Source organism: Neomonachus schauinslandi, chromosome 5 (genome assembly GCF_002201575.2).
Source record: "Neomonachus schauinslandi chromosome 5, ASM220157v2, whole genome shotgun sequence".
Taxonomy (NCBI): domain Eukaryota; kingdom Metazoa; phylum Chordata; class Mammalia; order Carnivora; family Phocidae; genus Neomonachus; species Neomonachus schauinslandi.
Genome location: NC_058407.1, coordinates 166,817,534 through 166,887,036, shown reverse-complemented (window position 1 = coordinate 166,887,036; position 69,503 = coordinate 166,817,534). Strand labels below are relative to the sequence as shown.

General features: G+C 53.7%; 3 protein-coding genes across 3 annotated transcripts; 2 read left to right on the top strand and 1 right to left on the bottom strand.

Moving 5' to 3' along the window:
* The first annotated feature begins 34,606 nt into the window (after window positions 1-34,606).
* CLDN4 (claudin 4) lies at window positions 34,607-36,255 on the top strand. The gene has a single exon (XM_021700525.2). The coding sequence runs from the start codon at window positions 34,835-34,837 to the stop codon at window positions 35,462-35,464; it is 630 nt and encodes a 209-aa protein (XP_021556200.1). The 5' UTR covers window positions 34,607-34,834; the 3' UTR covers window positions 35,465-36,255.
* A 1,112-nt stretch (window positions 36,256-37,367) lies between these two features.
* On the bottom strand, window positions 37,368-41,131 carry METTL27 (methyltransferase like 27). Its single transcript, XM_044915134.1, is given in 6 exon segments — window positions 37,368-37,557; window positions 37,559-37,679; window positions 39,310-39,402; window positions 39,667-39,802; window positions 40,029-40,157; window positions 40,744-41,131. Coding segments are annotated over 6 exon segments (783 nt in total). The 5' UTR covers window positions 40,921-41,131; the 3' UTR covers window positions 37,368-37,430.
* A 12,236-nt stretch (window positions 41,132-53,367) lies between these two features.
* On the top strand, window positions 53,368-55,103 carry TMEM270 (transmembrane protein 270). Its single transcript, XM_021700411.1, has 3 exons — window positions 53,368-53,439; window positions 54,325-54,720; window positions 54,810-55,103. The coding sequence occupies exons 1-3, from the start codon at window positions 53,368-53,370 to the stop codon at window positions 55,101-55,103; spliced, it is 762 nt and encodes a 253-aa protein (XP_021556086.1).
* Window positions 55,104-69,503: the final 14,400 nt, after the last annotated feature.

Here is a 69,503-nt window from a genome sequence, read left to right as displayed (position 1 = left end):
GGCGCCTGGGTGGCTCAGTCGTTTAAGCGTCTGCCTTTGGCTCAGGTCGAAATCACCGGGTCCTGGGATCGAGTCCAGTGTCGGGCTCGCTGCTCGGCAGGGAGTCTGCCTCTCCCTCTGACTCTCTGCTCATGCTCTCTCCCTCTCTCTCTCTGAAATAAATAAATAAAATCTAAAAAAAAAGAAGAAGAACCATAAGTAAACCATGAAAAATCTGCATTGGTTAGAGGAGTTTCCTATAATTGTCAATGGGTGTCAAAATTTCATCTGTCAGTGTTAAGCAGTCATGAGGGGTTTCATCTGGGTCCGTATGTAGGCCTTATTCCAAGATCAGATGCCCTAAGTATCTACCCTAAACTTGTGCAAGCTGTAGTTTTTCTTTGGAGACTTTATGTCCCTTCAAGGCCAAAAGTTTTAACAGATGGGTGTCGTATTCCTGTGAAGAGGTTTGAGGAGGGGAGCATCTGCATATTTTCACAAAGTAGAGTATGCAGAAAACTTTCTTTTTTTCATTTTTAATTTACGTTTATTTCCTTAAGTAATCTCCAAGACCAACATGGGGCTCGAACTCGCGACCTCAAGATCAAGAGCCGCACGCATGCTCTATGGACTGAGCCAGCCAGGTGCCCCCGCAGAAAACTTTCTATCATCCAAATCAGCTTTTAAGGTAAGGTACTCTGTGAAATCCTGGGGCATTACTGTCCAGGCGTATTTCCATTCTTCCAAGAAAAGGCAAAAAGGTATTGGCTATCCTTATCAACTGGAATACTAAAAATGACCGCATAGATCAATTACAGTGAAAAATTTGCTTTCAGTGGGAATGGATGTTGGTAGTAGCCCATTGGGGTTAGGAACATCAGGGTGCTGAGGGATAACAGTGTTATTTATTGTTCAGAGGTCCTGGACAGATCTCCATCCTTGGCTGTTGGGTTTTCTTACAGGTAAAATAGGGGTGTCACAGGGACTTGTGCAGGGAATAATGAGGCCTTGAGCCTTGTACTGTCTATTATGGGCTTGATGCCTTGAAGGTCCTCTTTACGTAGAGGGTATTGATTAATTATGGGAAGAGGTTTTGAGGGATTTCTTTGAATCTTGATGGCAGGTGCATGGTGTTTCTGCCAATATCAGTTGAGGATTTTGCCCATAAAGAAGATGGTAGCTGATCTGGTAGGAATAAATGATCAGTGTCCCCAGATTCAATTACAGTGCAATCAGAGACAAAGTACAGAAAACACGCCAAAGGATCATTTATTTCTCCTGTTTGGCTATTTCAGTTTTATTTTATTTTGCTGTCAACTTCTGGAATTATTTCTCCCTTTTAGGAGAAAGAAATTCTGGCACAATACTTTTCTGAGAAATCTTGGCCCAGTAAATGAATACGGGCAGAGGAGGTAAGGAGAAAAGGGTGCATATCTCTTAAAGGGCCTGGACAAGAGGGATAGGTTCAGAGGCAGGAACCTGTTGAGGTTTATTAGAAACCCCTATTATTTGAACCCCTATTATTTTAATACTTTGAGACAGGGGTTGCTTTATAGCAGAGAAGTTGAACCCTGAGAGTATACCTTGGTGTCAATAAAGACAGAGACAGATTCATCCCCGGTCTGGAGAGGGTTTCTCCAAGCTGATTAAGAGCGAGGATTGGGAAGAGCCCCTTGTAGTTTCTGGAAGCCCTGACCCTGGGAACTGGGAGGACATTGGAAAGACCCACCAGAGGGCTAAAGGCAACTGGAGTGCTTAAATTTGTAACAATGTTAAAATTTTTTTTTTTAAATGCCCTGGCTCTTTGCAATAATAATAGAAACTAGAAGGTTTGGGGGGCCTTCATTTGCCAGAGTTGAAAATTGAGAATTTTAGTGGCCTTTCTTTTAGGGGACTCATCTAGAATGTGAGCGAGCCAGTCAAAATCTGGAGTGGTCAGTTTTCCATTCCACCTTGGTCCTTTTAATTGAAAGAGAAAGATCCTGGTTCAGCCTGTTAATAAACATAGACTTAACTTTCCTGGGTGGTGTTAATATCTAAAGGGAGACCAGAATATTCTTTTTCTTTTCTATTTTTTTTTTAAGCCCAACATGGGGCTTGAACTCACAACCCTGAGATCAGGACATGAGCTGAAATCAAGAGTCGGACGCTTTACCGACTGAGCCCCCCAGGTGTCCCCAGAATATCTTTTTTTTTTTTTTTAAGATTTTATTTATTTATTTGACAGAGAGAGAGAGGGAACACAGCAGGGGGAGTGGGAGATGGAGAAGCAGGCTTCCTGCCGAGCAGGGAACCCGATGCGGGGCTCGATCCCAGGACCCTGGGATCATGACCTGAGCCGAAGGCAGATGCCTAACGACTGAGCCACCCAGGCGCCCCCCCAGAATATCCTTAAAGGACAATTTGGAGTTGACTGTAATAGTTATGAGCAGGTTCATCAGATTTCTGTGTGCAAGACGGAATCTTGTAATTGCTCGGAGGGGATTTCCAGCGAGTGTTCTAACGTCTTGCCAAAAGTTAGGGGTTTCTTTCTTTCTTTCTTTTTTTTTTTTTTTTAAAGATTTTATTTATTTATTTGAGACAGAGAGAATGAGAGAGAGAGAGAGAGCACATGAGAGGGGGGAGGGTCAGAGGGAGAAGCAGACTCCCTGCTGAGCAGGGAGCCCGATGCGGGACTCGAGCCAGGGACTCCAGGATCATGACCTGAGCCGAAGGCAGCCGCTTAACCAACTGAGCCACCCAGGCGCCCTAGGGGTTTCTTTCTTAAAATCCCTTTCAAGATGTTACTTTCCTGTTCGTTTATCCCGTGCTTGGCCTGGTCCTCAACAACAGGCATGCAGACTGATTGAGATAAATCTGAGAAACCAGGTTGGTAGGTTTGAATAACTGTTAGATTCGTCAGCAAACTACTGGGGTGCTCAGTCACTTTAGGAAACTTGTTTACTTAAGACTGGTAATCCAGCCTTGGTCCAGGGAACGTAGGAAATTTGAGGTTTATTTATTTATTTATTTAAAGATTTATTTTTATTTATTTGAGGGAGGGGCAGAGGGAGGGGAGGGGCAGAGGGAGAGGTAGACAGAGAGAATCCCAAGCAGGTTCCACGCCGGCACGGAGCCTGATGTGGGCTCGGTCTCACCACCCTGAGTTCATGACCTGAGCCGAAATCAAGACTTGGATGCTGAACCGACTGAGCCACCCAGGTGCCCCATACTCAATTTTTCTTTCTTATTTATTTATTTATTTATTTGAGAGAGAGAGAATGAGAAACAGAGAGCACGAGAGGGAAGAGGGCAGAGGGAGAAGCAGACCCCCTGCTGAGCAGGGAGCCCGATGCGGGACTCGATCCCGGGACTCCAGGATCATGACCTGAGCCGAAGGCAGTCGCTTAACCAACTGAGCCACCCAGGCGCCCCACTGGTAGCATTTTTCTTCAAAAGTTGTATACATTCATTGGGTGAAGCTTATTCATTGTTACTAACTGAAAGAAAGTTGGATATGCAGTCAGTCATTTGGTTATAATTGTGAAGTTGAGATTGCTTGTAATCAAGGTGGTTTAAATGGCAACATAGCAACATGCAGAATATTCAGTTGGTCAGAGTGTAGCCTGAGGTGACTTGCGGGGGGGGAATAAAATTGAGAATTAGTATTTAAAGGATGTGAGTACAGTGGAAAAATGATGTGGATAAAATCATCCCAGGTGCTGAAAGTGGTATCTTGATACTCAATTTCCACTCTTTTTTGTCCTTTACCATTCTCTCCCTTGCCTGTGCTTTGCTGGAACTCTCACCACTGCAGTTTTTTCCTGTTTTTGTTTTCTTTCATTCTCTTTGTTTCTACAGCCCTTGTCTTTCTCCCCAGGCTTATTTGTGTTTTCTTTCTGGCACTTACTTATTCCTCTGCTTTTTCCACTTTGGCCTAGTGGGAACATAAGAGAAAGTTCGAAATAGCCAGGGATTTTCAGAGTTGATGGGAGAATTCACTCACTGTTCCTTGGTTGTAACTTGATTGAAAACCAGAGTACTTTTGGGGCGCGTGGGTGGCTCAGTTCATTGAGGGTCAGACTCTTGGTTCCTGCTCAGGTCGTGATCTCAGGGTTGTGAGATCAAGCCCCGCGTGGGGCTCAGCATGGAGTCGGCCTGAGGATTCTCTCTCCCTCTCCGCTCCTCCCCAGCTCCTGTTCTCTCTCTCTCTCTCATAAATAAAATCTTTAAAAACCCCCAAAACTATAGAGGATTTTTTTTTTTTAAGATTTTTATTTATTTATTTGACAGAGAGAGAATGAGAGACAGAGAGCACGAGAGGGAAGAGGGCAGAGGGAGAAGCAGACTCCCTGCCGAGCAGGGAGCCCGATGCGGGACTCGATCCCGGGACTCCAGGATCATGACCTGAGCCGAAGGCAGTCGCTTAACCAACTGAGCCACCCAGGCGCCCTTTTTTTTTTTTAATTAATTAATTAATTAATTTATTTGAGAGAGAGAGAATGAGAGACAGAGAGCATGAGAGGGAAGAGGGCAGAGGGAGAAGCAGACCCCCTTTTTAAAATTTTTTTTAAATTTATTTATTTGAGATACTCAATTTTTCTTATTTATTTTTCATTCTTTCTCTTCTCCCATAAATCAGCTCCATTGGGGCATCCAGAATGTCCCCTAACGGGCAAGAATTTCTGCCAGTTTTATTTGCCAGGAGGGAGCTTTGTAATCTAGTAGGAACCAAGGGCACCTCCAAGGGAGATGAGAGACCTAAGGGTTTTTCTGCTTTGCCCACATCTTTCAAACCACATGCATGCAGCCTGTGTCCTCTTCCCTAAGTGCCCAGGCCCTGGGGTGATAGAAGAGTAAGGGAAACAGGGCTAGAGGCCCATGAGAACTAGGGTCCTGCTTCTTGCAGGGGCAAAGGTCTTGGGCTGGGCCTGTTGGGGCTGGGCTGGGCAGGGCTGGGAGTGTCCGGCCAGAGGGCCCAGCTGGTGCTGGGTGGGGTTGCCCCTACAGGAGTTTCGAGTAGCCCGGGTTCATTTCAGTGGACTGCTGGCTGCTAGTTTCCTGGTTCGTGGGGGTGGCTTTGGGCCAGAAGAGGCCTGGGCAGCATGGCCTGGTTTGGGGGGCGCCGAGGTCAGTTGCTTTCGGCCAGAGCCTGGGTCCCTGGCTGGTGGTGCCCCGGGGGAGGGCTGTGTGCTCTGTCTCTCGCTAGCTGGGAGGCTGAGGACAGTCATGTCACCTCTCTTACCTGAACTTCCTCTTCTGTAAAACAAGGAAGACAGTGTCTGCATGACCCATCTCGCAGGGCTGGGATGAGAATGGACGCAATGTGAGTGTAAACCAGAAAAAAAACTCAGGCAGGACACGCCAATGTGCTGAGAATGTGTGGAGAGAGCGTGGGGTGTAGTTGGACAGACCCGAATGCGAGCCCAGCTGCCCTCCCCAGCCATGTGACCTTGAGCAAGTGCTTTTCCTCTCGGAGCCTCAAGTTCCTCAGCTGTGAGGAGGGGCTTGTTCTGAGCTGCCTGGGTTAGGTGGGTGGGCAAGGAGAGGTGCCTGGCTCCTGGGGCTGAGGGATGGGGGTGTGCTGGGCAGGCCTGTGAGGAGATGTGACAGCTGGACTGGAAGCTTCATGCCCAGAGGCCAAACTTCAGGGACTCTGCAAATAAGACTTTGGCTCTGGGCAAACAGCTCCAATCAGCTTTGTGCTTAATATCTACCACGGTTCTTATAACCCAATAATAAAAAGACAAATAACCCAGTTTAAAAAATGGCCAAAGGCTCTGAAAAGACATTCAGAATAGACAAAGGAGACATACGAATGGCCAAGAAGCACATCAAGAGATGTTCGAAGCCATTAGCCATTAGACAAATGCAAATTAAAACCACAAAGACATGGGGCACCCGGCTGGCTCAGTCCATGGAGCCTGTGACTCTTGATCTCAGGGTTGTGAGTTTGAGTCCCACGTTGGGTGTAGAGATTACTTATTTGAGAGAGAGAGAAAGCATGAGAGTGGGGAAGGTAAGAGGGAGAAGCAGGCTCCCTACTGAGTGGGGAGCCTGATGCGGGACTCGATCCTGGGACTCCAGGATCATGACCTGAGCCGAAGGCAGATGCTTAACCAACTGAGCCACCCAGGCTCCCCTTAAAAATAAAATCTTAAAAAAAAACAACCACCACAAAGAGATACCACTTCATACCCACGGGGATGGATGGAATCGTAAAGATAGATAAGGACAGATGGTGCCAAGGAGCTGGAGAAATGGGGACCCCCATACGCTGCTGGGAATGTAAAATGTCTTGGCTGCTTTTGAAAAACAGTCTGGCAGTTCCTCAAAAGGTAGAGTTACTATTTGCCCCACGATTCCACTGCTAGGTATTTACTCACGGGAAAGGAGAAATCAGTTCATGCAAAAGCTTGCACACGAATGTTCTGTGCATAGCAGCATTATTCATAATAGCCCCAAAGTGGAGACATCTCGAGTGTGAGCTGGTGAATGGTTAACCAAATGTGGTATGTCTATCAGTGGAATATTATTTGGCCATAAAAAGAAATAAGGCAACCGTACATGGATAAGCTTTGACAACATTATGGTAAGTTAAAGATGCCGGTCACAAAGCATGACACGTTTTGTGATTCCATTAAAAAAAAATATTCAGAGGGCGCCTGGGTGGCTCAGTTGGTTGGGTGACTGCCTTCGGCTCAAGTCATGATCCTGGAGTCCCGGGATCGAGTCCCGCGTCGGGCTCCCTGCTCTGCGGGGAGTCTGCTTTGCCCTCTGACCCTATCCCCTCTCATGTGTTCTCTCTCATTCTCTCTCTCTCAAAATAAATAAATAAAATCTTTAAAAAAAAAAAAAATTCAGAGGCGCCTGGGTGGTTCAGTCAGTTAAGCGTCTGCCTTCGGCTCAGGTCATGATCCCAGGGTCCTGGGATCGAGCCCTGCATTGGGCTCCCTGCTCAGCGGGGAGCCTGTTTCTCCCTCTGCTGCTGCTGGAGGCACTAGGTGTGATTGGGTAGAATGGGGTGTGTGTGTGTGTGTGTGTGTGTGTGTGTGTGATTCCAAGAAGCAAAGCACTGGGAAAAGAGGAAGGGAGAGAAGAGTGCCTGCAGCTAGATTAGCCTGTTCCTTATCTCCTGCCCAGTGTCCAACCCCCTAGAGTCGGCATCACGGCCCTGGGGCCAGCTTCCCCCCATGGCGGCCCCTGTGGCATCCTCCTGTTTCTTCCAGTCCTGGCACGCTCTGGCCCTTCCTCTACCCACCTCAGGAGGCAGTCTCCACTGGGACCACACTCTTACAGTCTCCCGCATGGGAAGCCGTGAGAGCTGTGTGCAGAGGTGGGGGCAGAGGGGAAGAGCCCGAGGCTTGAGGAGTCTGGGGGCCCAGATGCCCTTGCTGGGGGCAAACCATGTGAAGCTCAGGAACAAGGGTACACGGGGGACCCACCTGTGCCTACTGTAATTGCTGAGTCCTTGCAGGAAGTGTGTCACCCTTTGGCTGCAGTGTCTAGGTGTCAGTGTGGTGGAGGGTGTGTGGGTGTGGGTGTGCAGTATTTGTGTATGATGTGTCCGGATGTGTGAGGATGAGAAAGAAACAGTAGTGATTATGCGTATCGCTAAATGGGTGTTTTAAACTTTGTTATCAATTTCATTTGATCACAGAGCTAATCTATGTTCCCAGTGCTTGGCCAAGGGTTGCAAACTGCAGCCCAGGGGCAGAATTCAGCCTGCGGTCTTGTTGGAGCAGCACAAAGTTTTTCTAAAGCCTGAGTTAGAATGCTTCTAAGTGGGGCATGCACACTCCAGTTGCTGATGGTACCTAATATCTTTCTTTCTTTGTTTAATTAACCTTTTTAATTTGAGATCATTGTAGATTCACATACAGTTGTAAAAAATAATACAGAGAGATTCATATAAAGTTGTAAAAAGCAGTGCAGATGGAGCACTGGGTGTTATACGCAAATAATTAATCATGGAATACTACATCAAAAACTAATGATGTAATGTATGGTGATTAACATAACATAAAAAAAAAAAAAAGCAATGCAGAGCTCTCCATACTCTCTATCAGGTTTCCCCCAGTGATGACATCTTGTAAAATTATAGTATAATGTCACAACCAGGATATTAACATTGATAGGACACAGAGCATTTGCAAACTGCAAGGGTCCCTCATCTGCTCTTTAATCGCCACACCCCCTCCTTGTCCCTGGCAATCACTCATTTGTTGTCATTTCAAGAATGTTAAATAGGGGCGCCTGGCTGGCTCAGTCGGAGGAGCATGGGACGCTTGATCTCGGGGTCATGAGTTCGAGCCCCATGTTGGGCATAGAGATTATGCAAATAAGTAAAACTTTAAAAAAAGAATGTTATGGGGCGCCTGGGTGGCTCAGTCGGTTAAGCGACTGCCTTCGGCTCAGGTCATGATCCTGGAGTCCCGGGATCGAGTCCCGCATCGGGCTCCCTGCTCAGCAGGGGGTCTGCTTCTCCCTCTGACCCTCTTCCCTCTAAATAAAGGTTTATTTATAATAGCCCAAACCGGAAATAATCCATTTCCGGTTTGGGCTATTATAAATAAACCTTAAAAAATAAAACTGCCAGTTACTTATTATTTTTTAACTAGGCTCCTTGCCCAGTGTGGGGCTTGAACTCGCCACCGGGAGGTGAAGAGTTGCAGGCTTCGCCGACTGAGCCAGCCAGGCGCCCCAAAACTGCCAGAATGCTCTCTCTCATTCTCTCTCTCTCAAATAAATAAATAAAATCTTTAAAAAATAAATAAATAAAAATAAAAAAAGAATGTTATGTAAATGGAATCACACAGTATGTACTGTAACTTTTGCTGTTGGTTTTGGTCACTCAGCATGATTCTTTTTTTTTTTTAAAGGTTTTATTTATTTATTCAACAGAGAGAGAGAGAGAGAGCACACAGCAGGGGGAGCAGCAGAGGGAGAGGGAGAAGCAGACTCCCCACCGGGCAGGGAGCCCCATGCGGGGCTCGATCCCAGGACCCTGAGATCATGACCTGAGCTGAAGGCAGACGGTTAACCAACTGAGCCACCCAGGTGCCCCTCAGCATGATTCTTCTTCATCCAGGTTGTTGTGTGTATTGATAGTTTGTCCCTTGTTACTGTTGAATGATATTGTCTGGTATGGATGTAAATCTTTTGTGTAACCATCTACTGCTTGAAGGACGTCTGGATTATTTCCGGTTTGGGCTATTATAAATAAAGCGGTTGAAAAACACTTATGTACAGGTTTTTGTGCGAACATGTCTTCATTTCTATGGGATAAATGCCTACAGATGCAATTTCAGGGTTGTATGGTAGTTGTATGTTCAACTTTTAAAGAAACGGCCAAACTGCTTTCCTGGGTGGCTGTACCATTTGTCATTCCCATCAGCAGTGTGTGAGATATCCAGTTTCTCTGTGTCCTCAGCAGCATTTGGTACTGTCCCTGTATTTTACTGACGTCATTCTGATAGGTGCGTATTGGTATTTTGCTATGGTTTTAATTTGCATTTCATTAATGACTTAATGATGTTAGATATCTTTGCACGTGGTTATTTGCCATCTGTGTATCTCCTTTATGGAAATGTCTCTTTGTAGCTCTTGCTCATGTTATAATTGGATTGCCTGCTTTTTTTTTTAGCTCTTGTGTTTTAAGAGTTCTTTATATATCTTACATAGTAATCCTTTGTTGAATATGTGATCTGCAATTGTTAACCTTAAAAAATAAAACTGCCAGTTACTTATTATTTTTTAACTAGGCTCCTTGCCTAGTGTGGGGCTTGAACTCGCCACCGGGAGGTGAAGAGTTGCAGGCTTCGCCGACTGAGCCAGCCAGGCGCCCCAAAACTGCCAGTTATTTTACCAGCAAAAAATGATTTATTTGGGAAGAACGGAGAATCAGAACCTATGACAAACAAGCTATGGCAAGTCCATGGGAGGAACGCTCTTTTATGGGGGGGGGGAGAGTTGAGAAGGCTGTTAAAAACAAGTCCATTGGAGGAAACTGGGAGCTCAGAGTCTAGTGGCTTCTCATTGGCTGAGAGGTGACAGTCTCTCATTGGCTGGGCTGTTGCCGGGGTGTAGGAAAGCCTTTCTTCCTCCTGCTGGATTAGTGAGGTAGAATCAGTTTGCAAGCAGTTTCTTCCTGTTGGGTTTGCAATTGACCATGAGTGGTAGGACATGAGAGAACTCCCCCTACTGGTGGCCTCCCGACTCCGTTTTAGTGAGGTTTCCCTTCATTAATTTTAACACAACAGTTGCTTCCGCTCTAGCTTGTCTTTTTGTCCTCTTAACAAAGAGCAAAAGCTTTATTTTTATATATTTATCTCGTATCCGAAGACCTTGTTAAACTCACTTATTCTAGGAATGTTTTTGTAGATTTCTTGGGATCTTCTACATAGGCAATCATGTCATCTGTAAATAGGGATAGATTTATTCTTTCCTTTCTGAACTGTACACCTTGCATTTCCTTTTTTTGCCTTACTGCTCTGGCTACAGCTTTGGTCATTAGCTGAATAAGGGTAGTGAGAGCAGCCATTCTTGCTTCGTTCTGATCTTGGGGTGGAAGCATCCAGTCTTTCACCATTGAGTAGAATGTTAGCTGTAGGTTTTTTTGAAGATGCTCTTTTTTTTTTTTTAAAAGATTTTATTTATTTATTTGTCAGAGACACAGCGAGAGAGGGAACGCAAGCAGGGGGAGTGGGAGAGGGAGAAGCAGGCTTCCCACGGAGCAGGGTGCCCGATACGGGGCTTGATCCGAGGACCCTGGGATCATGACCTGAGCCGAAGGCAGCCGCTTAACGACTGAGCCACCCAGGCACCCTGAAGATGCTCTTAATCAAGTTGAGGAAGTCCCCCTCTCTTCCTATTTTTCAGAGAGTTGTATTTTTTTTTTTTTTAAATCATGAATGAGTGTTGAATTTTGTCAAATGCTTTTTCGGCATCAGTTGAAATGATTATGTGAGTTTTCTTCTTTAGCTTGTTCATGTGGTGGATTATATTGATTGATTTTTGAATAATGAGCCAGTCTTGCATGCCTAGAATAAACTCCATTTGTCATGGTGTATAATTCTTCTTATGTACCCTGCATTTTATTAGTTAACATTTTTTTTTAAGATTTTATTTATTTATTTGACAGAGGAGAGAGAGCACAAGCAGGGGGAATGGCAGAGGGAGAGGGAGAAGCAGGCTCCCCACTGAGCAGGGAGCCTGATGTGGGACTCAGTCCCAGGACCCTGGGATCATGACCTGAGCCAAAGTCAGATGCTTAACTGACTGAGCCACCCAGGCACCCCCTATTAGCTAACATTTTTGTTGAAGATTTCTGAGTCTGTATTCATGAGCGATAGTGAAGTTTTCGATTTTGGTATTGTAGTTGTCTGGGTTTGGTATCAGGATAATATTAAACAAAATGTTTAAATCTGCCATGATAATCATTCTGTGACCTGAAACCTTCTTGAGCACAGCACCCCCCCCCATTCTTTCCTTTTGTTTAACCATACCCTTAAGTACACCCTTGGGGCATAAGGTGCTTGATCCGCCCTGGAGATATGACTATGACACACATGATTCTTAAACATTCTCTTCTTGGGTGGTCCCCCAGCATGTACTCCCAGCCTCTAGGGCTAGAAAAGCGGGTCTTAAGGGGAGCGAAGTTGCGGAGATCTACTCATCTTGTGGCAGTGCAGGACATGCTTCTGTTGGTCCCCTTAATAAACCCTTTCTGGTCAAGCTGTACTTGTTGGCCCTTTCTTCAGTCGTACAGCTTCTTCAGCCTTTGGAGGTTGTTTGCAGTTTTGCATATACTTATTTTTCATAGAACAGAGCTCCTTGTTCTTAGGCCTTTGGAACTGGACTGGATTACACCACTTGCTTTCCTGATTCTCTACCTTGCAGATGGCAGATTGTGGGACTTTTCGGTCTCCGTAACTGGCTGAGCCATTCCTAAAATTTCCCTCTCTCTCTCTCCTTTCTCTGGGTAACCCTGATGAATTCTCCAGTGAAAACTGGGCCTGGAAATTCTTTTTTAGGAGTTTTATTGATTTATTTATATTTTTAAAGGATTTATTTATTTAGAGAGAGCATTAGCAGGGGAGGGGCAGAAGGAGAGGGAGAGAGAATTCTAAGCAGACTCCATGCTGAGTGCGGTGCCTGATGTGGGGTTGATTTCATTATCTTTGAGATTATGACCTGAGCTGAAATTAAGAGTCAGATGCTTAACTGACTGAACCACCAGGTGCCCCAGGAGTTTTAAAATTACAAATTTAATTTCCTTAATATTTACAGGGCTATTCAAATTACCTATTTCATATGGGGTGGGTTGTAGTTTGTGGTGTGGTTTTTTTTGTTTGTTTGTTTTTTGTTTTTTAGAAATTGGTCCACTTCATCTAAATTGTTGAGTTAATGGGTGTAGAATTGTTCATAATATTTGCTTATTATCCTTTTGATGTCTATAGGGTCTGTATGATAGCTCCTGTTTTATTCCTATTGGTAAGTTGTGTCTTCTCTTTTTTTCCTTTGTCAGTCTTACTAAAGGCTTGTCATTTTCATCATTTTCTTTCAAAGAAGCAGCTCTTTGTTTCATTGATCTCTATTTTCAAGATCTTCATTATTTCCTTCCTTCATTTACTTTGGGTTTATTTTGCTTCTCTTTTTCTTTTTTTTTTTTAAGATTTTATTTATTTATTTGAGAGAAAGAGTGAGAGAGAGAAAGAGCACAAGAGGGGGGAGCGGGAGAAGGAGAAGCAGACTCCCTGCTGAGCAGGTAGCCCGATGTGGGACTCGATCCAGGGACTCCAGGATCATGACCCGAGCCGAAGGCAGTTGCTTAACCAACTGAGCCACCCAGGCGCCCATGTTTCTCTTTTTCTAAATTCTTGATGTGGGAGCTTAGATTATTGATTTGGGACTTTTCCTCCTTTGTAACACATGCCTTTAATGCTACCAATTTCCCTCTCAGCACTGCTTTATGAGTCCTACAATTTTGATACTGTTGTATTTTCATTTTCACTTAGTTTAGTGCATTAAAAAAAATTTCCTTTGACTTATGGCCCCCATGGTTTCTGATGAAAAATTTGCTGTTATTCTAATTGTTTTCCCTTAAAGGTGAGGTGTTGTTTTTCTCTGGCTGCTTTTAAGAATTTTGCCCTCGGTCTTTTGTTTTCTGCAGTTAATGATTATATTTCTTTGTGTATATTTTTGGGGTGGTTTATCCTGTTTGAGATTTGCTTTCCTTGAATCTGTAAGTGTATGTCTCTTGCCAGATTTGGGGAATTTTCCGCCATTATTTCTTCAAGTACTTTTCCAGCTCTTCCTTCTTTTCCTTATCCTTCTGGGACTCTGATGACCTAAATGTTAGATCTTTTGTTACAGTCCCACAGATGCCTGAGGCTCTCTTTGTTTTTCTTCCAGTCTATTTTTTCTTGTTGTTCGGATTGGGTAATTTCTATTCTATGCTCACAGATTCTTTCTTCTGTCCTTTCCTTTCTGCTCTTGAGCCCATCCACTGAGTTATCATATTTTTCAAGTCTTAACTTTCCATTTGTTTCTTCTTTATAACTTATATTTCTTTGCTGAAGTTTTCTTTTTTTTTTTTTTTTAAGATTTTATTTATTCATTTGAGAGAGAGAGGAGAGCACAAGCAGGGGGCAGGGGGAGCAGGCAGGGAGAAGCAGGCTCCCCACTGAGCAGGGAGCCCAATGCAGGGCTCGATCCCAGGACCCTGAGATCATGACCCAAGACAAAGGCAGTTGCCCAAAGGACTGAGCCACCCAGGCGCCCTTGAAGTTTTCTTTTTCATTTGTTTTAAGTGCATTCGTAATTGCTCATGTAATTATTTTTATCATGGCTGGTTTAAGATGATTTTTGTCAGGAAGTTTCGATATCTCTGTCACCTCGGTGTTGACATCTATTGATTGTCTTTTTCATTCAGTTTGAGATCTTCCTGTTTCTTCGAATGATGCATGATTTTCAGTTGAATTCTGGACATTTTTCTATTATGTTCTGAGAGTCTGGATCTTACTTAAACCTTCTGTTTTAGATGTTTTATTTTGACACTACAGGAGAAGGACAAGGGGCTTCCTCATATTGGCAGGCAGGAGTAGAAGTTCCAAGTTCCCCATTTGGCCTTGATTGGCATCTGGGGCAGGGAGGAGGGTGGCTCTTCTTTACTTCTGGACAGGGATGGGAGTTCTGGCTCTTCAGGTAGTTTCTACCAACGGCATGATGGGGGCAACCTCCTCTGATACAACCCCGTGGCGGAGATGTGTGGTGTCTTTGTACTCCCTGGTGAGTGGATGGCTAACTTCCCCATGTGGTCTCCACTGACACTGACGGGGTTGGGGTCGTCACCCCACCTTGGTGAGGAGTTGCTTGCTTTGGGACAGCCTTTGGAGGGTAGAAGTCTAGGCTCTGGATACACAAATGGTGTGAGTGCGGGTGGCTATTGTCTAAAACTTCTGTCTTTCTAGGCTGCCCTTTTCCTGGTCCTTTGACTAGAGCTTTCTTTGGGGCTTTGTCTGTGCCCATTGGTGTCTCCCAGTTGCCTGCTTCCTCATTTCCATGTCTGGGATACAGGAAGGAAAAACAAAACCCAGAGCACTCACCGTGTGTCACAAGGAGCCTGAAGGTGGCTAGCAGGATGGTGACAGTGAGGGCATAATATGTCCCTAGCTGGTCTGCCTTCTCTCCACCTTGCAATCTTCCCATGTTTGTTTTAGCTATAAAGTCCTGGGGCTTTAGTTGTACTTGGCAGAAGGAACAGGGAAAAGTACATCTACTCCATCTTCTTCTAAGAAGTGGAAGTCCGCCACCTATTGTCTTACACCTGGCTCTGAGTATGCATTTTCATTACCTGTTCATCCCCTGTAACCATTTGAGTTTGAGACCCCTGGCTTAGATTTTTTTTTTTAAGAGATTGTATTTTTTTTTTAATTTTATTTTATTATGTTATGTTAATCACCATACATTACATCATTATTTTTTGATGTAGTGTTCCATGATTCATTGTTTGCATATAACACCCAGTGCTCTGTTCAATACGTGCCCTCTTTAATATCTATCACCAGGCTAACCCACTCCCCCCACCCCCCTCCCCTCTAGAACCCTCAGTTTGTTTCTCAGAGTCCATAGTCTCTCATGGTTAGTCTCCCCCTCCGATTTCCCCTGATTGATTTTTCCCTTCCTACTATCTTTTTTTTTTTTTTTAAACATATAATGTATTATTTGTTTCAGAGGTACAGGTCTGTGATTCATCAGTCTTACACAATTCACAGCGCTCACCATAGCACATACCCTCCCCAGTGTCCATCTTGGCTTTTATAGTTCTGTGTGTTGGCCCTGGATCCCTTACTGGCAACCAAAATGAGAAAAGGGGAGAGGAGAAGAAAGAAACCCAAGGGAAAGTCAGTGGGGATAGGCTGGGGCTGAGGGCACTGCAGGGGAGAGAGGGACGTGAGACCTCAGTCCTCAGCTCCTGCAGGGTCTTGTGTCCTTACCTCGGGAAGCCTCCCTCTTAGGTAGTGGAGGGTAATAGACTCTTGCATTCTAAGTTTATGTAAGCCTTGGGGACCTTATCATATCTTCATCCAAGCAGCACGAAGTTAAACAAAGCAGCTTTTGAGGCCCAAGGAGAGAGAAGTTGACTTAAGATAGTTCTCTATCAGAGGTTACTCAACCATTAGTGTTCCTAGCCTTATCGCTGATGGTGGCCACGCTCCCCTGTCAGCACAGTCCTGGGGCACTGGTGCTCTGACTCTGAGCTCCAACCCAAAGGACAGTCCTGTTGCTGAAGGGGCTCAAATTGCTTTGTGGGCTGATGAACAGCCCTGTGGGTGCCAAGTAGCTTCTCTGCCCACCCTCCCACCCCCCCACCGCCCCCCCGCCAGCCCAGTGCCTGCTTGATGGGCTTGTGACTGCAGAGGCCACTGTGGCAGGGAGGGAGGCCAGGCAGGGCTTTCTCTCACCAAGGCTGACCCCAGTGCCCAACTGGGAGCCAAGTAGCATCAATCCTGAATCTGGTATGGCCCGCTCCTTCCTTAGGGACCAGCTGGCCTAACGCAAACCCACCACTCCAGACTCCTGTTGGGAGGATGTCAGCAATTTGTCCACACCAGTAGATGCTTATTTGGGATTTGTATCAGCTCTACTGCTGTATGATGCTTCTGTCAGTGGCACCCTTCATGAGCTCACTAATGCCTCGTACACAGTTCTGGTGAATCCCACCATATTGCTTCTGATCTAGAAGCTGCTTTACAGCAAAAGAAGCAAGGGCAATGTCCTGAGAGTCCTGCTTTTATCACAGACCCCACCATCTAGAAGCATCTGGCTCTGCAGGATGATGCAATGGCCTTTGGGGGACGGCGGTGACTCCACCCAGGAGACAACAGCCTGGGAGGTTGGACTGCCATCTGGCAGATGCTTCTACACCTTGTGCTGTTTCTCCTGGACGCAGAACATGTGTGCATTCACGGACCGCCCTCCTCCCCTGGTCTGCTAAAGGGGACTCAGTAATTGAGATGGGATTTGCTCCCCCATCTCATCAATTGGAAGGAGGAGGAATTGCTTGCTGGGGGAAAGACAATGTAGATATACATAATAAAGTGTTGAGGTGGGCAGGACAGGAACAACTCTTTAGACCGGGGGTGGAAAAGAGGTTTTGGGGGAAGCTTCTAGATCTGCTTAGGATCAGTTGTGGGGTGGGAGGTGGGACGAGTGGAGAGGAAAGGAGGTTCTCATCTGTTGTAGTAGACCACATATCTCCATACTTTTGACATGTTTCAAAAGGCAAGGGTGGGGTAGGGAGTTCCTCCATACTTCTAGGTCGTGCTTTGTGAATGGGACATCAAGCCTGCTGAGTTAGGTCTCCAGGATCTTGATGTTATATGTGGATCCAGGAACTGAGGGGCAAAACTGGGGGCGGCATCACCCTGAGGAACACCTTATGGTCCACTCTTAGCTATTCTGTGTTCTGAACTCTGCCGAAGAAGGAATGCTCTCGAGGGGGACTGCATGATCACAGGCCCACTACACTGGAAAGGAGGGGACCTCCTGGCCATTTGGGGTTCCTTGTGCCCCTATAAGAACAGGCCGAAGGGGGCGCCTGGGTGGCTCAGTCGGTTAAGCGTCTGCCTTCGGCTCAGGTCATGATCCCGGAGTCCCGGGATCGAGTCCCGCATCGGGCTCCCTGCTCAGCAGGGAGTCTGCCTCTCTCTCTGACCCTCCCCTCTCTCATGCTCTCTATTTCATTCTCTCTCTCAAATAAATAAATAAAATCTTTAAAAAAAAAACAAAACAAAACAGGCCGAAGGGAATCTCTACAATGGATTAGGCGATTGACTCTGACCATGGAAGGAATATCAAGCCACAGTTAGCCAGAGGGGAGCAGAGGCAGTACTTGTAACAGCTCAGGGACCCTACTGAGCATCTACATTCTTCCATCACCACTGATAAATGTTCAAAGAAGCCCACCTCCAGGACCACCGAAGGCTAGGAGGCCCAGGAATGAAGGTCAAGCCATCTCCATGGGAGAAGAGTGCTGGCCCAGCCTCCAAAGCTGAGTCGTGGAGGGAAGGAGGAGGGGGACACAGCCTGGGATTTGCTGCAGAAACCAAGTTGGCAGCCCACCCACCATCTTGCCGCTACACTGTAAAATTGCCCTCTTGCCCTTCAAACATATCTTTAAAGTTATGAGATATTTCAAACACACAGGAACGTACAAAGACTAATGTAAGAAACACCCACCGGACTCCACCACTCAGATCTTATTCCGCTAAAGTCCTTTTATGTCCCCTCACTATCCCTTCACTGTCCTAAAGTTGACATGCCATCTTCCTGTTTATGTTTTTATTTATTTATTTAAAGATTTTATTTATTTATTTGACAGAGAGAGACACAGTGAGAGAGGGAACACAAACAGGGGCAGAGGGAGAGGGAGAAGCAGGCCTCCCACCGAGCAGGGAGCCCGATGCGGGGCTCGATCCCAGGACCCTGGGATCATGACCTGAGCCGAAGGCAGACGCTTAACGACTGAGCCACCCAGGCGCCCCGCTGTTCATGTTTTCATGTTTTTGCCACTTAGCTCTACATCCACTTATGATACTTAGATCTATTTTGTGCGTTAAAAATTTCACATAAATGGTCTTAGATTGCACATATCATTTTTCAGTTTGCTTTTTTCCTTGACCTTATGTTTTCAAAATTGATCCACGTTTATGCAAGAAGCTCTAGTTCATTCGTTGTAACTGCTGTGAAGCGTTCCATCAGGTGAGTCTACCACAGTTTCTATCTCTTCTCTCCACGAGTATTTGGATTGTTTCCCACTTTCGCTATTACAAGTAAGATGTGACACACATCTTTATAAATGCCTACAGGTGCATGTGTGTGAGAGTTTCTTTGGAAGCGAATTGCTGGATTATAAGGTATACACACCTTCCACCTTACCAGCTAGTGCTAGGGAGTTCCTATTGCTACACATCCTGCAATACTTCATAGAGTCAGACTTTTTATTTTTATATTTATTCATTTATTCATTTATTTATCTGGCCATTCTGTGTCAAGTGGCATCTCATTATTTTGTGTGCATTTCACTGGTTATTAGCGACATTGAACATCTTCCCATTTGTTTATCATTCATTTCAGTGTTCACTTCCGTGGGCTACTTTATTGATGGAGTTTGCTTTGTTTTCTATTGGAATGTTCGTCCATTTCTTACCAAGTTATAGAACTTACATATTCGGAATACTAATCATTTGTTGCAAATATCTTCTCCCAGACCGCAGCTTATCTTTTCCCATTTTTATGGAGTCTTTTGCCATGCAGTTTCTTTTTTTGAGGCCTAAAGTACATTCAGTGAGGTCCTTAAGATGCACAAATCTTTTTTTCCCCCAAGGATTTTATTTTTAAGTAATCTCTATACCCAGCGTGGCGCTCAAACTCACAACCCCGAGATCAAGAATTGCATGCTTCACTGACTGATCCAGCCAGGTGCCCCTAAAATGCACAAATCTTAAGTACAGCTTGATGAAATCTTTACATTTGTATGTACTGGGTAGCCACCACCCAGATCAAGACAGCATTTCCATAATCCCAGAAGGTTTCCTGGTGTCCCTTCTCTTTCTGTCTCCCCAGAGATGGCCACCTCTTTCACCATTGATTACTTTTGCTTGTTTTGATAGTTATATGAATGGAATGAGCATGTACTCATCTGTTTCTAGCTTCTTTAACTCAATGTGAGGTCCATGCATGCTGTTGGGTGTGTGAGTGGTTGGTTCCCTCTTCATTGCTGTATAGTAGTCCATTGTGTGACTATGTCACAGTTCATATTTCATTTTTCTTTTGATGAGCATTTGGCTTGATTCCAATTTCTTTTTTTTTTTTTAAAGATTTTATTTATTTATTTGACAGAGAGAGAGGTAGCGAGAGCAGGAACGCAAGCGGGGGAGTGGGAGAGGGAGAAGCAGACTCCCCGCCGAGCAGGGAGCCCGATGCTTTTCTCTTGGACCGGCCTGGGACCATGGGACCATGACCTGAGCCGAAAACAGATGCTTAACGACTGAGCCACCCAGGCTCCCCTCCAATTGCTTTTCTATTACACATGTGTCCTTGTCTTCAGGTACATGTGCCTGAGAGTTTCTCTAGAAGCAGAAATGCTGGGTCATGGGGTATACATACCATTCACCTTATGAGGTATTGCCAGATGATTCTCTAAAATTGTACCAACCAACACTCCCTGCAGCGTGTTGGAGAGTTTCTGTTGCTGCTCATCCCTGCCAACACTTGGTAGTTTTGTTCTTCTGTGGATGTGAAATGGTGACTTACTGTAATTTGCATTTCTCTGATGGCTAGTGAGGTTGAACACCTTTCACAGATTCATTGGTCATTCCGATTATCTTCTATAGGATGCCAATTCATAGCCTTTGTCTGTCTTTCTGTTAGGTTGTCTTTTTCTTATAGATTTTGTAGAAGATCTTTATCTATTCTGATTACTAACCATTTGTTGGCTATGTGGGTTGTATAACTTTTTTATTATCTTTCATCAGGCCAGGTGTTTTTTTTTAGAGATTTAATTTAATTTATTTATTTATTTTTCTTTAGGTAGGGCTAAGAGAGGCTGGGAGATGGGCTAAGTGGTCTAGAGGACACGTAGTTCTGTCCCCGGGGCCAGATCCATCCCATCCACCTCTAGTCCCGTCCCCATAGAGATTTTGTTCTTGAGTAATCTCTACACCTGATGTGGGGCTCGAACCCACAGCCCCGAAATCAAGAGTCTCATGCTCTACCGACTGACCCAGCTGGTCCCCCTGATCATGCCAGTTTTTTAATGTGCCCAAGTTTATCAATTTTTTCATCTTTCATACCTTTTGAATCTTATTTAAAAATGCTTCCCTAGCTCCAAGAAAGAGATATTCTCCTCTATTTTCTTCTGAAAGTTTTATAATAGTTCTTTTCATTCAGATGAATTTAATTTTATTTAATTTATTTCTAGTTTATATATTTATTTCTAGTTTATATAATTATATATATTTCTAGTTTAGTTTATTTCTGGTATATATATATATTAGAATTTATATATTGACTATATATGAATATTTATATATTTTATATAATATATATGTATATAATATACTATGCTGGTCCCCAAGCTGTCCCAGTTTGTGCCTTTTTGGAATTTGGTGACCCTTATTTTGCTCCATGAGAAATCCCAGTAGGCATGCTATCTCTGCTCTCCCCAGTTCTCTTATATATATATATATTTTTTGACTGAAGTGAAACATGCTCAGTTATTGTTGCCGTCAATAAAAATAATCATATCTAGCACTCCTTCTGTCTTTAACACGGGGGCCCTGGTCTGACAGGAGAGCCATGGCCGTGCCTTTGGGGAGAATTTTCTGGGAGCACACAGGCCCTGCCCTGGGAAGCCTGTCTGAGGTATAAAAATATGAAGGAATCATACACACCGGAAGTTGCCAAACACATCAGCAGATGCCACAGCCTGGGAGGTCTGGCCCTGTCCTCAGCTCTGGGCTGCGCTGATAGAAATAGCCAGTGTGGCCAGGTGCTGTTGATTCCAGGGATTCTTGGGGAGTGATTTTGCCCCTGGCTTTCTTTGTGGACACCTGCGCCGGGATAGTAAGATTTATGGTAGGGATCCTAGGCCTAAGATAGGGGGCTGGAGGCAGTGAAGGCAGGCGTGGGGCACCTCAGCTTCTCGTGGTCAAAAAGTGCCTGGCCCAGTTGTCTAAGAGCCAGTCTGTGTCTTCTTTCCTCAGCTGTGACCACCCCGATTTGGCATCCCCTCCACCTTATCTCCTTATCTCGCTGCCTTATCTCCTTCCCTCTCCCTCAGGAGCCTCTTCGACTGGCCCACTGAGAACTGGTTCTGGGGTCAGCCGGGGTACCCAGGTCTTGCTCTGTCTCCGAGCAGGTCTTTACACTCACTGGGCGCTGTGCTGTGTTGGGAGCCAGCGAGGGTGGGCTTCAGGGTGGGCACCCGGGGCCTCCTGGGTGTGTGCGCCTGTGAGCATCTGTGGGTGGTGGGTGTTTACTTTGGGGTGTGTGTTGTGTATGTGTGTGTCTGTGTGGGTTTGTGCTTATGTGAGAGGGTGTGTGTTTCTCATCCAGGGAATCCACTTTTCCGGGTGTGGTCTGTCCTTTCCTGTGGGTGGCGGTGGGAGGTGGGAGGTGAGAGTGGCCAGGGTGGGGTTGGAGCTGTTTTCTCTTGGACCGGCCTGGTTGGCTGCTTTGGGGTAATTCCGAGGCTGTGCGGTGTCAGGGAGCCTGGGAGGGAAGAATGAGTCACGCCTCCCTCCCCACCTGCTCAGGGAAACTTCTTCCCTGTCCCCAGGGCCAGGTTTCACCAGAAGCCATAAAGAGGCCCTGCCCTGCCCAGGCTTCTTCCGTTTTTCGGCCAGGCCTGCTGAAACCGAGCCTGGGGGCTGCCTGGAAACTGTGCCGGGGCGCTGCCCAGATGAGCCCCAGCCCTCCGGGCACTAGGCAGCTTGAGGCCCTCCCTGCACCCAGCCTCCTACTCTGTGCCTTGTCTCTTTACGAAGCTCTCTTTCTCCGCAGGGGCCTGGGGAGGCTGCAGGCTGTATCAAAGGCAGGGACTGGGCGAGGGGCTGGTACTGAGAGAGGGGAAGGGGCTGAAGGCGGGGTCTCAGAGATGGCCAGCTTGACCTTGGCCAGGCTACCTCTCCAATGGGCCAGGGTTTCACCACCTTCCCAGGCCCAGGTGGCCTGCTGTGGCCGAGGGGTTGATGGGGCAGGGGAGGGGACAGCAGGGGCCCTGACTCTGGAGTCCCCATCACCCCAGGGGCTCCGGGATAGCTCCCGCCCCTCCTCCCCTTCTCACACAAGCCCACGCTCCCCCCACCTCCTTCCTGCCCCTCTGTGGAGGGACAGCCGTCCTCCCCATGTCCAAGTTCAGTTCTCAGGTCCACCCCTCCCGACAGACCCAGGACAGGGTACCAGGGCTGTAGTGCCATCTGCCTGCCCTGCGGCCCCTCCCCTGCTCCCGGGGCCACCCCATCACGAATGGGCTGCCCCCTTCCCGTGGACCTCACCGTCCTGCCCTGGGTGGTCCCCTCCCCGCCCTCTGCTCCAGGGCCTCAGCCACACTTGCTGTGTCCTCTGAGACACCCAAGACGCCCACTTCAGGCCTGCCCAGCCGCACCCCCCAACCCACGGCACCGGTCGGCTTTTATTTTCCATCATGATGGAAAATTCGTAAACCCCATCTATGGCTCACGATTTGCACTGCACGCCGGCCCTCTGCTGAACCCCACTGGCCCCATCGCATCCCTGCCGGTCACGGTGCTCCCTTCCACTCCACCCGCCCGAGCGCAGGAGCGGGATTTCCAAACTCTGCCCCTTGGGCCCTTGGGCGCGGGGCCCCCTCGGAGCCTGCAGTTCCCACAAGCAAACACACAGGGGCCACTCCTGGGAGGGTGGCCGCAGACCCGGGGCTGGCCCAACCCTGGCGGGGAGGTGGACAGCCAGCGCTTGTCCTCGGGGTGCAGCGCCCCTGCCAAGGGCTCTGTCCGCTTGCTGGGCGTCCCAGTGCGTTCTGGACGGGGGGGTTGTGGGCGGGGGGTGTGGAGAGGCACCCTGAATTTCCACTGCCCTGCTGCGTGCCCGCACCCTTCACCCCAGCCCTGCGCCGTCTCAGGCAGGCCTGACCCACCTGCAGCCCTTGAAGGCAGGGCCCGTGGGCTTCTGACTTGCCCCGCAGCTCCAGCGAGCTGGGGGCTCAGTAATGTCTTGGAAACGAGCGTGAGCAGACCTGACGCTTGTGGTCGTGGTTACACACTCCGGCTTTGCTTTTGGTCAGTTCTGGGTTCAGGTTCTGCCTCCACAAGCTGGGTGGCCCTGGGGAAGTCACTGCAGTGCTCCAAGCTTCGGTTCCTTCGGTGGTAGAACGCGCCGATATTACCAGATCGGAGTTTCCCGAGGGGTAACAGCAGCTGTGTGGGGACTGCCTGGCACCGCAGCTACTGGGGAAGTGCTAGTTATTACTGTTTTTGAAGCAGCTTTATTATTTTTTTAAAAGATTTTTTTTTTTAAATTTATTTGACAGAGAGAGACGGCGAGAGAGGGAACACAAGCAGGGGGAGTGGGAGAGGGAGAGGGAGAAGCAGGCTTCCCGCTGAGCAGGGAGCCCGATGCGGGCCTCGATCCCAGGACCCTGAGATCATGACCTGAGCCGAAGGCAGACAGACGCTTAACCACTGAGCCACCCAGGCACCCCTATTATTATTATTTTTAAAGATTTTATATATTTATTTGACAGAGAGAGAGAGAGAGAGCCCAAGCAGGGGGAGGGACAGAGGGAGAAGCAGACTCCCCGCTGAGCAGGGAGCCCGATGTGGGACTCGATCCCAGGACCCCGGGATCATGACCTGAGCAGAAGGTAGGTGCTTCACCGACTGAGCGACCCAGGTGCCCCAGTAAATAAATCTTAAAAAAATAATAATAATAATTGCAGTGTAGGGACATAGCAGGCTTTGTTGATGCATTCATCCACTGATGGCCACTGGGTGTCTCCACATTTTGGCTCTTGGGATAGTAGTGCTATGAACATTCGGGGCATTACTATTACTGTTACTGGCCTTGCCTCCAAGGCAGCGAGGTCTGAGCTCCCCAGCCTGGCCAGAACACAGAGAAGAGAAAGAGCTTGGGAGGGTTGCTCTGGTACCAGACTCATTCCAAAGGGAGGCCGGGGGCTGTGGAGTTAGGTAGGGCAGGGGAGGCCACTTCCCATCAGCGGGGGAGCCCAGTGTAATCGGTTCGGGGCCAGGTGCTGGGGAGAGGCTGGGGAATCGAGGCATGGGTGGCCATGGGGCTGGGGACACGGGAGCTAGGAGAGCCCTTGTAGGTGTGTTTTGGGGCGGGGGTGGACAGTATCCGTGTGCCCCAGCCCTTGGGCAGCTCTGGGGCCCTGGCTTGCAGGGTACAGGGTGGTGGGATGGGCCAGGCCTGAGGAGCTCCTGTCTTGTCCGCCTGCCTGCTGACTGCACCTCAGCATCCCCACCCCGCACCCCTGCTTAGCTGCTGGGGCCCTCACCTCACCCACCTGCCTGTCTTCCCATACTCTCTGCCCCTCCTGCCTTCCAGACCTCTACTCCCTCCCCACCTCCCCCATATCTCACCACTTTTGCACCTGTGGTTTCCCCTACCTGGAAGGGGGGTGCCTCCTACCCACCCTCCTGATGGGTCCCTGAATTTTTCATTTTGAAGAATTGAAAACCTACAGAAAAGTTGCAAGAAGAGTGCAATGAACGCTCACTGTCCACCAGGTTCACCAGTTGCTAGTCTTTTGCTCCATTTGCTCACTCTCTCCCCTCCCCACACACATACTTTTTGTTTCTGACCCATCTGAGAGGCGAATACACCGTGACAGTTGGCTGCCCCATAGTTCAGCATGCATCTCCTAAAACATGACGTTCCCCATTAGAGAGGTTCTGGAACATGAGCAGAACTGAGTACTGAGTCGTGCCCGCTTGCAACCTCAGTGCCCCTTCACTGCCCAAGCAGGAACCAGGAAGGCTCCCTGAAGGAGGTGGGGCTTGGGCTCAGCTAGTTAGCTTGCTTGCTTTCCTACTTTCTTTTTAAAATAGACTTTATTTTCATTTATTTATTTTTTCAGTAGGCTCCACGCCCAACCTGGGGCTTGAACTCATGACCCTAAAATCAAGAGTCACATGCTGCACTGACTGAGCCAGGCACCCCAAAATAGACTTTATTTTTTGGAACAGTTTTAGATTTACAGAGAAATTGAGAAAATAGTACAGAGAGTTCCTGTATAATCCTCACACCCAGTTTTCCTATTGTTTTTTAAATTATTTTTATTTTAATTCCAATTTTCCAGTTTATTAACATCTTGCATTAGTATGGCATATTTGTTTCAATTAATGAGCCAATATTGATACATTGTTATTAACTAAGGCCCATACTTTATTTTGATTTCCAGTTTTTACCTCTAAGGGCTTTTTTCTTCCCCAGGATCCATCCAGGATACCTTATGTCTGGTCATCCTATCTCCTTAGGCTTCTCTTGGCTGCAGGACACTTTCTCAGACTTTCCTTGGTTTTGGTGACCTTGACAGTTTTGAGGGGTCCTGATCATCAGATATTTTGTAAGATGCGCCTCTATTGGGATTTCTCTGATGTTTTCTCATGATTAGACTGGGATTATTTTTGGGGGGGGGAGCAAGATCACAGAGGGAAAATGCTTTTTTTTTTAAAGATTTTATTTATTTATTTGACATAGAGTTAGAGCACAAGCAGGGGGAGTGGCAGAGGGAGAGAGAGAGGGAAAAGCAGGCTCCCAGCTGAGCAGAGAGCCCCACGTGGGGCTCCATCCAGGCCCCTGGGATCATGACCTGAGCCAAAGGCAGACGATTAACCGACTGAGCCACCCCGGCGCCCCGGAAAGTGCTATTTTTTTTACATACCATCCAGGCAATATGCGACCAACATGGTTTCTGGCTATTGATGTTGACCTTGATCACCTGGCTGAGGCAGTGTTTGTCAGGTTCCTTGACTATAAATTTACTCTTTTTCTCCCCCTTCCCGTACTGTCCTCTTTGGAAGGAAGTAACTGCAGCCCACACTTGAGGCGAGGGGGTTATGCTTTCCCTTAATGAAGGTACAGCCTTTATGCTCAGTTTTTGGAACTTTTCTGCTCCGGAGATTTGTTTCTTTTCCTCCCTTTATGTAGCCAATCATTTATTTCTAGTAATATTTGCCTTCTTTTTTTCACCCGTGTTCAGTGATAACTAAGAATTCAGGAACTAGCCTTTTTTATTTTTTTAAGATTTTATTTATTTATTTGACAGAGAGACACAGCGAGAGAGGGAACACAAGCAGGGGGAGTGGGAGAGGGAGAAGCAGGCTTCCTGCTGAGCAGGGAGCCCGATGTGGGACTCGATCCCAGGACCCTGGGACCATGACCTGAGCCGAAGACAGATGCTTAACCGACCGAGCCACCCAGGTGCCCCAGGAACTAGCCTTTAATGGCTGTTCAGACACACGCAGGCTCTCCTTGGGAGAGCCAGAGAGCAGTACCTGGAAACCCCGCCTAGCTGGGGGGCAGGCGGCAGAAGCCACATCCACGCGCACTGTGGCAGGTGCTCCGATGGGGGTGACCACAAGCATGTAGGTGAGCCCACGGGTCGCCCCTGAGCGGCCTGAGAGCTGGGGTTTGAAGGATGGGATGGGCTTTGCCGTGTTGGCAAAATGATGAGCGTGCTCCTCGGGCAGAGGCCCCGGTCTGTGCAAAGGTAGGAGGCTTGAGAAGGACACGGTGTGCGCAGAGCGTGGTGATAAGGGACAAGTGGCTGGCGGACGCGGCGGACATCAGGACATTAGGATATGTGGCAGGAGAGAAAGGCTGGGCTAGAACTAGGGTAGGCTTTAGGGTCCGCTCCGGGAGGCGGACGTCATCTTGCTCACTTGGGGCACCGGGGAAGCCTAAAAGGCTAGTGTGTGTCTCACGGTCACTGTGCGCTTGGTGTGGAGGGTGAGGCCTGAGAGAGGCCAGCAAGGAGGCTGGGGAGACAATGGCTGGTGTGGGGGGTGGGTGGGAAGAGAGACAGGGCTGAGGCAGCAGCTCTCCCTGAGCTTGACCCCAAGGTAGAGGCCAAGGTCAAGAAGAGCCAGGGTTTGGTGTTCTGGAGTGGAGACAGACCAAAAGGACAGGGAAGAGGTGCCTCCTTTGGGATGCCATGACTTAGGTGGCTGTGGGCCACTTGAGAATGGGCCGTGACAGGGAAAGCTCCTACCTGTGCTCCTACTATGTGCCCGGCAGCGCTATTCCCAGGAACAGAAGGTGGTACCTTTTAGGTGATGGCTATATGGTTCCTGGTCAGTGATTTCTGATTCCTCCGTGTAGCTGAGAGGCCACTGAGCCCCAGGCCCTGGAGGAGCCACTGGGCCTGGAGCCTGGAGGTTTCCATGGCAGCCAGGGCCTGGCAATGGCTGAGGGGACAAGGAGGGACTCGTGGGTGTCCTGGGACCAAGAGCATCCCTGGGTAAAGAAGGAGCTGCAGGAAGGAGCGAGGTTGGATTTCCTGCCAGCCGGCGGAGATGCTAAAGGCTGAAATAAGGTGAGTGAAAGAAAAGAAACGAAACTCGCTCAGGTGTGTTGTGGGGACCTTCCTACTGCCTGGGTGGCGAGGCCTGGGTAGGCTGCGCGGGGTGGGGAGAGCCGTGGAGTGAGGGTGGTGACACCTGGTGGTGCCTGGCCAGCCGCCCCCCCCGCCCCCGGGCACCTGAGGCTCCCCCAGCCACTCTGGAGAGAAGCAGGGGTGTGCGGTGGGAGGGAAAGGCATGACTGAGTGCTGCGGGTGGGTACTCGGGCGCCCGTCAGAAGTTCAAACCAGGTAGGTTAAGCCGTGCCATAAAAAGAACATTGAAAAAGAAAAAAGTTCAAACCTAAACACAAGTGTGGCTGCTCCGGGCTCGCCCCCTCCTCCCGCTCCCCAGCTGATGGGGCAGGTCGGGTCGGGTGCCCTTCCTCGGAGCTAGACCCATCCGGAGCTGGGAGCCACGGGGAATGAAGGCTGCCGGCCGGGCTGGGTCAGTGGGTGCACCTGGCAGGAGGACCAAGAAGATCTCGCAGCTGGACTGACGGGGCCCGAGGAGGCGAGGGGTCAGGATCTGGGGGTGGGGTCTGCCCCATCGGGGCCAGAGGCTCGGAAGCCAGGCCTGGGGGGCCTCTGCAGTGGGAGGGAAGGGTAATGTGATCTCTGAGTCACCTGGGGTTGGGGTGATGCCACTTAGGATCCCTAGACTTTGGATATGTTTTGTTCCTGGCCTGTCACTGCTGACTCACTGGCAACCAGCCTGGGAGTCCCCAGGTCAGCCTGCTGGTTTCTCTCTCCCTCTCGGTGTGTCATGGAAACAGAAACAGCTTCTCTGCTCTGTTGTCCGCAGGCGTGTGCCCTGCCTCAGCTGCTTGGAGGGCAAGGGTGCTGGGTTCCAGGCTCCTCGGAGGCTCCCACCAGCGGGGTGGGGAGGAAGCAGGTTGGGACGACCCCAGCCCCTGGCTCTGCCCACTGGAGACACGGCCCAGCTTAGCCCAGGGCCAGTGGGCTGCTCTGGGGGTCCAGGCAGGTCCTGGGTCAAGATGACCCCCACCCCGACCCCCATGAAGCCCCGTCTCCTCTGCCCTGAGGCTCCTTCATCCACCTGAAAGCAGGGAAGCCGTCCTGTCTCTCATTCTCCAATTAACCTGCCACACTGGCCCAGGTACCTACCCACGAGTCACAGCTGGCTGGGCCTGCCCTTGCTCAAAGCCTGTCTCTGGCTCCCCTGTGCCCCCAGACTCCTGGACTCGGCACTCAAGGCCTCCCCTGATAGGCCCAACTTGCTTTCCAGCCCAGCTCCATCGTCTGTTGGCTCCCCACAGAGGCCCTCCACCCCCGCCCCCCCATCATTTCCCCTTTTGGAGAACTCTCTCTTCCACCTGTCACCTCCTCCAGGAAGCCTGCCCTGGGCCCCGGGTGGAGCTGGCCCTTTCCTTTGCAGAGTTCACATAGAGCTGGCCTTTCTGGTGTAGGAAATTGTCTCTTCAGATCTGGGGGCCTTGAGGGCAGGTGCCGGCCAGATTCCCCACTGAGCTCCCTGGCCAGCCCTGGGCCAGTCCAGTGCAGGAGAGGATGGATGCAGAGGACAAGCCCCAGAATCAGGCAGGGCTGGCTGGGTGTGAATCCTGGTCTTGTCATTATTCTGGTGGCCCTGAATGTCACATCGGTTCTCAGAGCCTCAGTTTTCCCATCTCTACAGTGGGAACGATGATACCCCCACATAGTTTTGTAGTAAGAGAAAATGATTTCCCGTAATGCTAAGGCCCTCAGCCTAGTGCCTGGCCCCTGTCAGGTATTTTGGGAAAGCTATTTGCTGACCAACTGACTGGAGGGGTCTGGCAGAAGCAGGTTCCCTGGCTGGGGAGGGGTGGGGCTGGGCAGGGTTAACTCCTCCATCAGATTAGAGTCCTCAAGGATCCCTTGGCCTTTAGGTTCTCTCCTTCCACTGCTTCTGGAACATTGAAGACACAACCAGCAGAGACAGGGGCTGCCCTGAAGTGAGAAGGTGGGGCGCAGGGCGGGAGGGACAGGGGTGGGTGGGAAGGAGGTCTCATGCCTGGGGCCTGGGATGGACTTTTCTGAGAAGTAGGGGAGTGGCCTGCCTGTGAACGGCTGGACAGCAGGGTGGGATGGTGAGGATGGCCACGGTCACCCATAAATATGGGGCTCTTTGAAATCGCCAGCCTGAAGCTGGGATCCAAGGCACAAATTTAATGGGAAGCAATTAAAAACTCACTCAGTCCTGTCCTCTCTGTAAGTCTCCCCCTCACAGAATCCTAGCCGCATCTGACCCTCTCTCTAACCAAGCACACTCAGGGGGGGCCCCCAGCCCCTCCCTAAGCCCCTCCCCCTCTCCGAACCCATCCCTGTCCTTCTGCCGGGGTTGGCCAGCCCGGCTACTCTTCCTTGGAACTGCCACCTCCCCCCGCCACCAGCCCACATGCGGCCCGGCCTGGGGGCAGCACAGGCTCAGCCGGTCTGGCCAGGCTGGGCACTCAGGCCTCCCATGCAGCCAGGCCTGTCATTACCCCACCCCGAGCCAGTGGGGAGGATGGCCACTGGTGTGGGCTGCCAGGCCAAGGGCCAAGGGCGACCTGCTCAGCTTGGGGCTGGGCCTCCACTTCCGAGCCCAGCAACTGTGGCTTTCTGGGGCCTCTCCTCTGGGCCCACCAGACCCCGGTCAGGGTGGCCAGAAGAATCTCAGGGGGCCCAGCTCCTGGGCCCTGACTCTCTGTCTTCCCTGAGCCTCCCAGAGCCTGGGAAGGAGGCCTCGTCATCCTCCTTACCCAGATGAGGAAATCAGTTGAGAGAGTTCAGTGCCGTTGCCCAATGTCACAGAACGGGTGGTGTTAGAACTGGGACTCGACCCAGGGAAGGCTGGGGTTATTTCAGAGGGGAGCCACAAAGGGGCCACCATGTCCTCCCCCAGATTCTGAGAGTGCCGGCCCGGGGCCCAGCCTTCCCAGCGGAGCGGGATCCACCCTGGGGAAATCCCGGTTGCTGCCAGAGCCACGCAGGAGGCGGCCGGTCCACACTGGCCCGGGTCTGTTCTGGAAGCCTTGGAACAACGCAGGGGGATGCTCTGAAGTGACCTTGGTGACACAATGTGTAAACTCACCGAGGACCATGACAATTCCGTTGCAGATTATTTACTGGAATTTAAACGTCTTAGAACTTAATGGCGTTGTCTCTAGTTAAAAAAAAAAGAACAGGATCTTAACTCGTGGCTGTGGGCTGAGAAGTTTGTGAACTTCTGCAGAAATAAATGGCTTTTTAAAACAATATTTTATTTGTTAGAGAGAGCATGAGCCAGGGGGAGAGGCAGAAGCAGGCTCCCCTCTGAGCAGGGAGCACCATGTGGGGCTCCATCCCAGGACCCCAGGATCATGACCTAAGCCAAAGGCAGACGCTTAACCGACTGAGCCACCCAGGCGCCCCAGAAATAAATAGTTTTGGACCAACTTTCAGCTAGACCAATTTTTGAGCTGAGAGTGAGGCTGTTTCCTTTCTGTCTTCAAAAAAATCTGCTTGATTTTATAAGGATCAAAATGTTACGTTCGGTGTGTGGGCGGGGTGGGGGGTGGGGGAATAATTTTGAGCTGGCATCAGCTCACTGGTCTTAGTCTTCTTGTTCCCAGGGAATAAGGAGGAAAGGTCCCGGGACCCGTGTCTGCTTGGCCCATGGAGATTCTTCTGGCCGTCCTGGTAGGGGTCCAGTGGGCCGGGCGAAGTCCCTAGAAGGACACAGGCTCTGGGCTCAGAAGGCAGCAGAATGGCTAGGTTTGGGTGGGAGACTGTAGCTGCCCTTTTCCTAGGGATGCCGGGGGAATGGACACAAGTCACAAGGTTTGTGTGTGTGTGGGGGGGTGGGGAGTTGTGATCCCAGGCTTGGCTGAGCTCCTAGGGCTCCGGGGGACGAGGAGTCTTAAGGAGTCCCAGCTCCCACCTGGTGGGAGGGGGACCAGAGCCGAGGGGTGGCTCCTTCGTCCTCATTGGTAGTGCGCTTTCCAGCTGACAAGGCATTTTCACAGCCTCATCTCATTTGACAGCTGTCTTTGAGAGCGGAGGAGCACCAATGTCCTCATTTGACAAAGAGGGAAGTTGAGGCCGAGAGGGAAACCGGCCTCTCCAAGGTCACATGGCTGGCAAGAGGCTTTTGAGGCGGGCAGGGATGGGTGAACAGATATGGGGAGAGAGCTGTCCTTGAAAAAACCAGCATGTATGATAATAATTCTATCGGCATAAAACTAGGCAGTGAATACTGGGAGAAAGAAGAGGAAGTAAGTGCCAACCCAGCCCTGCTCACCTCAGAGGCAAAGATGATGGATGGCAGACCCATTAGATGTCACAGTAAAACGTTGTTCAAGCTGTTAGGAGCGGCAGGCTCCGGAAGCCAGAGCGCATGCAGGAAAAGTGTCCAGTCTCTGCGGGTGTTTTTCCTGCAGCAGGTGGGCGGGACCCCGCCAGGGCCTCCTGGCCCAAGTCAAGCCTCCACAAATATTTCTCCAGCTCCACTCATGTGCAGAGCTGCTCACGGTGTCGGGGGACCTCCTGTTCCTTCTGCACACCTGGGCCCATAGCCCCATCGGGGCTCCCTGTAGACCTCCCCTGCTCTGGGCCTGCCCTTCGCCTGGGCCCCCCTGCACCTGCCCTTCCCCTATGCTCAGCCCCTCCCCCACCTGTGATGTGCTTGGCTGAACTGGGCAGGGAAGGACAGCTTCTTAGTCACTTCTTTGGGCCACAGGTGGAAAGTTCTAGGGCCTGTGTGCCCCCCTCCCCCACTCCTATTCCTCCAAGTGCCAGTTGGCTGTGTCACAAGAAAACAAGGGCAGGAAGTTGGCAAGGGCGGGGCGGGGAGGGGGTCTGGCCACCTGGCCAACCCACTTCTGGACTCAGAAAGCTTACTGAAGCGCTGGGACCATGGATGAGGGGCACCTGAGTAAGGAGGCTCTGATGATGGAGTGCCCATCCTGTCCTGGGCAAGCCCTCGGCCTTCTCTGGGCCTCGGTTTACCCATCTGTACCAAGGCTGTAAGAGTCCCTGCCCTACTTACTTTCGGGCAGGCTGTGATGAGGTCATCACAGGAAAGCACTTATTGTCAATCTCGAATTGTACTTATCTCTGTTGTTGAGCCCGCAGGCGTCCGCGTGTGCTGTTCCTCTGAGCCTTGTAAGGAAAACCCGGGAGGTGTGGTCCGGGCAGAAACCATCCCTGTTTGTGTTGGTGTGTGTGCCTGTGGGAGGGGGGGTGGAAGTGTAGGGGAAGGTGGGGGAGGGTCTTTGGGAACCAGGAGAGTGCCTTCTGCCTTAGTGCCTTGAGCATTCATTGAGCACCCCTGCTTCTGTCCTCCTGGAGCCCCCAGCCTCAGAGAGGGGCCACCCACAACGCAAGACCTCGACTTCCCCACCATGCAGGATTGTCCCAGCCGGCCCTGTGATTTGTCAGGCCATCCGCATGGGATCTCAGAGGCCTCCCGTGTGCTCAGGGCTCACAGATGACTCCAACTTAAATCACTCTAAAGCACGCACACTTGCTGATTCTCCCGGAGCAAGCTCAAGGACATGCGGCCACCCCAGGGGGCCGGGCTTGGTTGCTGGACAATGCTGTGAGCTCAGGGAGCCATGTTGGTGGGGACCATGTGGAGGGTGAGGGGTTCCCTTGATCTAGCCAGGATGAGTGAGGCCCAACCCCTCTCCCCCATAAAGACCCCGCCAAACCCTGCCCTGCTTTCTTTCACCTCCATTCAGTTTCCAGAGACATCTTTCTAAGGTGTGTGGACCCCTCTGCCTGGCATCCAGTGCCCTTGCCAATCCCGGGGCTGGGTGATCTCTGGGGCAGAGGTTTCTGGCCCTTTCTCTCCGGCCCCTCCCCCACAACCCCAGGGTCTGGTCAGACTGGATTCCTCCAGGTTCCTATAACTAGCTGCATTTCCCCAGCTCCAGTACCCTTTGTCCTCCATGTTGCTTCTCCCCAAATGTCCTCCTTCACCCAGACCTGCTGCCTTGCACAACTCCCAGGGGCCCCATTCGTGGTGATTCCTGCCCTTAGTGCCCTCTGCACATAACCCGAGACTACAGCCCATCCCCCACACCCCCCCGAGTTGTGCCCTGCGGCTCCCCTTCCCTCCTAAGCCCCCTCCCCAGTGCCCCACCTCCATCCAGTCTGAGCTCTTTCTCCCCTTTCCAGGTCTCATGGGACTTTGCCCCCATCCTGGCTTTATCTGACCACCGCTGTGTGTCTTCCCTGAGTAAACAGTCTTTTGCTGGGCTTATGCTCCCAGGGCCTGGCCCATGGCTTGCTCTCAGTGACCTCCCCCACTCAGTTCAGGCCAAGTGGCCTCAACCCCAGCAGGAACTGGCTGAAACTCTCCTGGTTGGGGAGTGGGGCAGGGGGACAGGCTTCCTTCTCTCTTCAGCCAAAAGACCTCCTCCTCTGGCAGGCTGGGAAGCCTGGTGGTGGGAAGGGAGGAGATAGCAGGGGACAGACCCAGGAGTCCTGGTCCCCCAGCCCCTCGTTCCCCAAACCGCCCTCATCAAGCCCACACCAAAATCGCTGGGGAGGCAAGTGCCCGGATGGTGACTCGGAATAGTAGTGATGGGGCCAGAGGGGACGGTGATAAGGACGGGACTATACAGTAATCAGGGTGGAGCCGCTCTTTGACATTCCCAGGACTTCATCCTCAGACCCTCTCCCTGACGGTCCCCACCCTGTCTGCCCACCCAAGCCTGGAGTGAGGGAGCCCTGAGGTGTAGGGATCCTGGTGTTCAGGACCTGACCGTGGCTGGGGCTGCCTGCCCCCTGCGTCCGGGTGCTTGGGAGCTGTGACTCAGTGTCTGTCTCCAGGCTGACCTCAGCAACGGGCCCGGGGGGAGGGGGAGAGGGCAGTTTCCCCCGAGACTGGCTCTCCAGGATCCTGACTCAGGGGCCCAAGGCTGAGGCCTTGAAGTGCCTTTGTTGGCCCGGGTTCAGGAATCCAGAGAAACTGGTCAGGGGGCAGGACCCAGGGACTGAAACCCCTCCCTCTGCTCCCGCCCCCACCGCAGAGCCATATAACCGCTCCCGGTATCGGGTGCAGAGCCCGTGGCTGAAAGGAACCGTTTAGGTGCACTGGCCAGGCTTGGGCTTCTGACTCCGGAGAGCTGGGGAGCTGATCTGACGTGTGTGGACTCCAAGAGAAAGTCTTCCCTGTGGACGCCGAGGGTCTGTCCTCCGCGCTTGGATTCCTACAGCCCCCAGGGCCGGACCCCCACAGCCTTCCAGGTCCTAGAGCCCCGCAGACGCTGAGCCATGGCCTCCATGGGGCTGCAGGTGATGGGCATCGCGCTGGCCGTGCTGGGCTGGCTGGGCGCCATCCTGAGCTGCGCGCTGCCCATGTGGCGCGTGACGGCCTTCATCGGCAGCAACATCGTCACGTCGCAGACCATCTGGGAGGGCCTGTGGATGAACTGCGTGGTGCAGAGCACCGGCCAGATGCAGTGCAAGGTGTACGACTCGCTGCTGGCGCTGCCGCAGGACCTGCAGGCGGCCCGAGCCCTCATGGTCATCTGCATCATCGTGGCCGTGCTGGGCGTGCTGCTCTCCGTGGTGGGGGGCAAGTGCACCAACTGCGTGGAGGATGAGAGCGCCAAGGCCAAGACCATGATTGTGGCGGGCGTGGTGTTCCTGTTGGCCGGCCTGCTGGTCATGGTGCCCGCGTCCTGGACGGCCAACACCATCATCCGGGACTTCTACAACCCGCTGGTGGCCTCGGGCCAGAAGCGGGAGATGGGTGCCTCTCTCTACATCGGCTGGGCCGCCTCGGGCCTGCTGCTGCTGGGGGGGGCCCTCCTCTGCTGCAATTGCCCGCCCCGCACCGACAAGCCCTACTCGGCCAAGTACTCCGCCGCCCGCTCCGCCCCAGCCAGCAACTACGTGTAAGGCGACTCAGCTCTGTCCCGCCGGCTTTGTTCCTCCCTGGACTGAAGGCACAGCCCGTGAGCCCAGGCTGGCCCCAGGGCTGGGCAAGCGGGGACTGAGCCAGGCCATTGGTCCGGCAGCCCTCAGCCCCTTCTAGCCCCCTTGGACACCGACCTGAGGCCCCCTCTACTCCAGCAAGGATGGACAGAAAGAGACTCCTGTGCCACCCTCCGCTGAAGGGCCGGGGGATACAGGAGAGGGGGCAGAAGTAACAGGTGTGGTGGGGGAGGGGGGAGCATGCTCCTGCTGGCCAGGACAGCTCAGCCCTGACTTTGCCTGGGCTCTGCCTCCGAGTGCGTGCCCTGCGCATGCCCGTGTCGGCCAGGAGATCGGCTGGGGCCTCGCTCACCCACCTGACCGCGGAGCCAGAGTTGACACGGAGTTGACAGACGGGTTTGTAGGGGAGGGGTGAAGATGCTATAAACTGGTTTGGGTAGTGGTGGGGAGGAGGCCATGGAGGCTGCCCAGGCAGCCCGCACCCCTTCCTGCCCCCACCCTGCAGCCTCAGGGCTCCATCTCAGCAGCCTCGGCAGCAGGACCCCGGGACTCTTGGGACTTGCGACATCCGCCACCCCTGCCAAGGTCACTGGACATCCTGGGGACGGCCCCGGGGGCGGTCTCTCCCTGGCCTTCACTCCCAGGAAGTCCTGGGCCTTTTCCCTGCCTCCTCTCTGGTTTCTGTTTTGTAACTTAAGGAGATCTGTTTGTCATGGTAATTACTATTATTTTCTACAATAAATGGGACCTGTGCACAGGAAGACCGTATCGTTTCTGATTTCAGCCGTGAAGGTGGGCAGGGCAGGGCTGGCAGCCTGGGCAGGGTGTCGGCGAGGAGCAGGACCACTGTGATGTGGCCGGGACAAGAACACTTAAAAAAAAAAAAATGGTTTTGAGGAATTGTGACAAATCAGAGCTGGCCCTCACCTTTGGAATCACCTTGCTCAAAACCCTTCGTTTGTTAAAAGGTGAAGCCAAGGGCGCCTGGGTGGCTCAGTTGGTTAAGTAACTGCCTTCGGCTCAGGTCATGATCCCAGGGTCTTGGGATCGAGTCCCACATCGGGCTCCCGGCTCAGCGGGGAGCCTGCTTCTCCCTCTGACCCTCTCCTCTCTCATGCTGTTTCTCTCTCGCTCGCTCTCTAATAAATAAATAAATAAAATCTTAAAAAGAAAAAAAAAAAAAAGGTGAAGCCAAACATAGGAAACACGCTGTGTGCCCAGAACTGTGGTGAAGGGTTGGGGACCCCAGGAGGGAGGCCAGGTAAGAACACTCAGCTCTGGGGAGTGGGCCACCTGCCCTCTCCCCCTCTTTGCCCCCGCTTTGTCTGGGAAGCCAGGCTGGTCCGCTCACCCTCCAGGTCCCATGTCCTGGCCTTGGTCCAGGCTGTCCCTGCTGTGGGTCTGGAATGTCCTTTTCCCTTTCTCCAGCCCTCTGAATCCTGCTCGTCCTGAAGGCCCAGCTCCAAGGCTCCTTCCTAATGAGCCTCCAAGACACACCTGGAGCCGAGCTTGCTGACTCTCTTTAGAAATGAGAATCCTGGGCACGTGAAAGTATTTGGTCAAGGCCAGAGGCACGGGTTTCCTGGTCCTCCAGTTGGGGTGAGAGGACCTGCCACCATGGCAGGAGTCACAATGTCACATCTGTGGCCCTACCATGCCTGGCTCAGGGACGGCCTGGGGTGGGAGCCCTCTCTGTTCTGTCTCTTCTCACTTCCGTCCTTCTCAGGGACAGATGTCACTTTCCTGGGGGAGAGAATCAGAGCCAGAGGCCTGCGACCCCTTCTGGGACTCATTTAATAGGCAGAACTCCCTGAGGGGCAAGGTTGGCACAGGGGCCCCATTTTACAGATGAAGCAGAGGAGGCCCAAGGATGGGCCTGGCTGAGGTCACGCGGAGGGTCAGAGGTCAGTGGGGGGCTGAGGACTGGGCCTCACTCCCTCCACCTGGGCCACATCCTGCTTCCGGTACAGGTAGACAATGCCGGAGATGAAGCCATCACTGTCCGAAGTTCCAGGCCCCACCTCAAGCTCGGAGGTGGCCAGTTCCCACCGGTCCACGGGCCAGGCCACCAGGCGTTGCCACGCCCCAGCCTGCTCCAGCCCGTCCAGCGTGGCCTCCAGGGCCTCCTGGTAGTGCAGGTTGGATGGGTTGGTCCTGGTGGTCAGACACACCAGCCCCCCTGGGGAGGGGGGGTGGGGGAAGGTGGGTGGGGGAGGGGCAGGAGCCTTGGTTCCAGGCTCGAGGCCCATCCCTTCCTGGGAAGGTTGTCCCTTTCTACTCCTGTCCTCAAGGGCATATATCCTCTCAGCATTGTCCCCGGGCCAGCCTTTCCCCACCTCCATACCTTGGGGGCTCACCATTCCTGCCCCAAGAATACCCTTCTGCGCCCTCAGCCTGACAGCCTCCTATGCACCCCTTCCAGGCCCAAGTGCCCTTTACCCTGGGAATTCTTGGCTTAATCCCCTGGACGGGGAGGGCGGGGGAGGGAGGGGTCTCCGTCCTCACTGCTCACCCAGCCCCTCTGCCGCAGGATGAGGCTGTGTCTGGAGGAACAGGAAGGAAGCACTTTGGACCTCGGGCAAGTCCCCTCACCTCTCTGAGTCTGTTTGCCCAGCTTACAGAGTGGGGCTGATTCCCCGGGGTCACAGGAAGGACTACGTAGTCATTAAGCACTGGCTGAATGAATAAATGACCTATCCCTTCGGGTCTTCTCCAGGCACCTATAGCATGCCCAGTGTGGGCTCAGATACATGTAGGAGAGATGGTGTCTGGAGGGCTTCCTGGAGGAAGGGGTGAGGAGAAGTAGGACCCTCCGCGGTGGGTGGATGGGGCTCCATGGGAGGAAAGGCTCCAAAGCAGGGAAGTCTGTGCCACGTGGGCAGACAGACGGGGCTCCGGCCAACTGAGGGGCCTGACGAGCATGGGCTGGGCTGGTTCTCATGGGAGCTTCCTGTTCTCTCGAGCCCAGTCACTACCTCTCTGACCCCACTCAAGACCCCACTTCTGTCAGCCTGCACGGTTCCCTGAGGCCAAAGCCTGCCCAGACCTGCCCAGGCTTAGCCACGGGTCCTGCTGGGCCCAGTGGGGGCGAGGGAGGCAGGGAGAAGATGCAGTCTTGCTGTAACAGGGGCACCTTTGGGGCTTGCTGACCCTGTCCCGCAGCCGAGTCAGGGCCCCACCACCGTCCCGCTCCGTCATTCCCCTTTCTGCCCATGACTTCCTGCGGCTGTCTGCCTGACTTCTTGTTTCCGCCTGTGGCCGCCTTCTGGGTGGGCTACCCTCACTCCCCGGCCCGGCCCACGGAAACACCGCTCTCCTCTGACTGCTCCCCTGTGGCCCGGCCCTCTTCCCCGGGCCCCGGCCTGGGGTGGGGTGGGTTGGTGATGGAAGCGCAGAGGGCAGGGTGTGTAGCTGCGGCCAGGAGCGCAGCCCAGCTGGGCACAAGGCACAGGTCAGAGCACAGTGAACAGAATCCGCAGCTGCACATGAGCCCGCATGGGGAGTTTACAAAAAGTGCCCGCCGCAATCCCGTGGGGGCCGGGGCCCTGCCACTGCTTGGAGGCGAGGAGCCAGAGCCAGAGGGGAGAGTGGAGCTGTCCGACGGCTAAGAGGCCAGCTGGCTACCCATCTGCCCCTCCCGTTTGCCTGGGTCTGTTGCCAGTGGCCGCCGGTGGCTGGGATGGGAGGCTAGGCTGTGTGACCTGGGGCAGGCCCCTGCCCCTCGCCTGGCCCGAGAAGTTCTGAGGCTGGTGTCTGTGCGCGTGGTGAGGGGGAAGGTGTGTGCACAGGTTGGATAGGCCGCTCCTCACCTGGCTTGGTGACTCGCAGAAGCTCAGGTATGGCACTGCAGGGCACCTGGCCGTCACTGAGGGCACCCACTATCAGCACTGCGTCGAAGGTCCCTATGCAGAACGTGGAGATGTGTGTGGGGGTCTGTCTTTGTCGTGGCCTCATGATACCCAGCAGGAGGGACCAGGCCTGCTATGGCAGGTGTGGCCCCATCCTGGCTGACATCAGATCATGGGGTGGAGTGCTAGAGAGAGAGGGGCTCACAGGGGCTCAGAGAGGGTCTCAGTGAGGCTTTGGGGGGGCTCAGTGGGGGAGGGGGCTTGTGGAGGGGGATGGAGGCTGGGCAAGAGAAAGGTGCCTGGGTGGGAGGGAAGTACCTTCAGAACTGGGCAGAGGCTCCTGGCCCAGAATGCAGAGGCTGAGGCGCTGGTAGAAGCCACGGGCTCGGGCCTGTTCCAGCATCTCTGGGCTCCCGTCCACTCCATGCAGCTGGAGGAAGCCCCGAGCCTGCAGCTGAGATTGAGGGGGGCGGGGACTCAGTCACAGTTCACACTTGCCATCTCCCAGCTGGGTCCCTGCACCTGGGGAAGGCAGTGGGCCCTGCTGTAAATGCAGTCCAAGTATTTGGGACCAGTGAGTCCGAGGGGGGAGGCAGAGTTCTGGGGCCAAAGTTCTGGGTGAAAGGAGATTTGAACAAATGGGGAGCTGAAGAGAGGGCAGGGATCCAGGGACGCCTCACCTCGGCAGCCACCAGGCCAGTGCCACAGGCCACATCCAGGATCAGGGCAGCATGAGGTGGGCCCGGAAGGGCTTGGGTGAGGCAGTCCACTGCGAGGCGTGGGGCACGGTACTGCAGGGCGGCCACATCCTGGGGACAGAGTGCTGAGCCGATGGGCACCCAGTGCCCCACTGGGGGACCTCCATGTGGGGTTGTCTAGGAGTCAGCCAGGTCAAGCTGTGTGTGTGTGTGTGTGTCTCTGTGTGTTTGTGTGTGTGTGTGTGTGTGTGTGTGCAGGGCTCCAGCCCTGTAGGGACTCCAGCATGAGATGCTTTCCTCTGCCCAGGGGTGAGCATTAGAGAGTCAGTGCACAGCCCGCTGCTGGGAACTGCTCTGCCGGCCAATGCAGCACTCTCTCCTTAGTCCATAGTGACCCCTCAAGAGGCACCTCCTCCAGGCAGCCCCTCTGCCTGGGCTGCAGTCCCAGGGTGGGGAGGTCTTGGTTCCTGATTTCTAGGGGCTGCCAATGTGGAGCCATGGGGCTAGCCAGAGGGCAGGGCTGCTATAGGTGAGCCAAAGAAGGGCTAGTCCTTGAAGGGGGCAGGACTGCAGGGGCTCACCTCATTCTCACGAGCCACCCTGGGGTGATGCGAGGCTAACTCTTCCCACTTTACAGATAGGAAAGTTGAGGCTGGGCGAGCAAGAGAGGTGGAGGTGAGGAGCCTGGCCAGTTTACCTGGTCATAGTCCGGAGCCCAGCGCTTATAGAAGTGCAGCTTGTTACCCAGGTCGGTGATGCCGTGTAAGACCCCCACCCGCGCCCGCGCCTCAGACAGGCTCCGGCCCTCCTCCTGAGCCATCCTCCTGTGGGGACACAGCCTGGGTATCTCGAGGCCCACTGCGATCTCTCCCATTCCCAACCCTCCACCCGCCAGGCCATTTCATAGGCGGTGACAGTACACACAGGGCGAGACTGGACACGTGGCCTTCAGGGCTGGGGGGAGGGTGCTCCCCGCAGCGGGAGGGAGGACCTGCCCGCACCTCCCCACTCCCAGTGCGGTGAGCCGGATTCCAGCACCAGAGGGATCTAAGGAGGTAGGGGGTCAGAACTCACCGCCGATCCGACTCCCCTGCCATGCTTAGAGCACCGGAACTCAGGGCGGGGCTTGTAAGGCCGAGCCTGGCCCCGCCCCCACCGCCCTCGATGATTGGCTTTCCGCTACGAGAAAGTACCCAATCAAAGGGAAGCGCTGGCACCGCCCCTCCACCATCATCCAATGAGCTCAAAGTTCTTGGCCATTCTCTAGCCTGGTAAGATCTGGACTCCTCCGAAGCATTTTCAGGGTTTCCCAGTTTAGGAGCATCTCTGTGCCCTCCCGGCTCTCGACGTCCTTTGTATGCTTTTACTTTTAGGAAGTGAGAGCCTCTGAAATCTTATGGGCAAGAGGGGGACCTAAGATCATGCTTCATTTTTAGAACGGTCCCCTTGGTCTGGGCAACGCCATCCAGTAGAACTTTCTGTGGCGATGGAAATGTTCGATACTGGACGCTGTTCGATAGAGTAGCCACTAGCTACATGGAGCAGTTGAACATCTGAAATGTGGCTAGTGCTACCGAGGGACTGAATTTTAAGTTTTATTTTGTTTTAATAATTTAAATAGCCATCTGTGGCTAGAGGCCTCCGTATTGGACAGAGCGGGGATCCTTGCTACTCAAAGTACGGTCCCCAAACTTACAACCTCTGTGCCAGCATCTTTAGCTTGGGTTCCTCCAGGGGACGCCCTTAAGGGGGAGCTGGTTAGAAATGCAAATTCCTGAGCCCCTCCCCAGACCAAGTGAATCAGAATCAGATTGCAAGAGGGGTGGGGAGGCCCCAGAAGTCTACTTTAAACAGACTCTCCACGTGATTTCTGTGCCCCTAAAGTTTCAGAAGCACTAGCCTAGAGAACCTTTGGGGATCAAAGTTTGGGCAGGAGGAGTTTGGGAGCCTGTCGCAGTTGTCCAGGAAGGAGGTATTGGTAACATGAGCCTGGGTAGCAGTCATGGCTGTGGAGAGATATGGATGAAGTTCAGAGATGTTTCAGCGGTAGAAGCCTGGGCAGCAGGGCTTTGGTGATTGAGAGTGTGTGGCATGGGGAGGGGAAGCAAGCAGTTGGGAGTTGAGCCTTTGGGTTGATGATGGTGCCATTCACAACAAGGGAAGCCGGGGAGGAGGAACAGGTTTGGGGCAAAGAGGATATTCACCATTTGAGGGTGTTGAGTTTGAAGTGTATATGTGAAGATGTCCAGGACACTGTTTGATGCAAGTCTTGAGCTCAGGAGAGAGGTCAGGCTGGAGACAGATTCAGGGTCATGAGTATAACCAGGGGTGATTGAGGCAGCTGGTAAAGGTGAGATGTGTGGGGAGAGAAGAGAAAGAGAGGAGGACAGGCTCAGGACCCCGCTTGAGGACCCCCAACCCTTCAGGGAGGAAGAGGAGTGTCTAGGAGAGCTAGAGAGAACCCAGAGAAGTCAGGAAGGATGCCAAGAACAGAGTGTTTCAAAAAGATGAGGGATGGCCAACACTGAGGTGGTTTAAAATGAGGCTTCAGAAGTGAGCACCGTCTGTAGGGATGTGGAGGTCTTTGGGGGCCAAGGTAGACCCTGATAGTGTACACCAGTGGCCAAATTTACTTCCTCTTTCTGAGTTAGACGTCGTGCCCCAGCCTCCCTCATCTGTGTGTGTGGCTGTGTGGCTGAACTCTGGCCAATAGAAGGTGGATGGTGGTGAAGAGCTTTATTTCCAGACCTGGACCATAAACACCCCCTTTCCAATCCTCTGTGGAGGGGCTCCGAACACCCAGAGGAGAATGGGGCTGCTAAGATGACAGCGTCTGGGACCCTAAATGATTGTGCGTGGCCGTGCCCTCCCCACCAACCTGCATCAGACTGTAACAGGAGCAAGAAATCAACTTCATCGTGTTGAGCCACTGAGATTTCAGGACTGCCTGTTACAATAACTCATCATTTCCCTTAATTAATACAATGATGTTGGCAAGAGCAGTTTTGGGGGAGTGGAGCAAACCCAGATTTCAGCTGTCACCTGCCAAGGTCCAAACCCAGATCTGTTTTGGTCCAAAGGCGTACAGTGAACATGTTGTGAATCCGTTGTGTTCAGCTGCAAATAACTGAACACACATAACAGCTACAGCTTAAAGACAGAGAGATTGGCAGGGCTCATCAAGGAAGCTGAGACTGGGCAGTCTGGTCAGAGGCTCAGCTGTGCCATCAGGGACCCACGCTCTTGTCATCTTCCTTCTCTGCCACCTTGTGCATGGAGGCCTTTGTGCTCATGACTGTCACCTCTTCATGGCTGCTACACCTCCAGACAGGACAGGATGCAGGGGAAAGGGTAAAAACCTAGGCCAGCTCAGACTATTCATCATCACAAAAGCTTTATTGGAAGCCCAGGGCCGTGAATTCTACTTCATCCTATTGGCCAGATGAGCGGTCACTAGCAGGTGAATCAGGGGCGGGGGGTGGGGGGGAGGTTGGTGATGAGGACTGGCTCAGTCAGCTGACAGTGGGGGCCCATCTCTACAGCCTCATGTCCCATTTAGGCCAATAAATATTTATTGTGTACTTTCTGTTTATCAGGCCCTGGGCAGGGCACTGGAGTCACAGAGATGAGTCAGAAACAGCCCCCACTCTACCCTGGCCTAGTGGGGCAAGGGAGATGGGTGTCTTCTCCTGTTCAGGCTCTGCTCACTATCTCCTCAGTATCTGTGTGCAGGCTTTTTTTTTTAAAGATTTTATTTATTTATATGACAGAGACAGCGAGAGAGGGAACACAAGCAGGGGGAGTGGGAGAGGGAGAAGCAGGCTTCCCGCGGAGCAGGGAGCCCGATGCGGGGCTCGATTCCAGGACCCCGGGATCATGACCTGAGCCGAAGGCAGACGCTTAACGACTGAGCCACCCAGGCACCCCAGTGTGTGCAGGCTTTTCCTTCTAAGCCACCCCCCCACCCCCGGGTGTCCAGGACCACTCCTTTGTCTGGGGTGGGGGTAGGTGGGCGCTGTGGTGTTGAAAGATGTCGTCATGAGGAATGACCCTTTAAGTAAAGTGGATAGTCCCAAAGGCAGTCTTGTTGGATCATCAGAGGGAACGTGGGGAGGCCCTGGAGGGACTGCCTATCTGTCCCCAAGTGTCTCAGTGCCTCTGCTCAGTGGTGCCCCACTCACTGATGGGGGGCTTCCTGGTTTGTGGGCACCAACAGGGCTCCTACAGCAATGCTTTCTAGGCCCTGGTAGAGAACAAGACTGGCCATGGGGGTTCCTGGTGGGAGCTGGTGGTCTCAGGATGCCCCTCTGCTATTCCCATGGACCCCAGGCCCCACTGACTTCTCTGCCCAGAGCCCACTCCATTCCTTCCCCTCCAGAGCCCCAGGAAACCGTCCTCGTCTCAGGGCAGGAGGTATTTCTCTGACACCTCAAAGGTTTCTGTGTCCCGTTATCAGCCCCATTAAGTCCTAAACTTTGGAATCCCAAAGCCTTTCCTGTTTTTTTTTTCTTTTTTTTAAAAGATTTTATTTATTTATTTGAGAGAGAGAATGAGAGAGAGAGAGCACATGAGAGGGGGGAGGGTCAGAGGGAGAAGCAGACTCCCTGCTGAGCAGCGAGCCTGATGCGGGACTCGATCCCGGGTCTCCAGGATCATGACCTGAGCCGAAGGCAGTCGCTTAACCAACTGAGCCACCCAGGTGCCCTGTTTTGTTTTTTCTGACAATGACCTTCCCCTGGAGCAGTGGACACCATCCAGTCTGCCCCCCAAAATGGTTTGGGGGGTGAAAAAGAGCAGTTTATGTTTCAAAACTATTGTGTGGCCTCTCCGATGTACAAGCCAGAGGCCAAGGGCTGCAGGTGGCTGAGGTCAGGTGAGTCACCCTCTGGCCAGAGTGAGTGGCGGGAAAGGATCAAGTGGACAAAGGTGAGGCCATGTTAGGCCAAGAGGGCCCACAGGCAAGACATAGTGATGCCAATGGGCAAGAGTTCTGAGGGGGAAGGCACAACTTTTGGGGGCCAGGCGTGTGAGGGTGGGACGTGCGCATGCGTGAGGATGTGGGGGTTAGTCGGGATGCTTCTGGATGCAAGTGCCGGGAACCCACCCCAAAGGGGTTTAAATAGCAGGGGTTCGCTGTTTAGTCTTAGCAGAAGTCCACTGGTCCGCGTACCAAGGCTGGCCCCGTGGCCCACTGATTTTTCTTTTTCAAAGATTTATTTATTTATTTGAGAGAAAGGGAGAGCATAAGCAGGTGGAGGGGCAGAGGGAGAGAGAATCTCAAGCAGACTCCCCGCTGAGCGAGGAGCCCAATGTGGGGCTCGATCTCATGACCCTGAGATCGTGACCTGAGCCAAAACCGAGAGTCAGGCGCCCCGTGGCTCACTGATTTCACCAAGGACCCAGGCTCCAGTCTCCTGTCCGTCACTGTGTGTTTGCTCTGAGGGTTCCTTCTGGCCACAGGATGGTGGCAGCACCTCAGACATTCGTGTGTCCTCACATAGAAACCCCGAGGCAGGCTGGGCCTTGTCTCCTTGTCTCTCTCTTTCTTTGGCGGGAGGACATTTTCCCAGGAGCCCCGAGGCTGGGAAAGGGAGGTCTGGCACTTCCAGGCTCGGGCGTGGGAAGCGAGCCCTGCCTGTGGGAAGCAGGGAAGGAGGGGGGGATGGCTGCTGGTGCAAGGTGCAGCCCTCCCCCACCCCCCGCTCCTCGGTATGTGCAAACGCGTGCACTTCCACCTGCCTCTGTGTCTGATGGGTGGGAGCGTCCCCAAGGGCCACAGTCACCAGGCCGGGACAGGCTTTCTAACCCTGCAGGGGGCAGAGGGAATTATAGCTTCAGATCTGCATTTCACAGAGACGCCCAGAAGGCAGTGTGGGGAGTGGACCCCAGCCTGTTGTAATGATCCGGGCCAGAGCTGGAGGCCCGAGCAGCGCGGGGTGGCGGGGGGGGGGGGGGGGGCTGCCAGGGAGGGACTGCCATGGGATTGACAGGTTGCAGGGTGATTGGGGACGAGAGAGCAACTTCCCTTCCTTCTGGTTTCCTGTCTCCTTTGCTGCCTCTTTCTTCTTCTCTGCCCTCTTCCTCCTCAAGTCGGAGAGCGCCCCCCACCCCCAAGTCCTGGGCCCGTTCTTGGTCTCTAACTACACCCACTTCCTATATGATCTCATCTTGTCCCGTGGTTTCAAATACTTTTTCTATGCCAGCGATCCCCAAAGAGGTGACTCCAAGCCCTGACTCTCCCCTGAACTCTGGACTTGTGCACCCGATACCTCCCCGTGGAGGCCACGAGCCTTTCTCTGGCATCGCTCCCAAACCCAGTTTTCCTTGTCCCCACTCCCAAACCTGCCCCTCCTTGTCCTCCTCCTCCTTGCCCTCCAGAACCACGGTGCACCCAGGGGCTAAGTCCAAGCCGTTTTTCTCTCATCCCACATGCCCATGGCCTCTCCCCTCTGCTCCTGCCACTCTGGTCCTGTCTACCCTCCCCTCTCACCCAGACCCCTGCTGCAGCCTCCTCCCTGGCCTCCCTGCCTCCCTTCTGCCCCCACCCGCAGTCCATTTTCCTCAGAGTAGCCAGAGGTAGTATAGACTTTTGTTTTTAAAATGGAAAATTTCAAACACACAAGAGATTAGCACTATAGACCCCATGTTTTTGTTGATCAGTTAACAAAATATGCCCAACCAGAATGTTTTTACAGTATACATTGTTTTTAAAGATTTTATTTATTTATTTGAGAGAGAGAACACAAGCAGGAGGAGGGGCAGAGGGAGAAGCAGGAATGCTGAGTGGGGAGCCTGACATGGGGCTTGATCCCATGACCCTTGAGCCAAAGGCAGATGCTTAACTGACTGAGCCACCCAGGCACCCCTACAGTATAAATTTGATGAGCTTACTCTCCTGCTTAAAACCTAAAATCCAAATTCTTACCACCCTCATCCCTAACTTCTCTCCTCACTCCACCATCCTAGCCTCTGCTGTTCCTGGAACATGCCATGGTTACCCCAAGACCTTTGCACTGCTGTTTTTGGTCTGGATCACTCTTCCTTCAGATCTCTGCTTACATGGTTTGTTCTCAACCATCAGGTACCCACTACCCAGAATGAACAAATGTTAGCATTTTGTCATTATTGCTCCAGAATATGTGAATGTAGAAAAAGACCAGATTATAGAGGAAGCTGAGACTCCCTCTGAATTCCTCCTTCCTCCATCTGCTGCCCCAGGGACCCAGCTACCACCCTGAACGGGCAGGACCTTTTAGGTCTTGTTTTTATATTTTTACTGCATGTGTCTGGAACGTATAATAATGCTTACTGGGTTTGAGAAAATGTATATGAACGTTATCATTTTATAGCTATTACTCTGTAAATTCCCCTTTCACTTAACTCCCCCCCCTTTACTATGTTTTTGAGATCTTTCCACATTGCTGTTTACAGAGCACATTCATGGTAACCACTGCTTAGTCATCCCTCAAACAGATACACCCAATTCATTTATTCATTTCCCTACTGATGGAAAATGATGCTGCCGCAAATAACCTTGCACATGTTTCTTTGTTCACAAATGAATACTTCTGGAAGGAGTACTTTACAAAATGGGGTTTGCATTCTGGTAGGGAGTAACGAAAACAATTCAGTTCATTGTAAAATCGAATGACTAGAAAGTGCACATTGCACATAGTAAGGGCAATTATTGTCTTGTGAAGTTGTTTCGGTTTCACATATGTAGGCAACGGGCAGCTGAGAATAACACCTTTCTTACCATGGATGGCTCTCAGAGTCTGAGAACCCAACATGGAATTGCCAGGTGGGGGCACATGTCATGTTGGATGCTCTGGTTGCCCCCACCGACTCACCGACACATTTTGTCAGACTTTTTTGGTTTTGCAAATGAGTATGAGAGAGTATCTCATTGTGGTTTTAATTTGCATTTCCCTCGATTACTAATGAAGGTGCACAGCTTTTCATAAGTTTGTTGGCTCTTTGGGTTTCCTCTGCTGTGAGTTGTCTTTGCCTATGTGTTCTGTTGAGTCGCCTGATTTGATCTTACTTATCTTTATGTTTGTAGGAGTTCCTTAGATGTTCTGTATATTCCCGATACTGATTCTTGGACTGTTTCACGAGTTGCAAACATTTCTCCTAGGCTGATGCTACCTTTTGGCTTTGCTCATGGTGTCTCTGTACCAGATTCAGCAACAAAGAGTTTATCGGTCACTTGGCCCAGGACAGTGGCAGTGGGGATGTGGGGGCAGAAGCTAGATGGCCAGTGGCTGGTGGTGGCAATAAGATGTCTGCAGCATTTATTTCAAAAACATGGCTTAAAAGGTCAGGTGAGGGGGCACTGAGGGACATTTTCCTTTTAGTAAAAATTGTGTATATTTAAGGCATACAACTTGATGTTTTGAATATACATATACGTTGTGAAATGGACACCACAATCCAGCTAATTAGGGTATCTATCACCTCTACATAGTTACCATTTGTGTGTGTGTGTGTGCGTGTGTGTGTTGAGAAGATTGAAGATCTATCTCCTTAGTAAATTTCAAGTAAACCATACAGTATTGTTAGCTGTGCTCACTATGCTGTGATCTCTAGAACTTATTCATCTTTATAACCGAAACTTTGTACCCTATGACCAACCCATTTCTCCCAACCCCAGCCTCTGGCTGACAACCACCGTTCTTTCGGTTTCTGAGTTCGGCTTTATTAGATTCCACGTGTTGGTTAGATCATGCAGTATTTCTCTTTCCGTGTCTTGCTTATTTCACTTAGCATAATGTCCTGCAGCTCCATCCATGTTGTCAGGAATTTTCCTTCTTCAAGGCCAAATAATATACCAATGTGTGTATGTATGTATGTATGTATCTACCTATCTATCAATCTATCTATTACCTATCTACCTATCTCTCACACGTTGGAATGTAAATTAATACAGCTACTATGGAAAACGTACGGAGGCCCTCAAAAAATTAAAAATAGAACTACCTTAGAGTCTAGCAATCCCACTTCTGGGTATATATCCGAAGAACTTGAAATCAGAATCGTGAAGAGCTATCTACTCCCACGTTCACTGCACCAAAATTCACAACAGTCAAGATATGGAAACAACCTAAATGTCCTTCAATGGACGGAGGAACACTTTGTTTAGGACACAAGAAGCCTTTAGGACACAAGAAGAGAAAAGAGCAAGCAGGGAGAGGGGGAGTGGTTGAGGATGGATGGGTGGTGGGTGGGAGAATTTGTGAGAGAGAGGTCTAAGTGAGCTGGCAGAAATCAAGTACACTAACCATATTGGTCCTGAACAAATTGATCAAGAAACAAATTAGTGAAAATTGTATTTCCCATTGCTGTTTGTTCATTTGTTGATTGTTGCACTGCACAGGTGTGACTCTGCAATCAGTTGCTGGCATTTATGCATTTTTGTCCATTTATCAGACCTTTTATTTGGGGAATGAATAATGTTTTTGAACAATGGGATGGTCTGGCCACTTTATATCCTTTTCAATATTTTTAAGGCATTTTTACTCATTTTTGTGTTCAAAATTTTATTGAATTAATTTTAAAAGGTATCATTGACCCTTCTTTATATTTGGCTATGTTCTGGAATTTCAGAAATGTAGTCTTGGCCTCCAAGTGAGTCCCCTGAAAGTGGTTCGGTTGAGATGAATATTTCCATATGTTGGCTTATGAATCAATTCAATTCACGCACCGTGGAGGTCATTTCTTTTTACAAATTTGCGCATGTTTTAAAGCAATTTTGCCTAACTTGTAGCTTATTTTGTTTTGAAAAATTCTTGAGTTAACTTTCCAATCCACAGGTGCTGACTTCGTTGACCCACCAGCCACCAAGCATTGGTGCCGGGCCAGGTGTTGCTCAAAGCACTTCCCAGACCCTGTTTCATTGACTCCTCCCCATAACCTCACCTGCTAGGTTCTACAAAGTATATCCCAGTTTTACAGAAGAAGGGACTTGGGGCGGAAGCACAGACCTGTGAGTAAAAGTCAGAGGTCAGTTCAGAGTCCAGGTTCCTCTCATTCATCAGTTCTTAATTATTATTTTTGTATTTAAGGGGCTTCGATAAAGCCATTTTTAGACAGCCAAATATACAAATTCCAGTAACTATGAAAGCATATTTATCACTTTTGTGTACTTCTGGGGGGGGGGGATGAAGATTTGAAATAGAGTGAGATTTTAACCCTGGAACATGAAAGAAAGGAGAATATTTATCCAGATCATTTCCCGTGGTTTCGCCTCCAGTAACCCAGGCATGACGAGACACGCACCGGGCGAGCTCCTCGGGATGACGCACGGTTGTTGTCACAGGGAAACCAGCCTCCCAGACTGACTGGGGACAAAATAGCAATGGAAAACTTTCCACCCAGTGGAGCATCGCGCGCAGGTGCGCCGGGCTCCGCACCGCCGGTGTGTGCTGCCCCCGCGCGGCCGCACTGCCGTCCTGCACCCGCAGGGGAGCGCACCTGAGAGCCCTCGGGCCCCAGGAATGGGAGCAAGTCCAAGGTGGGCTGCCTGCCCTCCTGTAGCCCTAAGTCCTGGGCTGGGGAGGGGAGTCTTTGAGCAGCGGGGCACGGGGGAGGAATGGCGCCCTCTGGCGTCGGGCAAGGCGGCGGCCACTGGTAACTGGGTTAACCCACCTGGTCCTCCCTGTTACCCTGCAAGGTGCGGACAGGGCCAGGGAGGGAAGTCGTTACAGCGCCATAGTGCACGGATGGCTTTGAACCTAGGTGCTGAGCAGGAAGGAGAAGGGGATGGAGGGCTCCCGGCCTAAGAACCCACGTTCTTGGCAGGAGGCTTGGCAGGAAGGTGAGGAAGGAAGGTGGGGGCGGGGGGCTCTGGGGTTTCCGGCCAATGGTACTGCATGGCTGGGGCTAGGTGTGGGGGAGCTCCTGGCCTCTGTCATTGGATTTCCAGGCCTGTGGGCCCCTCTGTGTCCCTTGCCTCCTATGGTCTGAGCAAGCACAGAGCCGCAGAGAGGCCTTGCTGAAATCTCGCTTGGGGACCAAGCTCTGGAGGGCATGGGGCGACAGCTGACGGAGGTGGGATGGAGACCCAGCTTGGTCTTGAGAGATGCCCCGAGGGGCTGCCCTGGCGGTCCTGCCTGGACCACAGGGTCCGGGGGGTTTGGTCAGTGTGAGGTTGAAGACCATTGACTCAGCCTTAGTGACAGTAGAATTCTCGGTATGGCGCGGTGCTGGGTGATAGTGGGGGAGGAGAGGGAGGAAGGAAAACAAATTGCAAATTCTACTTTCTGGCCCTACTGTGTGATTCCCAGCAATCTGTCAGGCCCTTCCCCAAACCCACGCCTCCTCCCCACCCCCACCTTGGTGGGCAGCACCGCCGTCCGCCCTTCATCCAAGCTTTCTCAGGGGGACGGCTGACCCCTGCCTTGCTTTACCTCTCTTTCTTCAACCCTCTGTTGGGAACAAGTGCACAGGTCTCTCACGGTTCCGCACACTGATCTTTGATCTGGGTTATCTTTTCAGGACGTCTGTGTATCAGACAACCTGGGCATATATGGTGTCTCCATCTGGGGCAAAACGCAGGCATGCTCCAGCTTGATAAAGATAATGTCTCACTCAGGAGCAAAAGGCAGCCTTGCTTACCGCCCATTACAAAAGATTTGGGTTCTGTGAGCCCAGGCTTACTCTCTCGTAATATACCCACTGGGCGGACAGGTGTCCTATGGCCCCGTCCATGTCACTCTGTGGGATTTGGGACTCAAGGAACCAATGCTAAACCCTTAGCAGCTAGTGCTGTGAGCAGTAGATGGTCCTTCCTCTCTGACCCAGGAACCTCGTGCTTCTGCCAGCAGCCAAGGAACTTGGGCAGGCTGGCTGGTTAGCCTGCAAGTAGGGTACCATCTTGAACCTTTCCCCGTATATGTTGTGGATTCCTAGCTGATGCCGCCCCCAGCCCCTGCCCCAGACCCCTTCTCGCTAGTCTCACCTCCTCACGAGCGGGAGGGACTGTCCTAGAGCCCACAGCAATCTCCTTGCTGCCTCAGCTCTTGCATGGCTCTCACTGTGTAAGAGAATATTCCACGGCCCCCGTGGCCCCCCTTCAAAACTTAGCTCAAGGTGACGCCTTAGTGCCGTAATGTTGCAGGCACACAGGGCGGGTGGGGGAGGGGCAAGGCAGAGGACTGAGTGGAGGGACTTTGTACACTTCACCCCCCAGACCCCAGCTGTTGCCCCAGGAGAGGAAACGAATGGGTGAACAGGACTGCCCTGGGCAGAGGTCATCCTTGACATTCCAGGGACTCATTATGGCAGGCTTCCATGTCCAGTTGGGCAGGTGGTATCCTGCACAAGGGTGCCCGGCCGAGGTGGCAAGTGAGGACTGAAATCACGCTGTGTGCAAGGGCTGGGGTGGCACCCGCCCTTTCTGATGTGCACAGGGGGGCCCTCCAGTCACCCGGCCCTGCACTACAGGAGCCTGTCCTGCAGAGGGCGTGCTTTTAAAACTTTCTAAAAGGCGTGACCGCACCCTCCTGCAGCCTCCTGGGGCCCCCTACCCGTACCCAGACGGGAGAGCAAAGTGAGAAATCCTGTGATCAAGGTTCTGGATTCTCCCAGAAAATTCTAAGCCTCTGACCCTAATCCCAGCGTCCGGCAAGCTTCGTGAGATGCTCCAGGCGGCCGATGGCCTCCTGGAGTGGGCTAGCTCAGCAAATTGTCCCCTTTCCTTCAGTCCTTGCCTCTCTCCAGAACTCTCTGGGGCCTTTGGGTCAGCACACTTTTTCTCCCCTGCTCTCCTCTCACAGCTCTCAGGCATCATTAAGATCTGAGAGGAAAAGTCACAACTTCATTTCTCTGCTTTGTGACTGGGGGTGGGGTGTGTGTGTTTCGGCGGGGAGCCTGCAGGTTTGGGCAGCTGAGGCTCCCATCTGTTTCCAAATACTGTGTCACCCATGGCCCTGGGGGTCAAGATTTCTATTTCCTGGGCCTTTGATACGTTGGGATTTTCACGGATGTGGGCAGGTGTAGCACCCAGCCACCCTCAGCCACGGTTTGGGGAAGGGCCTGACAGATTGCCGGGAATCACGCAGGCCCCACAGCCGTCCATCTGAGGACCTTCTCCGGCGTCCCTGTGGCCAGGCCAGATGTGGAGTCCGGGGCAGTCTCCAACCATGAAGGGGACAGGACGGAGAAGACAAATACCCTAGTTTTTGTGTAGGGCAGGGGCGGGAGGCAGGTAAGAGGGGGTCTCTTGCGGCAACTGGGTCCCCATGGTAACTTGGCCCCCACCCGCAGTATCTGTGAGGTCACCCTCCCTCTCCCAGCTGGAAGAAGAGGAGAAGGGCCAGACATGGAGGCCGTCCCTCTGGTCAGATCCAGGCTCTTGGGGATTCTTCTGCTGGTGGTGAAGCTCTCAGTGCTGGTGAGTGGGGTGCAGGGGGCACTGGGGTGGGGTCCTCCCAGCCCTTCACAGCCACCTCGGAGCTGTTGGACTGCATGGACCTGTCCCAACCCATGGCACTAGGTGACTGCCTGCCTCAGAAGCCCCACCCCCAAGCCACGGTGGCCCTGGTGGGGTGCACAGCCAACCCCAGGTGGCTGTCTCCCACACCGCTCCTTAGCGCTCCAGGTGGTCCTCTGGACAAGGGTGCGTGGGATCCAGATGGGGGGCTTCTGAGCTCTGAAGAGGGGCTGTTCAGCCCCAGGACTCAGGTGGAGTTTACCCGTTTACAGACTCTTTCCCCACTCAAGCTCACTCTTTTCTCCCCGTGGATGGGAGACATCATATCCACCCTGTCACCCAGGACAGAAGCCCGGAGATCTTCTTGGGTCCCTCTCTCTCCGTAGGTCCCTCAGTCCCTCGGTCACTGCCCCCATGCCTCCCATCTCTCTACCCCTAATGGCACTGCCCTTTGCCCCCAGGCGCCCTCATGACACCAACAGGCAACGGGTGGGCAGGAGAGCCCAGGTGTTTGGGAGACAAAACCTGCCCGGGGTTCAAATCCTGCAGGATCAGAGGGCTGAGGGGGATGGGTGGTCACTCCTTCTATAATAATAATAATAAACCTACTTCCTTCTGTCTAGAGTATTATAAATACTCACTTCAATCCAAAGGAAAGAAAACAAGGATAATACGAAATACTTTCTAAAGCCCCCTCCTGAGAAAGGAGTCCTTAGAAGTGGGCAGATAAAGATCATTCTTGTTGGGGCAATTGAGGCCTGGAGAGAAGGAGGCCCGCCCGCGGTGGCAGGTGGGGCTCCTCCCCCACGTGAGTGACAACGGGTTGGCTCTCCCTCCCTCCTGCAGCTGGTCCAGAACCGGGTCCACCTCTACAATCTGCTGCTCCTCAAGAGTCTCCTCTTCAACCACTGGCTGTCGGGGCTGGCTCAGGAGGCTTGTGGGTCCCGCGGCCGCCAGGCCCATCCAGCCCCCGGGCTTGCCGCCAGCCCCCTGGGCCGGGCGCTGCGGGCGGGCCGGGCGCTGCTAGGCGTCCCCGTGTGGCTGGGGTTGCGGGCGCCCCGGCTGGTGTGGGCGGGCGTGCGGCGCTGGGCCCCGGCCTTGGGCCTGTCTGCGGCCACCGGCACGGAGCTGCTTCTGTCCTGCCTGCACAGCCTGATGCTGGCGGGCTTGCTGCTGTTGCTGCTGACCTGGAGGCTGTGCCGGAGGGCCCGTCGCTGCAGCCTGGCTGGGCTGCTCAGCAAGGTGGGCGGGCCGGGCGCGGGCCGGGCTGCGTGGGGGCAGGCCTGGGGGCCCTGGGCCCGGCCATCTGCCCATCGGCGCATACCCTCCAGGCGCTGCTGGACAACCGTGTGGTGCCGGAGCTCCGGGCCCTGCTGAGGCGTCTGTACTGGTGGGTGGAGACCACAACAGCGCTCACCTGGCTCCTGGCCTATCTCATCACCTGGACCACTTGCCTTGCCTCCCACCTGCTGCAAGCCGCCTTTGAGCACACAGCCCAGCTGGCCCAGGCCCAGGAAGTTGAGCCCCTGCAGGGCTCAGGACCCTCGTCCACGTCCCCGCTCCCCAAGCCCCTGGGCCCCAAGGCTGGGCCAGCCCTGCCGGAGCACGGGACCCCTGCAGAATAAGTGTGTCCCCATTTGCCTTTCTGGATCTGGTGTGGCCTGGGTCTCGCTCTGTGTCCCTCTTCCCTACTGGTGTGCGTGTGTGTGTGCGCGCATGCGTGCCCTAAGGCTGCCTCTGGGAAGGAGGGCCCTGGATCTGTGCCAGATAACCCTCTCCGACACTTGACGTACATAACTTTGTTTAAATCTCCTAGCATTATAGGTTTCAGGTTTGATTAGCTCCATTTTCCAGATGAGAAAATTGAGCCTCAGAAGGTTGAACATTCCCAAGGTCCCCAGAGTGAGTCAGGGGAAGAGCCAGCACTGGGGCACAGACCTAACTTTCGCTAGGTCTGTGCCCCTGATTCTCAGGACTGTCTGTGCCCAGGGCTTTCAGGGAGATGAGTCGTTAGAGACTCTGGCCTCTGGGGGGTGCTAAGGCGTCACATTGCAGAAATTTAGAAAGTTCCTTGGAGAAGTAGTGACTCCTGAGCTAGTCTGCAACTAGCCCATCCATTCCTTTATACCCTTAGCCCCTCATTTTACTACTCAGCTGCCCATCCATCCATCCATCTGCCGGTCCATCCATCCATCTGCCCATCCATCCATCCATCCATCCATCCGCCCATCCATCTGCCCATCCATCTGTCCATCCATCCATCCATTCTTCCATCCATCCCTCCATCCACCCACCCATCCATTCATTCCTCAACCTGTTTACCCACCCACTTACCATCCACCCACCTCGATTACAAATCCATCCATAGATCCATCCATCTATCCATCTCCTCCAGGGAGAGGGAAACATCCCAAATCTCAGCTGAGGGAGCTAAGCAAGCTCAGGTGGCTGTGGGGCAGACTCCCCCTGCCCCTGAGGCCAGTGATTCCGTGAGAGGATGGGGAGGGATGGTTTCGTGGGAGTTAGCAATCACCTTCCATTCACTCCCAAGCCCGAGGGTGTGTGAGTATGGGGAGATGTTCCAGAGAGCTCTGCCCTCTGTTCACCTTCTGTATTCTGGTTCCTGGGGAAATTAGGGCCAGATTCCTGCCCTGCCTCCCATATGGACCTGCAGATGGCCCAGGGTAGGTGTGGGGTGAACTTCTGTGCTCTTTCTCTGAGTCTGACAAGCAGACCTGGCCTGCCCCTGGGGGAGACATCTGAAGGGCTTCCATCTGGCCCACGAGGCAGAACATCTGCTGGGAAGGTGCTGGAGTAAACATGACTGGGATTCCAGAACACGCACACAACTTGTAGGGAAAGCTGTGTGCTGAGGTGTGTGGACTTGGCCCATTGTTGAGGTTGGGGACTGGGGGGAGTGGGAAGGAGGCCCCAGGGCAGGCATATGGAGCTGCATGGGCCCTGAGCTGCATGGGCCCAAGCTGGTGCTTGACAGGACTGTGGCCTGCGGGGCCTGGGGTGCTGGGAGGGAGGGAGGGTGTAGGTAGAGAGGGGCCTCAACGGCCAGAGGGGGACAGGAAGGGTGATGGCCTGCATTGGTGGGGGGCAGGGAAGGGGGAAATGATGGGAGCCAGGATGGAGCTGGGGGATGGGCTGGAGGCTGGGACCAGCAGGGAGGCTGGCACAGCCCTGGCCAGTGGGGCTTAGGGGCAAGACTGTGTATGTGATACTAGTATTTTTCCTTCTACTAACTTTTTAAAACATTACCCACAATATGGACATATTAAGATAAAAAGGTTTCCTTCCTCTCTGGTTCGAAACTTGAGAGAAACGGGGTCATCTGTGTGTTGTGTATCTTTCCAGCCATGATGCGTTGTATGCAAGCCTGCAGGCATGTTCCCACGTTACACCTGCAGATCCATCTCTGACGGAGACCAATCCTACTACGCACATCATTAGGCGAGAGGCTTTTTTGCCTTTGACGACATGCCACCCACCCATTTCCAAGTCAGTCCACATGGATGTCTTGTCCTTTTGAATGGCTGCATTGAGGTCAGCTTCCAGTTCTGCTCTTTCCCCTTGGGAGCTCCGAAGCACCGGAGGGGGTGGGCCCCAGAGGAACCGCATGCGGGCAGGGAGGGGCGCAGGTGGGCGGTGGCCCCGGCCCTGGGGAGCTCCTCTGTGACCCTCCACCTGCCACGCTCTCACCCATCCTGCCACATCCCCAGCGGTCTGGGGCCGAGACCTCTGGGGCCAGGGGGACCAGGGCTGGGGGAGGGGCTGTAGTTGCAGAGGCTGAGAGCCTAGTGTGGCCTTGGACCTGAGGTGTGGGCTGGGGCCAGGAGACCAGCTGGGACTCAGGATGATGCTGTCCCGGGCATGTCCACCTGCTCAACTTGCCCCCTCATCCAGCTGGCTCCCAAATCCTTGGCTGCTGGTGGGAATGAGGCCACAGCTGGAAAAGGCCTGGCCTCCACTTTCCACACTGGGGCTCTGCACGGCAGGAGGTGGGGGCACTCCAGTGTGGCTGCCTGGGCTAAGTGCCCACTCACACGACACACTGGGGAGAGAATACCTCAAGGCCTGGGAGGCAGAGTAGGCCTGAGGGCAGACTGGGAGCCCATCCTTTGGGCCCGGGTGGCTGGGAAGGCTTCCTGAAGGAGGGGGCATTTGAACTGAGTTTACAAGAGATGAATGCACCACAGCCCCTGGGTGCCCGCCCCAGATCTGCCCCGTGCTGTATGAACATTGTCAGGCTCTGAACCTCCCTGGACCTGGCTTTTCCTAGTTGCTGTGGCTGGCCTGTGCCAAGCGAAGGGCCCCCGGCTGGCTTCCAGAACACAGGCTGACACCTGAGTCCACCCTGGGAAGCATCCAGGCCGGGGAGCTGGGGCAGCACTGAGCAGGGGGAGGCTTGCGAGAGGGACGCCGAGGGCCTGAGGAGAAGGCCTGGTGGCAGACGCTTGGTTCCCTGGCTCTGGCCTGCTTCTCGCTGTGACCTTAGCTGAAGCTCTGCCTCTGGGCCTCAGTTTCCATGTCTGTGCAGTGTGGGGTGACCAGATTATCCCCGATGGGACAGTCAGCACTCGAGGGACCTCAGTGACCTGGATGCTCCAGCTGGGAGGTGGTCTGGGGCAGGGGTGGGGTGGGGTGGGGCTGGGGCTGCAGGTGCATCCTACCCGAGCTGAGGTCCGGCTCCGTGGAGCTACACTTCCAGGCCTTACCGGAAGTCCTCCAGGGCCATTGAGGGCCCTGGCATCCAGGGGCGGGGCTTGGGAGGAAGGCAGGAGGGCACGAAGCTGTCCCTGGTTGCCCTCACACACAGCGGGCAGCTCACGGGCCTTGGGGTGAGAAAGCCTCGGGTTTGAATCCCGGATCCGCAACCTCCCGGTTGTGTGACCTTAGGCAAGTCCCTTAACCTTGTGAGCCTCAGTTTCCCCACCTATGAGCAGGCCTGGGGAGCATAGCACCTCAGGCCTCACAGGACTGTCATCGGGTCTGTGCATGAGGCAGGAGGGCCCGGGAACCCCAGCTCCCTCTCTTGGGCCTGCCGCCTTCCCAGGGGCCACGGCAACCCCATTCCTGAGGCCTAGGGCAAGGGCGCTCGTCCATCTGCCTCGGGCCTGTATGTGTGGAGGGGCCCTAGTCTGCCGGAGGAAAACAAGTGGGGGGCGGTGCGGGGGGGGCTGCACTGTGGGCAGGGTCGGGGGAGCTGGCTGAAGGGCTGGCCAGAAGCTCCACGCAATCTGTCTGCTATGCAGCCCCGGGCCTGGCCTGTATTTATTTATGCTGAGCGTATATTTATATCAGCCCCTTTCTCATTAATAGGACAGGAAATGGCTGGAATTGTTACATACCTGGCCGCCCAGGGGTCCTGCTCCGCCAAGACACACAGGGCCCTGGCTGCCCAGCCATGACTGACTGTGAGGGGCCCCCTCCTTAGTCCCCGGCCTGAGTCGCTGGCCTTTGACTGACCTTGCTTGCAGTGAGCCTCCCCCTTCTTCCTTGAGCTCCCACTCACCCCCTGAGCCCACAGCCCTGGGAAAGGGGTTCATTTTCTGGCATCTTCCTGTCCCCCAGCTCCTGACACCATCCCAACCTCAGGAGAAACAGGGGTGTCAGGCGCTGTCCAGGTGCAGCTTGTCGAATGGTGGGGGGGGGCATTGGGCAGACGGCAGGCAGAGCCTCCAAGTGAGAAATGGGGGTCCCCTTGATTTGGGGGATGGAGTCCTGGAGCCCTGGGGTGGGGTGTGGGCAGCGGAGGAAGTGAGGGGCTTGGGCGTGGGCCCCAGGTGGGGCTGCCAGAGCTGAGAGGCACGGCCCCCCGCCCAGAGCGCTCGCCTGATGTGACCTATTTGTGCTTCTGCCTCAGCCCGCTCCCCCCTGCCAGCCTCCCTACCCAGGCCAGACTGTGCTGTCCTGCTGTCTCCCTCCTGGGTGGCTTTGCTGGGGCAGGGTCAGAAGGAGCCCGCAGGATGCCCACCAGCCCTGGGGGGTTTCTATGGCTGCTTCCCCTCTCCTCAGGGGCCCAGGAGCTGTAGGCGCTCCCCTGGCGGTCAGTTGGGCCTGGCCTCCGACCGGTGCCCTCTGCGGCCTCCATGCCCTCCCGGCTCGGAGCCCAGAGCCAGTGTGCAGATATGGCCGCTGGGCCCACCCTTTGCCCGCATCCCTGCAATCTCAGCAGTCCTCCTAGGGTCTGGGGAAAGGGGGTGGCAGGCAGGCAGCTCCTGATATTGAGGAGGAGACATTGAGAACTTCCAGTTCTCTAGGCTGAGGGCCCCCTGGGCGGTGGGAGGGGCTGCTATATGCCTGGGGCTCAGGCAGGGGTCTCTGGGCTTCTCGGCTGTCACACCATCCAGGGCAGATGGGCTATATGGGGACAGGAGGGCCAGGCCCCAAGGACAGCACCTCGCCCGGGCTCCCTTACAAAGGTCTTCCGCAGAGGCCATGTTGAGCCACAGCCTGCAGATCCCCAAGTTCATGACCAAGTCCTGGGCAGCGGCAGGTCCCCGGTGTTCCTCCCGCTCTGCCTGGCTCTGCTTGGCTCTGCCTGGCCTGGCCCGGTGGCCTTCGGCAGTCTGGCTCCCCCGGGAGCTGTCCATTTATGAGATGAGGACCCCACACCCTGCACGGGAGTTGTGGGGACCCAACGAGGCAGGTGAGGGGCTTGCATAGGCTCCAGCACATGGTGGGTGCTCAGTGAATAGGAACATCTCTTCCACCACCTCACCTTGGCGGCTAAGTGCCTGGGGCTCCGGGGGGTCAGGGGTTGGCCCAGGTCCTCTGCTTAGCTGTGCTCCAGTCCCTCTGGCGAGAGGCAGGCATCCATCCCCAAAGCTCGCTCCCCCAACGCTGCCTGTGATTGGAGAGACGTCAGACCCTCTGCTCCAGCTGGGGTGCTGCCCATCCCTGGCTTGTGTGACCCTGGGCAGGTCACTGGGTTCTGTCCCTGCTCACACAATGAGGCATGAACCTTTGGGCTCTGCAGCTCCTGAGTCAGAGTTTTTTTGTGTGTGTGTGAACCCTGAACCCCTCTTGGCCCTGGGCTTGGGGGTGCTGGGGAGGGCAGGTGTGGAGGCCCCTTGTCCCAGTCCCCAAAGCCCCAGACCCTTATGCCCGGGGCGCCGCAGCTGAGCCCTGCTGCGCTCCTGCTCAGACTGCATACATCTGGAGCTGTGTCCCGCCCCCAGCCCGGACCCACATCTGGAGCCCAAAGCCGCTAGCCGGCTAAACACGGAGCATCTGGGCCCCAAAGAGCCGGCTCCCAGGTTAATGCGGCCCATCTGGGCCCTTGGCTGCCGCTCCGCCCTGTCTCCACAAAGGAATGCTGGCTGCACATCTGGAGGGCTGGAGCCCTGCGGTCGTTCCGCCTTGCCCGTGCCTGGTGGGGCTGGAGCTGGGGCTGCCTGGGGTTCCCTCCCTGAGGCGGGGGTCCCGTGCCCAGGGGGCTCACTCTTCCTTTCTGGATGACACAGCTCATAGGGCTTCTCCTGGGGGTTGCCTTGGGAACAGCATAGTTTTGACATAATGGGGACACATGTCCCTTGCCGGGAGTGGTGACAGATGACACTCTGCACCAACTCACCCGGCAGCCCTTGGCATCGCTTGAAAGGGCCTCCTGGGCCCCCCAGTGTCGCCTGCCTGGCCCCTCCCAGGGCACCGAGGGTTCTATGGGGTGTCCACCAGCTGTGGGGAGACCGTACTGGATCCCGGTCATGAAGCTCGCCTCACATGATGCGTCTGGCTGTCACTTCCCTGCTCCTCCCCCTTTCCCTGCCAATACCCGTGCTCTCCCAGAGGCCCCAGATGCAGAGAAGAGGGCCCGGGAAACAGGGCTGCCCAAGGGAACCAGGGCTGGCATGCCGGAGAGACTGCGCGGGGCAGGGCCACACTGTGGGGCAGCCGGGGCAGGGACGCAGGTCTGGCTTGGAGGAAACTTTGGAGCCATGGGGACTGCCTAGTGGTGGCCGGACCAGCTCTTCCTCAGACTGCCCTCCTGACCTCCCTGGGGACCCGGGGCCCTATGGAGCGACGGCACAGGGACCTCGTCAGGGTCACTGCAGTAGTGAGCTCCTCAGGCTACGCTTAGGCCCTGTAATCCCAGATTCTAGACTTCCGAGATGCTGCTTCCTCAGACTCTGAGCCTCCCACGGCGGGAGGTACAAACAGGCCTGGGGTGGAGGCCAGATATTGGGCATAGAGGGTGGTCAGGGGGGAAGGGGGGAAAAGGCATCGAACATACAGAGAAGTATCACCAGCCTGTGGCCGGGGCTCAGGGCCTTGGGGCCTCCCCACCCAGAATGGCCTGGGCTCTGCTGCTGGCCCCACCCCCGAGGCCTGGGGTTAGGGTTAGCATCCTGTGGTCACCCTTTACCAGAGCATCACTGGCCCCAACTGAAAGGAATCCTTTATTGCTCTAGCCTCCAGCCCGGAGGACATGGAGCTCCAGGCAATGGAAACCATGGAGCTTCATGTCTCCTGCCCTACCTCCTCACCCACGGAAAATCTGACTCAACAAACATGCAGGACAGAGACACAAATAAAAAATCACAAGGGCTAGAATTTATTGAGTCTTCGTGATGGGCCAGATACCATTCTGAGGGCTTTCCTTGTATTAATTCATTCCAGGCTCCCTTGTGACGGAGGTACTGTTGTTATCACGGACCCATTTTATGGACGGGGACCCTGAGACTTATGGTCCACTTAGCCATCGGGGTTGGGGGGGGCTGAGTTGGGTTCAAAGTCCGTGTCCTTAACCACTGCCTCTCTGCACGTGGCCGGGGTGGGGGGCTCTGGAGGTAGGGCTGGAGAAGGGACAGAGGGAGGCAGAGACAGGGGTGGCTTTTGGACCCTGAGAGGTGATGCTGCTGACCCCAGCCCGGGAGAAGCATAGGCATCTCGGTCACAGGGACCACTTCGTCCTGTCCGCCCGCCCCAGGCTTTTGCCTGAGGTGTCCAGGCATGAGGAGCGGTCCCTGCCTTGTCAAAGCCTCCAAAGTCAAACAGAGACAGGCTTTGCCTGAATCTGAGTCCTGCTGGCCAGGGAGGGGGCTCGTTCCCCTGGCTCTTCTAGAAGGCAGGAGTCTGGGGCCACGGGGGGCTGTCATGGTCAGCTATGGGCCCACCTGCTGTGCATAGTCTTCCGGGGTAACACCTGGTCCTGAGGTGGGGGCACTGTCTGTGGTGTGGAGGGTCACTGAGAGTTCCTAGGGCTGTGGCTGGGGGTCTCTGCGGATACGCATGTGCCTGCGGTGGGGTTGGGGGTCCCCCTCCATCCGCTTCTGCCACCACTTGACCTGCCTGGGGATTAAGCAGAGGGAGGAGAGGGCCTTCTGGGGCCTCATCTCTGGACTACTCTGACCAGCCCTCCTTGTCTCACAGCCACCTTCTGACAACCTCTTCCACCAACCAGAGCGCCTTCCCTTTTCGGCACGAACATGGCATCGACCTCACCGGGCGCCTCCTTGGTGCCGAGCACATTTTTACATGATGTAATATCTCAATCCCCACAGCGTGGCAGGAAGGTATCATGCGCATCCCCATTTTACAGATGAGGAAACCTCGGCTCAGAGCGGATAAATCACTTGTCCACACCGCTGACAAGAGATTCAAATCCAGGCCTGTTCTGACCCCTCTCACTGAGCCCCTAATTCCCACCCCTGCCAAGAGGGCTGGGGAGAAACCTCCATTTCCCAAACTCCGGGGGCAGACCCAGGCTTCCCAGAGCCTCTGCCTGACGCCCCCATTCCCTCGCTGGCGGGCTTGGAGTGGGCTCAGCCTGGACATGGGGGCTGGCCAAGGGCCAAGGGGGAGGACAATAGGAGTGGGAGGAGCGGAACCCCTCTCGGAAGTGAGGGGGGCAGCCCAGGCCAGGCCAGAAGGGCTTTCTAGACAGGCCGGGTTCCAGGCTCCATGGGGCAGGGGGCCGCGGTGGGGGGGAAGCGAGTCCCCGGGCCACGCCTCCTGTGCGCTTTTGAGGTTCTGTGGCCCAAGCTGATGTGGGGAAACCAAGGCAGGAAGGATGGGTGCTGGTCTTGTCCTGTGGTCCTAGGGGACTTGGCTCTCCTTGGGGGGCTCCAGCCTGGGGAGAAAGGAAATGGAGGAGGCTCCTGCTAAGACCCGGATTAACTGGACTCTACATGGTTGCACTTGGCAAAAGGAGGAAGGTTCAGCCTGGATAGCACCTCCCTCCTCCACCCTGGGCAGGCTGCGCGTGCCAGAAGGGGTGGTGGGCTCAGTGCCCCTGCCTCGGGGACTGCACAGAAAGCCCTGGCTTGACCCCCACAGGCTCCCCAGGTGGGCTTCCCATGGCCCCTCCTGGCCCTTCCCTCTCTCCCCCACCTGGGGTTCTGTCCCGAGTCAGGTGGGGAAGGTGTGGCTCACCTAGTAGCTTGGGGGAGAGCCCAGAACCTTCCGCTGCCACTTGCCAGGGTCCCAGTGCCTGGACCACTGATGCCATGTCCATCCTGGTCCCCAGGACCACGTCTCCCTGGGCCTTGGTGCTCTGGAGGGGAATGTGGGTGTCCAGGATAGGAGACTGGTTCCCCACGTGGCCCGTGAGGCCTGTGGCCCTGCAGCCCCGCTCACTCAGGGCCGACGCTCATTACCCTCCCCCACCCTCCCGCCCCACCCAGCGTGGCAGGGCCTAGCCCTGGTCTAGCGCACCTGACTGTCAGGTTAGTGGCTCTGTCAGCTGGTCTAAGGGACGCTGCTGCTGAGGGCTCTGTCCCCATCCCAACAGCCCCTGGCCTCTCATTCCCTCCTGGGGCTGCTGTCCCGCGGGCCCTGGTGCTGGGTCTGCAAGGACATGGGTAGCATCCCCTCCCCTTCCCAACCTCGGGAGGGGGCCTCAGGAGCAGCCCCCACCATTCACATCCTTTCAGCTGAAGACTGGGAGCAACGGGCTCTGAACATTCTCTCAGTCCACGAACACCCTGGATGTCTCCTGGTGCCAGGGGGAAACTGAGGGCAGGGGCAGGAGGTAGGTGATTCCAGGCACTAGAACCTATTAACAGCATGTTGTCCCCCCTCTGAGGAACAGGGCTGGATTTGAGATGTTCACAGAACCTTCTGGCTCTTGATTAAATGGAGCCCACTGCTCACCCCCGCGTCCGGAGCCCCCCCACCCACCCACATTCCCAAGGTCACAGGGCTCCCCGACGGGTTCCCGGGGCCTGCGTGCCTGTGACCATCGTTCCAGCCTCCTCCAGCCCCCTGGGCCTTGTTACCAACAGCGAGAGAGGGTCTTCCTGCCTCCCTCTCTCTTCAAAGCCAAGCAGTGGGGAGCTCATCAGGGAGCAAATTCTCCCAGACAAACCAGGCCAGTCAACAAACAGGCGACCAAAACAACAAGGGAAGATTACGAAACCCAGATTCAGGGAAAGAGGCCACTCCAAGCGTCTCTCCGGGACAGGGGCCGGCGAAATTGGGCCAGGCCTGTAGGGTCAGAGCCTGCCTGGCCCGGACTATTTTTGTACTGTCTGGGGGGTAGGGGCTGATGAAATTCCAGCTGCGTTTCACCAAAACACTTTCTCCTTAAGCCCAAGCTCCATGTGGTTCAAATTCATTGTCACTTAACTCATCACTCAAGGCCCCGAGCCACACCCCCCCCCCCCCCCCAAGAAGGACAAAAACACAGTCTCTGGCACTCGGGCGAGGTGGGTGTGAGAGGTTGTGACCTTAGCTGCCCCCCGGCTCCTTCCATCTGGGCCTCGGCCTCCTCCAAGCTAGAAGAGCCCCACTGGGACTTGGGGGTCACCGGCTCTCTCCCCCCTCCCATGCCCCCCCCCGCACTGCTGGAAACAGGGAGCTGCTGTGCCCCGAAGTCCCATGCGCAGGAATGCCCGGAGGTCACCCCGTGGCAGCGTCACGTGGGGCCATGTCCCCGCCAACCAGCAAGGAGAAGCCCATCTGCCTTCTCGCACCGGGCTTTAAGCTACGTTTGTTGGCCCACACCTGGTGTTCTTCACCTCAGGGCTTGTTGGGGTTGGCGAGGGCCGAATCTGAGTGGACGGGAAGGGCTGCTGGGGGAGCCACCAGAGGGCATTTTAGTCTTTATCAAACACGGGGACCATGCCCCCTGCTTTTGCAAGCGGCGCTGACCTGTCGCTTCCCGGGCTGGGTGGCCACGGCTGTGGGTGCATTTGATGACGGGCCCACCTGCCCCCTGTTCTATTTTGGAGGCCTGTATCTCCCCCTAAACCTCTCCAGGGCACGGCGGGGCTAATCCACCCCTGCATCCCCAGTGCCATGCCCGGGGCTTGGCACAGGACCCAAGGGCTGCAAATACTTGTTGAATGAATGAATGCATTTCTCAAATCACATCAAAGTGCTATTTTCATTATCTTCAGGCCAGATGAATCCAGGGCTGTGGCTCTCTAGATAAATATTGACAATCTGGCTCTTGCATATCCCACGGGCAGGGACAGAGCACTCTTTCTGGTGCAGGCAGGAAGGAAAGCCCCGGTCCCTAGAGAGAGGTGACCCTGAGCTCCCCTCCTGCCCACACTGGGGATGCCGATGACGCTTCTGCTCTGCCGACCCCTCTGCTGGGCCACCCCGCCAACTTTGGTACCCAGACTGAAGGGGCAGCAGGGTGGAGCTGCGGGAGTTCGCTTTCCTGGGCAGGGTCAGGCAGTTCCTGAGGAGCAGAGTTGTTTGGGTGCAAACATTTCCCTGCATTGTCCGGCGTCAGGAGGCAGCCAAGAGTCTGGGCAGGAGGCGGGGAGCCGAAGCAGGACTCTCTCCCCTCTAGCCCAAGAGGACACCTCTGAGCACACAGGTGGGGGCTGGGAGGTTGTCCCAGGCCTCGGGGGGATGCAGAGGAACTAGCAGAAGACAGAAAGGGGAGCCCAGCTGGGCAGGCGGGGAGTGAGGGGTGAAGACATGAGCCGGTCTTTGGTTCAAGTCCAGCCAAGGAATGAGATTGCCTCCCCTCTCAGCTAAGCTTGCCCCTCCTTTGAGGCTTCTGCTCGATGACACCTTTTCTGGGGACAGTGGCCCTGGAGTTGGGGTCTCCTGGAGGTGGAGAGAAGGACATCCATGCCGATCTCTTGTGGGTCTCCAGAGTCTCCTGCTCTCTCTGCCTTGGGGCCTCTGAACAAGACACTCCCCCGACTTCTGCTTTTCCTCCCTGGAGCTCCAGAAGGAAGCTCGTCTGTATCTAGGAGGCAGGGGGCCGGGGGTGGGGGCAATGCCACTTTGCACTTTGGATGTGTATCCCAAGTGATGCTCCATGGAACGTTGTTGGAGGAGAGAAAAAAAAAGGTTCTGGATCCAATAAACTGGGGAAACACTGAACTTGACAGTCAGAACTTATCAGAGCTTTTAATTATTTTTTTAAAAATTTTTAAAAGATTTTATTTTATTTATTTATTTGAGAGAGAGAGAGCGCAAGAGGGGGTAGGGTCCGAGGGAGAAACAGACTCCCCACTGAGCAGGGAGCCTGATGCAGGACTCAATCTGGGACTTCAGGATCATGACCTGAGCCGAAGGCAGTTGCCTAGCCAACTGAGCCACCCAGGTGCTCAGAGCCTTTAATTATTTTTTTTAAAGATTTTATTTATTTATTTGAGAGAGAGAATGAGATAGAGCATGAGAGGGGGGAGGGTCAGGGGGAGAAGCAGACTCCCTGCTGAGCGGGGAGCCCGATGCAGGACTCGATCCAGGGACTCCAGGATCATGACCTGAGCCTAAGGCAGTCGCTTAACCAACTGAGCCACCCAGGCGCCCCTCAGAGCCTTTAATTATTAATAGGGACTTTGTGGGGCACCTGGGTGGTTCAGTTGGTTAAGCGTCTGACTCTTGATTTCGGCTCAGGTCATGATTCTCAGGGCTCCGTGCTCAGTGGGGAGTCTGCTTGGGATTCTCTCTTTCTCCCTTTGCCCTCCCCCCAACCCCTGCTCATACTCTCTCTCAAATAAATAAATCTTTTAAAAAAATTATTAACAAGGACTTTCATCTCCTAAGAAGGGGCCCTGGTGCACAGTATCTCCCTATTTGATATTGGTGCCATTTTTCCTCGTGGAATCTTTTCTAGAACAAGTGGGACGTACTCTGGGCCATGCATGTTTAGAGAACACCTCATGGACTTGAAATGTCAAGTCACCCAGTAGAGATGGTGGCTGTGGGTGAAGATGCTTCTTTTTTATGTCAACTGGGAAATTACCCTTATAACATTGGATGAAGTTGGCCACGGGAGGTTGGCCAAGCTAGTGTGGAGATCTGGCCACATGATTTGGCCTCTTTTCCTTGGCACTGAAAGGAGATAAGCTGGCAGGTGGACAGAACAAGAGGGTAAGGACAGACCTTGTCCATCTCTCTAACTTATTCTGAAAATATGAGCCACAGTTGGGTCAGTTGTGGTCAAGGTTGGGCAAGACCCAGTAGGAAAAGCTGGGAGGACTTCACTCATCAAAGCTGATGTGAAGTTCCAGAAAGAGTGATCCCAGATTCAGGAGAGATCTGACTCCAAGACCAGACTTTGGGATGAGTTGGCAAGACTGGTACCACTGTGGGGTTCTCGTCCTGCAGATCCCTGTCCCCTCCTCACAGCTGGAGTCCCTGGACCCCACCAGCAGCCTCAGCATTGCCCCAGATTCTGGAGCCTGGCCTGACTTTAATTAGGGGATTTCTGAAGGAGCCAAGTTCAATGTTCAGGGGATCCACATTCAATCTGGTGTCCCAGTTCTGATAATGGAGGCTCAGCTGCTGCTGGATGTCCCCAACCCTGCCTGGTTCCCGTAGCTACATCCCGTTGACCTGCTGGACCCCTTCTTCTTGTCGGTTCTGGCTCATCCTCTTTGCATCTGCCTGGGTCCCAGACCTGACCCTCTGGATGGGCTCCTTGCAGGTGACATTGTCTGAGAGCCTGCTCCATCTCAGAGGGATTCCAGCTGGTCAGTCCTTCCCCTGTCCCAGCCTGTAGCTCGCAACTATCCCTGGGGCTTGGACGCCAGACAGCAACCATTCTACTCAAAAGCCTTTACTCAGGCCCTCTTGAAAGTCATTCGCTCCATTTTGTTCATTCAATTACCCGTTCTTTCCATCAACATTTGTGGAGTGGACCTTGGTCACACTCTAAGCCAGTGGTTCTCAAACTTGAGCGTATATGAGAAGCCCCTCTGGGGGCTGATTTAGTAGGTCTGGGGTGAAGCCTGATAATTTGCGTTTCTACCTAGTTTAGATGCTACAAGTCTGGGACCTACACTCTGACGGGACAGGTCTAAGCTATTATCAGTTATTAACGTCCACATATGGATTAGCTTATCAGGCCATTGAAACCAGAAGCGTCCTCCCACAGGGAGGTCTGGACAGAGTCAGGCTTGTGGAAGGACATGGACCTCAGCGGGGAGAGGTGTCGTGTGCCAAGAGACGGACAGAGGCCCGGAGAGCGAGCTGGGGCCACGGAGGACAGATTTGTCTTCTTCCTAGGCTGGGCCAGACCCCAGAGGTCAGGGTCTGGGACAGGAGGGAGGCGGGCAGGCGTGGTGGGGAAGGCTGGGGCCACGCTGAGCAGAAGCTAGGATTCGGCCGCGAGCCCAGTGCACCTGACCCGTGGGGCTGGGAACAATGGCTGGGCTGGTGCTGCCTGGCCAGCTGCCCCAGCACATCTCTGTTTTCCTTCCCGGCTCCGATCTCCCGGAGCTCTCCTTGCTCGCTCCCTCTCCGGCAAGCCCATCCTGTCCGCTGGCTCCCGGACAGCACATTCCTTCGTGCTGATTTCTTCTCTGCGGCTGCAAGCGCACGTTCTCACAGCGAGGCGGGAAGTGAGGCCGGGGACTGGGGTGATGCCGAAGGGGGCTCTGGTGGGCCTCCCTGGGGCCCAGGCTCTGCCTTGAGACCAGAGGACACCTGGGGGGAGAGGAAGGAACACCCCCTCAGGCTGGGGGTTCCCCATTCCCTCCCCCCACTGGACTCTGTATCTCCTGCTGTTAGGCAGGGCCCAGAGATTGGGGGGCCCCCCCACACTGCTAAGCCCTGAGCCCCTGGGCCTGAGCCTCATGCATGGCCACTTCAGCTGTGCC

Bases quoted from the DNA above. Each gene is read 5' to 3' on its own strand.
- CLDN4 (XM_021700525.2), top strand. From the start codon at position 34,835: ATGGCCTCCATGGGGCTGCAGGTGATGGGCATCGCGCTGGCCGTGCTG.
- TMEM270 (XM_021700411.1), top strand. From the start codon at position 53,368: ATGGAGGCCGTCCCTCTGGTCAGATCCAGGCTCTTGGGGATTCTTCTG. The intron at 53,440-54,324 runs GTGAGTGGGGTG...TCCCTCCTGCAG, and splicing joins TGGTGAAGCTCTCAGTGCTG to CTGGTCCAGAACCGGGTCCA. The intron at 54,721-54,809 runs GTGGGCGGGCCG...CATACCCTCCAG, and splicing joins TGGCTGGGCTGCTCAGCAAG to GCGCTGCTGGACAACCGTGT.